General features: G+C 49.1%; 4 protein-coding genes across 6 annotated transcripts in view; 1 reads left to right on the top strand and 3 right to left on the bottom strand.

Moving 5' to 3' along the window:
- Positions 1 to 15,313: 15,313 nt before the first annotated feature.
- Positions 15,314 to 18,950, bottom strand: OCSTAMP (osteoclast stimulatory transmembrane protein). The gene is made up of 3 exons (XM_076352221.1): positions 18,760 to 18,950; positions 16,797 to 17,841; positions 15,314 to 15,784 (listed from the first exon to the last, which is right to left on the bottom strand). Exons 1-3 carry the CDS (start codon positions 18,801 to 18,803, stop codon positions 15,443 to 15,445), a joined length of 1,431 nt encoding a protein of 476 aa, XP_076208336.1. The 5' UTR covers positions 18,804 to 18,950; the 3' UTR covers positions 15,314 to 15,442.
- Positions 18,951 to 23,989: 5,039 nt separating this feature from the next.
- SLC13A3 (solute carrier family 13 member 3) lies at positions 23,990 to 54,629 on the bottom strand. 2 transcript variants are annotated; one of them, XM_076351597.1, is made up of 13 exons: positions 54,519 to 54,629; positions 43,249 to 43,514; positions 42,724 to 42,887; positions 37,710 to 37,776; positions 36,800 to 36,985; positions 35,743 to 35,868; positions 31,710 to 31,805; positions 29,782 to 29,886; positions 28,670 to 28,767; positions 27,195 to 27,307; positions 26,688 to 26,849; positions 26,208 to 26,345; positions 23,990 to 25,601 (listed from the first exon to the last, which is right to left on the bottom strand). In XM_076351597.1, exons 1-13 carry the CDS (start codon positions 54,627 to 54,629, stop codon positions 25,416 to 25,418), a joined length of 1,818 nt encoding a protein of 605 aa, XP_076207712.1. In that variant the 3' UTR covers positions 23,990 to 25,415. The 2 variants fall into 2 exon arrangements, with proteins under 2 accessions (XP_076207712.1, XP_076207713.1); XM_076351598.1 differs by lacking the exon at positions 54,519 to 54,629 and adding an exon at positions 54,423 to 54,487.
- Positions 54,630 to 61,711: 7,082 nt separating this feature from the next.
- TP53RK (TP53 regulating kinase) lies at positions 61,712 to 63,323 on the bottom strand. The gene is made up of 2 exons (XM_076351721.1): positions 62,873 to 63,323; positions 61,712 to 62,334 (listed from the first exon to the last, which is right to left on the bottom strand). The coding sequence occupies exons 1-2, from the start codon at positions 63,285 to 63,287 to the stop codon at positions 61,856 to 61,858; spliced, it is 894 nt and encodes a 297-aa protein (XP_076207836.1). The 5' UTR covers positions 63,288 to 63,323; the 3' UTR covers positions 61,712 to 61,855.
- A 5,898-nt stretch (positions 63,324 to 69,221) lies between these two features.
- SLC2A10 (solute carrier family 2 member 10) overlaps positions 69,222 to 69,605 on the top strand; it is a 6,709-nt gene continuing 6,325 nt past the window's right edge. For both annotated transcript variants that reach the window (XR_012996497.1, XM_076352167.1), the window contains exon 1: positions 69,222 to 69,279. Coding sequence is in view for 1 of the 2 variants with exons in the window: in XM_076352167.1 (XP_076208282.1) it covers positions 69,276 to 69,279 (4 nt within the window). In the remaining variant the exon portion in view is untranslated. The remainder of the gene's footprint in view (positions 69,280 to 69,605) is intronic.

Genomic DNA, 69,605 nt, shown 5'->3' with positions numbered 1-69,605 from the left:
GGCCTGGGAGATGCCGTATCTATCCGATGGCCAGGCTGGGAGATCCAGTATCTCCCTGACGGTCAGCAGTAGCCACAATTTGCTGCCAGCTCCGTGCTTGCTCCTAACGTCTCTGCAGGCTGTCAGAAAAGGCATTTTCAAATTGAAAGAGCAATTGTGTTTGCAGAGATAAAGTGCTAAGGGTCCCCTAACCTGTGGAGTGGAGGAAAGGACAAGGGGAAAGCTCGCTTTTTTATTAGATTAGATTTCAATTAGAGGCAGAGCTGCCCCATTAATCCCAGACACTGAGGCATATATCCAAAATGTGAAGGATCGTCCTGATGCTGGGTGAGTCAAGTCCAGGGTTTCACTGGCAAATTTCTAAGCCTGGGCTGTCCGGGTGGATAAAATGCCTTTTGCCTCAGCTCCGTGCTCCTCTCCTATGGAGCAGCAGTCTGCCCCAAGCTCTGGCTTGCTGTGGCAAATAATATTTTCCCCTTTTCTCTGGGAAACCTTATGCCTCCATTTGGCTCCACAGAGGACAATCCTTGTAGTTTTTCACTCCCTCCCTGACATTTTATTCACCTTTGCGTCAGTTACAAAGGACAAATATTCTCTTCTTCTCTTTCCATTTGCTTTCCTTAGGGCTCCGCTGGCAGCCTGCACCAGGGCCTGCCTGTGCCCTGGCCGGCCTCGCACCTCTGCCCTATGGCCCCGGGCTGGGGAAGCACGGCAGGTCCCGTCCCTGCCCTTGGAGACCTCCCCAGGCTGCACTTTGTTCTAACTTTCCCCCTTTTTTTAAATAGATGCACTTTAAAATCCCCCTAGAAATTACAGTCGTTTAATGATACTAGGCTGCATTCACCTACTTGTGTTCGCAGTCACCTCTTCAGGAGCCAGGCAATGCCCCCTTTAGTCATCCCGACAGCCCGAATTCCCCTGCTTCTCTCTGCGTCATCCTGCAGCCTCTCGCCAGGAGCCTGCCACCTGAGCCCTCGCACTCGCAGCCGTTCCAGCACGCGTTACAGAAGTACTCATCGCCTACCTCTGCGTAAGGACCTGTCTGATGGCATCCATCACATACCCTTTTGCAAGGCTCAGGGAGCTGTCAGGCAAAAGGCACTACTACAATTATCCGTAATAATCAGCATCACTGTCCTCTGGTAAGAACACAGCCTGGTTATTACGGGTGCAGCATCCTGGTTGCTTTATCCTGTGTCATTAGCAGAGCTGCAATACATTATCCCTCTCTGAAGTTGCCCCCCGGTCCCACTGTCACTCGCATCTGCCTTGGCCCTGAAAAAGCTGAAAAAACCCACCCTATTCCTGCATATTGCTCACTGTTGCCAGCACACCGTTATTTCAACAAATGGTAATTTGACAGTGCCGGCAGCTCCCTGTGCTGCGCTGGCCATGATGGATACTGCTGGGAAACACCCAGGTCTGAGGATCGTGGTGGTCAGAAACTGGCCTCTGCTACTGCGCGGTACTTGGAATTAGTTGTGAAGCAGCACATAACAGGAGATAAATGAGTAATGACAGGATTTAATCTTATTGCATGTGTTTGTGGGAAGGAGGGGGAGTGTGGGCATGTATTTGCTCACATAATTCAAGGGTTTCCATACTCTGCTGCTCTGGAGGGACTCTAACAGACAGGCTTCCAGGGGTTCGTCAGGCTGCTGCTGTATCATAGCGATGCTGGGGGTCCTCCGGATGCAGACTGTGGCAGAGACAGCTTAGGCCTCAGAAATACAATCATTAGTGCCTGCTTTTCATGAGTTCATGGAAAACAATATTTATTTCAAATGGGGGGAAAGGGGGTATCTTTCCCCAAATACCTGCCCTTCCTCTCCTATTCCCCTTCTTCCCTCCTCTTTACAGAGGATTGGGGATTCTCTGTAAATCCTGTCCTCCAGCAAGTGGATGGACTGACTGGGAGCTGGAGGTGTTCACAGCATCTCCCCGAGGGAGAAGACCCCCCTGTCCCCAGGATATGGCCATACCTTGTCCGAAGCCACCCTGCTCTGCAGGAACGCAGTGTGACACTCCTGCTCGGGTCCGTGCCAAACAGGGCGCTCCACTTCCAAGCACAATTTCACCACAATAAAAGCTCCCACAAGTTTTAGGGAGACACCAAAAGAGGTACAGAGAAATGCCTCCCACGCACCGAAAGACAGGTCTCTGCATCTTAATAAATTCACCTCTGAGAGGACAGGCGCTTGTGGGACAGCCACATCCTTGGCTCTCTCTGCTTTTCATTGGGATTCGAGACCTTTCGATCCCTTGAGATGTCTCGGCTGAGCAGGAGCAGAGCTAAAAATGAGACCCAGCCTCCAACTTAGTCCTCTGTGTAAACCACGAGATGATGTTTCCCCTTTCCTCACCTTTATTTGATGTGTCGAGGCACTAGACATGGCATTCAGCAGCATCACGCGGCCGTGCAGCCCCGCGCAGCCCCGAATCTGATGCCCATCTGTTAACAGTCCTGCAAGCCCTGAGTTGTGCCCAGCAGCGCAGCAGCCGTTCCAGACGGGCAAAGACCTTATTCCTGGCACATCCCTGACTGCAAAACACGGGCGGGCGAGCTGCCGGCGTGGTGGCACTGAACGTGGGAGGGGAGAAGGCACAAACCCTGCATAAACATCCTGAGGGGGAACTGGGGTTCATCTCCTTCCTCAAACCCATTCCAGGAATTGGCTTGTGGGACCAGGAAACAAAAAAAACCAAACTCCCACAGACACTTGAGAAAGTTTTTGTTTTGGTTCAAACCTGGAACATTGTGTAGGATCGTTGTGGATAATTATTTCCCTCAACGCTTTGCTTTGTGGCACTGACAATTCAGTAGTTATTAGCACAGCGATAACAACGGCATTAAATCACCCAGCTGAAGCAGCTCCTGCTGCCCGAGTCCCTGAGCTAATCTGCGTGTCCGTGGCAAGGCTGGGGCTGAGGAGGGCTGTCTATGCGTGACGCACACACCTGGGTGAGATTTCCTACACTGTCAAAACGGTAAGGTTTGCTGTGACGACTGGTTACCATTTCCCATTATAGACTCCTTCAGTAGCTATAATGCTCAGGATGTGACTGAGGCGTGTATTTAAGATGAGGCCGATCAGCTTGACACATAGAAAATATTTTCTTCCAGCTTGACTTAAATCTAAATATTTTGATGGCCAAAGACATCGGTTGATTCTTTTAACTAAGATTTCATGTTAGGTTCTTTTAACATATTTCTGCATTTCCTTCTCCGCTGGCATCGCCTCGACCTGCCATCCTCTGTGAATACCTGCCATCACCCACTGCCTGAAACATCAGGATGGAGAGCTCTTAATTTTCGTGGGGGTTCCCAAATGGGAACGGCCGTGTCCCTGGGCGCTGGCTGTGGCGGGGCTGCTTCTGGGAAGGGGTGGCTGTGCAGCCCTGTGGCTGGGTTAGCAGCGCTGCGCCCAGGCTGGGTGCTCGGGAAGTTCAGCGCCAGCTTCAGTACCTCCCCGCGCTCCTCATGCAGCTCATCCCTCTGACTGAGCCTCGCTGGGCGGCGCGTTTAGTCCAATGGACAGAAAAGACCTCTGAGGCTTCACATATGTAATAAACAAAGCTGGGAGAAAGTGATCCTCTTACCCAAATCTGTGATAAACACCTCTCTGTTCTCTGGTGCTTCATAACTTACAAATATTAAACCCATAAAAATTCTGCTGTTAGAGCTGAGGCACAGAGGCTGCATCTGCACGGTGCCGGTAAACATGGAGAGGTTGAATCACAGAAGCCATGGGTGGTTTTGGGGGGCTGGGTTACAGGATTTTGGGCCCTGGGGAACTGCCAAATTTTGAATTGTGAGCGATCGTGTGGAAGTGATTCCCACCTCTGTACCTCTGCAGCTCAGCGTGGAGTGGGCAGGAAGGTGCTCAGCGGCTTGGCAGAGCAGCCTGAGGGCTGACAAGTGCCGTTAGAGGTGGGGTATGAGTCAGTCTGTTAAAAGCAGTACTATTGCTCACTCTGAAAGAGAAAGGAGGGAGAAGTTCTGTCAAAATTGCCTTCACCTGTTTCAGAGTTACAGCCTAGAAGCAAATTGCTTTGGGGTTTATGGGTTAATGCCCTCAGAGATCAAACCCAAGCAAAAAGGCAGCTGTCAAGGAATTAAAAAGATGCAAAATCGACCTGGGTATGGGCTACGTGCACATAAAAATGAACTAGCTGGTGGTTTTCTAATGATTCTTGCAAGCAATGAACCATCCCTGGAGGGATGCAGCTCCTGGAGAGCCCCACAGGGACCAGCTCACGGACGTGGGCTGCATTACATCTGTGTGGAAGGGAACAGCATACGGTCACTATGGAAAACCTTATGGACGAAAAGAAGGCTGAGGGAATGAAAAGTGATGAAGAGGAAGGCAGTGATACAGATTTCTGTGGGTGAAAACCAATTCAGGCTTGAAGACAATGAAGAATAATATCTTTCGGTTCTTAGATCCCGGAACAGGGCAGGCAGCGTCTCCCACGGGGGCAGCGGGTGCCTGGCAGGTGGACGGGAACACCTGCTTGGTGGTGCCAGGCTTAAGGAGCTCCTTCCATTTATTGTAGTACCAAGCTCGGGGCGATGCTGTCACAGGGAAATGATGTTTCCCCAGCCCCAAATGAGGACAGGGATGGTTTGTTATTTCCAGGCTCAGTGAGCACCGGCAACTCTGCGGGTCGTCTCAGAATCCTCTCTTCCCTGCCTGGCCGGCACGGAGTTGCCTCCTGGCTTTTGGGTAGTTTTCTTTCTGGTTTGTATAATCTCTTCTAAAGATATGTTGTTAAATCTATGATGTACCAGGTCTTGGAAATGCCTTCGGGGCACAGAGGAACTTGGTGATTTTTCTTCAGCCAGTAAATATAATTTGAGCTTTTAAAAAAAGCAAAGTGAAGCCGCTTCCACAAACCGGGGAAAAAAAATCCCTTCGCCCCTTGCCTGCTTCCCTGCTGTGTTCAGAGCCTGAATCCTCAAGAAAAAAGCCACTCACTGCACAAAGATTAGCAAACAGATGAAAACAGGTATCGCAAGCTCTGGTGTAAAAACCTGAATTTCTGAAGCAGGGAGCTGCTGTCAGGGTAAATTGTCCCACTGGCGGCACAGGCAATGAGGAGCGGGCTTCAGGAGGTGTCCTTCTGCCAGCACCGCTAGGCTTTACTCCGCTGAAGGATAAAAAGGCAAGAATTTTTAATACAATAATAGGTGATATTTGCTGATCTTTCCCCAGAAATATATCACCACGTAGTCATTGCAAAACCAGATTCATCCCCTGGTGAAGGAAGGAGGTAGCCTGCTACCCCTCGGAGCAGCGACTGTGTCATCTTCTCTTGGCCAGCATTGCGCAGTTGGCTTTTAATCAAAATACTGCACAGATGGACCAATGCAGCAGTTGTTTGCTGATGCAGGAGAGCATGAGGAGGTCAGCTTTAGGTTGCAGGGGTAAATTTTTAATAACAAAAGAGGAATTAGGCTGCTCTGCTTTGGAGCCGTAAGTAAGCGTGATGGATGTTGCCTCCCTGTGCTGCAGGCTCAGTCCCCCATGTTCATCAGTTGCCTCATACAGCCAGGAGCATCCCAAATTAAGTCATCGCTTCTGAGTACACCTTATTTGTGAACTGTCCCTATTAGCATTTTAATAGGTACATCCTTCAGACTCTCTTCCAAGTAGCTCCTGGAAGGGCTGAGCTCTTCAATATGCAGCCTGAATAGTAAAAAAAATTACTCCGCAGTAATATGCATTGGATTGATTTGATAAGTGCAATGAACCAAACTGCTGGGGATTTGTGCAGCTCTGCAGAGAGTATCGGTGTGGGAAAGGATGCTTTGTGCAGCTCTCGGAGCGCCACTTTCCCCTCACAAACCCCCATTGCTGCAGGCGTTTGGCTTGAACGAAGCTAAGAGAGCACGGCACAGTGTGTCTTTACAAAGCCTGTGAAAACAAACGTTGTCCTCCTGCATGCCGAGGGATTCCCTGCCCTGCCCCGTATCACCAGCAGCGCTGGCTCCAGGCTGGCTGCGGGCACCTGGAGGGGATTCAGCTGTGGGAGAAGGAGCCCAAAGTGCCCCTTTCCCTCCCACCGAGCCCAGCACCCATGGCATCACCTGCACACCCTGTGGCCCCTCCAGGGCTCGAGGCATCGCCCACAGCATCGAGTCGGGGTTCACAACTCTTGCTGCCACCGAAAAGCTCTGCCACCCACTCCAGTGTGCCCAATCCACCAGGAATTCTGCCTGAGTGAGCAAAAAGCCAAAGGAGCAGGTGGAGGTGTTGGCTTTCACGGCAGCACAATGAAGGGGAAGCCATGAGAGCAAGTCCTGGTCTTTTCCGGGTCTCCCACTCAGAGCAGAAACCGATGGTAAGGCAAAACTGTGGTTTGGGTAACCAAAGCTAAGCCTTTGCCAAAACCAGCAAGGCTTGAAGCTGTGCCGAGTATGAAAAATGACACGTCTTCCGATGTGCCTTTTGGGCACCGGCTGCATCACATCCAACCTGAATCACCCACCCCAGTGCTCGTGCCGAGGACAACTCGTGGGGTGGGATATGCCTGGGGCAGGGACAGAAATAGGCAGTTCCCAAAAACAGTCATCAGGGTGGATGAGGTGCTGGAGGGGCATCCTGCGGGGATAATAGCAGCGATAATGCTGAGGGGAGACAAAAGCACTGCATGCAATATTATGAAAGAAGAAAACCCTGGCAGAATAATTAGGCTGTAATTACGGGTTATTTCATATTCTGTGACATCTAAATGTCAACCCCGTAATGCTGTAACAACAAGCACTTGATACAGCACCGTGCTGCACGCCTGATGAGTGCAGCCCTGGGAGAGGCGCAGCAGCCTTTAGCTCTGCTCCCGCTCCCCTTCCACCCCGCGTGCAGAGCCATGACGTGCATCAGGAGACACGAGGCCACCCTCACTTGGCATCCAGGTCCAGGGGGTCACGCCGTGACCAGGGGGTCACAGCGAGCAGTGTGCCCTTCGCCTTTCCCAGCAGAAATGGCCAGGCAATGACAGTACGTCCACCACGGGGGTGGCAAAATGCTCTGAGTCCTTAGTCAGCACCGGTGCAAATATCCAGGAACCCACTTGAACTGGTGTTCATAAAGTTCTCCATCACTGAACTCCATCACTGAACTCCATCACTGTTCTCCATCACTGAACTCCATCACTTTGCCCTGCCTAACTCTTTAGGGCATGAAAGTGCAGAAAAATATCTGGCTGAAGCTCACCTCTCTGGTCCTGCTGTTGCAGATGCTCCCCCCAAACAAGTGTCTCTAATCCGCCCGCCTTCCTGCCTCGGTGCTGCACGGATCATGCCTTACCCACTAATTCTGCCAATATGGTTAGTTCCAAAGCACAGCGGGTGAAATTACAGCAGCACTTGCTGCTAAGGAGCCTCCTCCACCCAATTAGTGGTTTCAAAGAGTTTCAGCTGATTGTGGGGTTTGATCATTTTTCAATTTTTCCCGTGTCCACTGCTCATCGCAGCGTCCAGCCAGAGGAAAAAGCTCTCCCTGCTCTGAGATGAATTTGTTTTAACACCAGAGAAAGCTCCTTCCTCCTGTCAGCCCTGTCGGGAGCACCGTGCTCGCCTCCCGTGGAGCCCAGGACCTCACGTGCAACATCAGCTGCTCCTGAGAGAGCAAAACCCATGCTGGTTTTGGGCACCTTTTTTTTTAGGATAGGGCTAGATGGGACCAAAGTTCCCCCCACCCCGCACACCCACCTAACTGGGGTTGTAAACTTGGTGTTGCCGATGCCCTGGTAGCACAGAGCACGAAGCATTGGGCACATGGAGCAATTCTTTCTCTCCCTTGGTAAAAGGAAAAGGTGACTCAGCCCAGGCCAGCCAAGCCCTCAGCTACGACCTGCTCCTTCCTGTAATTCGCAGAGTTCCCGCTTTATTGTCTGAACAGCCACAGCATATTTCCAGCTAATGCAAGAGGAAGCTTTCAGCCTTTGAACTTGGCCATTTCAGTTTCACAATCTACTTCAAAGGAAAATTTCCTAGCCAAGCCATGGATCACCCCCGACGGTCATACTGCTGTGATTTTTTTTTTTAATCTCTTGGGAAATAAATTCACAGAATTGGCTCCTCTCCCTTCTCGGATATGAAAGCATCTCCCCAGCTCTTTCCAGGTAGGATGATAAATTACAGAAGGTTTGACTGGAACAGCATATAAATAAGAAATGTGTGGAAACGTGGTACTTTTTTTCCACCTTATGTTTGCATGTTGAAAACAGCTCTTGTGGTGATTTCCTTTCCTCAGTCACTCACCTACAAAGAAACCCAGAACTGCTTCTGCCCCAGTCCTTGGGAAGGGCTGCAAAGTGATGGAGGCAAACCTCTGGCTAACACGATTTCCTCAGCATCGCCTCAACGTGCCACGACATCTCATGTCCCCCACGAACCACTGGAGCTGCTGGCTGAAATCACGCATCTCGGGGCTTCTCTGAGTGCCTGAAGAGTGAGCTGGTCGTCAAATCTCCCGTCACCTTCGGAAATCAATGATGTGCACAGAGTCCTGGAAATCAGGGGGCTGAGAAAGGTGCCTGGAGGATGGGCTTCAGTATCGACATCCCGGCTTTTAGCAGTCTTCTGAGACAACCAGCTTTGCTTCTTCCTCATTTCTACTCCTTTTCTTGCAGGCTGAAGGCCTGTTACCACTAATTTGGAAATATTCTGTTGCAAAATGTGAGGCATTGAGTTCAGAGTGAAACCCTGACACAATCTGCGTTCGAAAGAGCCAGGACTAGGGAAACTTTCCCTATGAATTGCAAATCTCTCCCCTTCTCTCTGCAGCTGTCTCACATCTCTAACTCATTTTGACACATTTTGGTGAGAATTTGGTCAAAAGAACAAGAACCAGCTGTGGTGCCGGCTCCCGGTTCACATCACGTCTCCTGGCAGTTGCTTCAAGATAATTATCTGGTATCATGTTAGGAGTGATGGGATGCCTGGTCATCGGCTACTGGTCCTGATAGTCCTGGATTGCATCTGCCAGCCCAGTGCAGATGCCAGACACCGCAGGCGTGCAGTGGTCCTGATGGATTTATGAATTTGTGCTTTTGGCCCCAAGTCAGGAAACAGTCGCTTTTCACCAGTACCGGGCATAGGTTCAGGATAATATGGTGCTGACATCTCTTCGCTGCTTCCAATCAGCCTCTGGCAACCTTTGCGCTTAGATAGCGGTTTGTTTATCACCTCTTACCTCTGAAGATAATCTTGTCTCTTTCCCCTACCTCTTGTTTTGGCACGTCCAAAAGAGGCTTTCCCCCTCACCAACTGTCGTTAAGGCTTCGAGGAATTTCCTCATCTCTCCCACCCTTCTCTAAAAGGTAAATGCTTTGGGCCGGAGCTGCCCTTGCTGGGTGGCCATGCAGTGCTCGGCACGGTGGAGGGGGCTTCAGATGGGGGCTTCTCATGCACAAAGCGCTCCCTTAAATAAATGCTAACTCAGTTGTTCCCTGCCTGTGCAGGGCACAGCTTGGTGAAGTCTTGAGCTTCCCCATCTCAGCGGTAATCAGAGATGCCGACTCGCGGAGAGCATCGTTACTGAATCACTGCTGGGAGGTTTTGTGTATTTCTATGGAAGTTGCAGACGGGACTGCAGCTGCCCGCTGGGCACCAGTGGTGCTGGCAGCACCCTGCGGGTGCGTGGTGCCAGCTGGCCCTGTGCCACCAGCCTTACTGCAATGAGCAGCTCTGGTGACACAGAGAGCAATTTTCTGTGGCCAGCCACAGCACCATCTTCTGCAAAGCAAGACATTTCAGCGGTCAAATCAAAGAAAGAGAAGATCTTCCCTTCTAGAAAGCTTCGCATCAGCATTTTTTTTGCTTTGCTTCACTGAAGTCGTGCTTCTTTTGACACTTTTGAGCATGGCACAAATCACTAGCACCTCACACCCCGGGAGGAGGCTTCCCACAGAGAGGGGTGCTCCATGTGTTCGCTGATGCCTCCTTGGGTACGCTGCATGGCACTGCGAGCAAGGGCACGCGTCCAGGGCAGAGCATGCACAATGCTAAGAAATAGCTTTTATTTGCTTTTATTTATGTTCATTAATATTTCCTTTTCTAAAGTCTGGTGCATGTAATTGTTGCTTCTTCATTGCAGTCACAGTGCTTTCTTCATTGCAATTACAGTGCAAATACTATAGACAGGATAAATGCAATAAAAATAGAATTTGCTTAAAAATCAGGAAATACTTCTGGGGAGGTGTTTTTGTTTGCTTGGTTGTCTGCTCTGGTAGGTGATGCAGGTTTGTGGCTATGGATGAGATCTTTCCTAGAGCACTGTCTTAGCTGAACAGTTTACACTTGTTCCTCAGTATATTAAGGCCATTCATTCTTGCCTGCCGAACAGCCGTAAGCAGGAACTTAGCAAACATTTTATCTATGAAAAATCCACAAAAATACACCACAAAACCCCAAGGGAATCAGGGGCTTCAGGGTGGATTCTGTCCCATGTGTGAGGGTCTTTCTGTCCCCTGGGCTTATTGCATTGGTGGAGGAAAGAGTAATCCATGGGCCTTTCTCTCTTGTAATTAATACTTTTTCTCTAGATAATTAAGAAATCTCAAGCCTCAACAAGCGCAAAGAGAAAAACAGGCAAACAGCCCCCGCCTGATCCACTCCTGCGTGCCCTGCCAAACAGACAGCTCCGCAGGCAGCACGTGGTGGTAACTCCTGGGAAAAATGCTCTCAGGGTGACCTGGTGGGGGAAATGACTCCGGACAGGGTCACCCCCATGCCAAGGCCAAAATAAAGGACCTCTCCCCCAGCAACGAGCCCCACTCCGACAGGAGCTCCAGAGAGAACTGCCAGTTGCAGTTGCAAGTCCCCTCTCTTGCCCAGCCCTCCAGAAACCCCCCCGGTTCCCACGTCCTCAGTGGGTTACTGCAGCATCCAGCTCTGTAACAGCAAGCAGCAGGAAAGGGCAACTGTGGATACAGCGGGCTGCTCCGGGTCCCCCAAAATCAGTGGGAACATTTCCACTGGTGGCAGCTGAAGCAGATTTGAGTTACAACGACAAGCCACTGACAGCAGGGTCAAGGCTGGCATCGGCAAAGCTGCGGGTTGGCATTGGCACTAATGAGCAACAGCAAGGAAGTTTGGTACCCATCACCAAATGCTCCCCAGCCCCCCCAGAGCACCCCAGCCCTGCCTCTGCCTCATTGCACACAAACGTCTGACTCTGAACTTGCAATTTCATGAATATCTAAACCTAGAAGCCAGATGTGAGAAAATCCTTCCCTGCAGAAAGCGGTTAGAGACAGTAAATGAGCCACTGCGCTAGTGTAGGAGCAGCATTGCCCAGCAGGGATTTCGCCCGTGGAGGAGGTGGACACGCAGGCCCTGCCTCGTGGGCTCCAGACCCCACACCAGGGACTCACGGGTGGAAGCAACACAGGGCAAAGCTTCCCTCCCCGCATCCTTCTGCCTGCGAGACGGGAGGGTGGTGCTGAGCGAAAACGAAGGCAACGAGAGCCGCAATGAGCAGAAATGAGGGTGGGAGTACGGAGGGGCTCCGAGGGATGAAAATCCCTTAGCAAATATCAAGGCTTGTAAATTAGTCCTACTTAATAAAAATATGTGACTATATTAACTTTGCCTGCTGGTTAAATCTGTTCAGTATTTCTCTGTTGCACCATTAAGCAAAGTCTGGCAAGGCAGCTTACCTCTCAAGCACAAAATATGGCACTATCTATAACGGGTAACATTTTCTGTTTTGTCATGCGTTTATCTTGCTGAGGAACAACACCTCGCAGGAGAGCAAAGCAATTTCCAGCAGCTCTGCCTCCCGCCAGCCCCCCCACCCAGGGAAAGCATCGCAGCCCAATTCGGCACCAGGGACAACGTGCCTGATGTGCTGCACAAGCTGTTCCTGCTGAAGCAGGGACTGTCGGAGCATCCTCTGCTCCTCAGGGCTTCCCTTCCCATTTCTGTTCCTGGGATCCTGCTGATAGCCCCAGGGAGGTGAAAAACCAGGTAACTGCAGGGACTAAGCTCCTTCCAGCCATGCTGGCAGGTCCCCTCTGCTCACCCCGTGCAGGCTGCCCTGGGTCTCTGCCGCACACTTCTTTAGGTTTAACTCCATACCTGTGGTTTCCTCATGACTCTCCTTGCTGGTCCTGCAGGCTGGAAACCACCCAGAGCTCTTCTTCCCCGAGTCTCCCACTCAAGTATCATGTTTGCCACAGTTTCCCGGGTTTCATTTTTCACATGAAAATGGGTTAAGTAAGTGGCATAACGGCAAAGAGCCAACTCTCAAAATCCCTTTTCTCCTCAAAACAGATTCATCACTTACTTAACTTATGTATGATACATATCTATATTTGATGACATCAACTCAAGCAACAGTACTCTTGTCTTAACACCTTTTCACAGGCATTGATTTCTCAGTGATATTCAAGCATATCAGCCTTCAGCATACACACGTTTTAACATCAGTACAACTTCACCTCTAAAATAACTGTAATGGGTATCAAAGTGACTTTTCCTTCCTATATTTAAAAAAAAAACCCTTCTGACACTAACGAGACGACACTTCACAGCACAGTGTAACACTTCACAATGTTTATTACCCTCCTTTCTAAGTAAAGATACCTCAGCATCAGTATGATAAAAGCCAGTTTTTCGGCTACTGCCCAACCTGCACCTCCTCACCAGCGCTTCGCAAGGTGTTCACCTTCCAAACCCAAATTCTTCCCTTACTGATTTCTACATGGCTATTAAAGCAAAAAAAAAAAAAAAAGTGTGAGGGTCACGAGGCTGAGGAGATGGATGGCACGTGGGGCACGATCCATCGCCTCCTAGGGCAGATGTCCAAACGAGGGCAGGAGAATTGACCCCTAGACACAGGCAGGCAACAGGGGCTCTGCTGCCCATGGTTCCCTGTCACTGAAACCGCTGAAACTGGTGTGATACCCACCAAAGAACTTTATAAAAATCTCATCCTTAGTCTCTTCTGCAAAATGGAAATGGGAGCACATCTCTGCTTCATGAAGGGTTTATGAAGGCTGCGACTCTGGAGGCAGAGGCAGAGCGGCAGTACCTCACACTGATTATTATCCTTTCAAGCAGATGTAATTATGCTAATCAAGGCTTGTCTGATGCTGAATTTTACAATCTAGAAGTGCAAAGTTCCCAGGATTAGTCTTTAGTGGTTAAAATTTAATGGGAGCTGAAGAGAGCGGGAGCTTCTAGAGAAGATGGGAAGAACCACTCTGGGGTCAGTTTTTCCTAAGAAATACGATTTTTGAGGCTGAAAAGGGGTGTTTCAGGAGCTGCTTTACATGCTGCTCAGCTGCTCTGGCTGGGAGCTGGGCAGCGCCTGTCCAAAGGATGCAATGGGACACTCAGGGTGGTACTTAGTCCTCTTAGTCCATCTCTGTGGTCTCATCCGCTCCAAACCCCCATCTGAACCGGGAGGGCCCATCTCTAAAGCAAAAACCGTTTCAGCCTCCTCTCGCCGTGCCCCAATCTCCTCTGAAGACCTCCCCTGGAAGGCAAGGAGAGGAACTGGATGTTGCTCAGGGGGGTTCCCCAAATGCTACTGGCCATAAAAAAAATATTTCTTAAAGATTAATGCACATCTCTTGCCAAAAAGATGGGCCTTCCCAAGGAAAACTTTTTTTAAATATGTTTGTTGGAAGGCAACATGCTGCTGGGATGGTTTGCTGGCTGAAGGGGCTCCTCAGTTCTCCTCCCAGCTGTTTTAACCCCTGGCTCCAGATAATTTTGGCTACTTAATGGGCACGTGGAAATCCTTTAGCTTTCCCCAAACAGAACAGCACAGAGCATTTTCTACAGAAACCTCATGACAAAGCCCCCTAGTTGCTGTAGAGGCAGGAAGGTTCTTGGATTAATCATCAGAACAGCAGGGAATTAAGAAACCTGGGGAGATGAATGCACCAGGGTTTTATCAGATAGATGCTTAAAAAAAATAAAATCCAGACCTACTTTGTTTCAAGCACCTCAGAAGCTGAGAGAATTCGGTGCATCTGGCTGCAGCTGCCACTTCACTTCTGTAATTTAATCTCATTGAGGTGCATTATGTCAAATAATTACCTTAATGAAGACTCTAATGGGAGAAGGGAGGAAAATAATAGGATACTTTGAAGAAACGAAGCTGCGAAGTTGCTTTGTTTTTAACCTGGCACTGATTTAGCTCCCCCTCCTCTGGCTCTTGCCCTTACAGATGTGTCGGATCTGCCTCTCTTTCAAAAATAACATGTTTCAGAGGCTGCCCCAGTGATGGATTTTTGCATCTTGGATACAATACCATAGTTTCTGAGTTTGAAACAACGCAACATGTAAAACCAGCTCTCGATTCAGGCAAGTCCAGCCCTCCAAGTCCTGCTACTTCCCTGGTCCCTGCAGAGCGCTGATTCAAATGTCAAGTATCTGTCTACCACTTTTGAAGTCCTCCAGGATGCTGGCCTAAATTAGAATCATAGAATCATTTAGGTTGGAAAAGACCTTTAAGATCATCGAGTCCAACCATAAACCCAGCACTGCCAAGTCCAGCACTAAACCATGGCCCTGAGCGCCACGTCTACACGTCTTTTAAATACCTCCAGGCCCACTTCCCTGGGCAGCCTGTTCCAGTGCTTGACAACCCTTTCAGTGAAGAAATTTTTCCTAATATCCAATCTAAACCTCCCTGGCGCAACTTGAGGACGTTTCCTTTTGTCCTATCGCTTGTTACTTGGGAAAAGAGACTGACACCCAAATTGACCTTTATTGGCTGGTCTCATCCTCTTCTGAGGTCCTTCAGCTATTTTATTTATCGTTTATTTTGAAGAGCCCTTGTGAAGTGATTTCCTGAAGTCCTCATGTGTTGATGTGCATCTCATGGTCATGTTGGTCCTGAGTTTATTTCAGTGACCTGAAATGACACTTTCTTACGGGAATAAACTATCTTCTAAAGGCTAATACTTATCCAGTCTACACAGGTTTCTGTGCATGAAACCTGAAAGAAAAACTCCCTGATAATTGAATGAATCAACTCAAATGAGTTTCCTTTCTTGCTGCCTAAAGGGATAACTTGAGAAAGAAAGGAAGCGTGTACTTCTTCTAGCATGGATGTGGCGGGGAAGGTAAACGAGCTCTTTCCCCACCCTGACTCCCACATATTTCCCAGTTAGCCTTGCCTAATGCTGTGGATATCCTCCAAGTCACATGAGCTGTCTCCCACCATTCCTGGAACAGCTGACTCCAGGCCTTCTAGATTTAAAAAAAAAAAAAAAGGAAGTAAATTTAGCCCATTTTTCTCAAATTAATGCAAAATGTGACATTTCACCCTTTTTTTTTTTTTTTTGGCAAATATTTTTCCCCAGACTCCAAACACTTCTCTTCCTCTGGAAAATTAAACGCATGATCCTATTGCAGAAGCCTGCGCCTGGCCACTGCCGCAGGTCTCGGGCATTCCCTGTATTTCCAAAAGTACCCTTAGCTTCTCACACAGTTTTGCTCCTCCTTGTGTTTCCTGGACAGCTTCCTGTAGAGGTAAAGTGCTCGCTTCTCCTCCCAGCTCTCGAAGAAGGAGCCTGCGATTTTTCTGCACAGGCGATGTGCATAGGTTTCCAGGAATATGATGGCGTAGAGGATGCAGAAGAGCAGCCCCACCACGAGCAGCACAGAGGGGTTGGGAGGTGTCGGGGGGCTGATCCTGCAGTGGGCAGAGCTGAAGATCAGGTAATGGTGGTAGCTTCTTTCAAAGTTCTGAAGTGGTAATTCTTCGTGAGGAAGCCGTAAAAGTTTCAAAAGAAAGGGCAGGATCCCTATTTTAGCCTGAAATAAAAAGAGTTAAAAGTTAAATGGGGTATGAACAAAACAAAATCAATTGTTTACTACAAAAACATCAGCCTGGGGTTGTATAATCACCTTACAGCTTGTTTGGGTGTGTTAAGAGAGGGACATTGAAGTGCATATGTGCTTCAGGCTGAGTGAGAATAACAGCATGATCTGTAGGCGCTGAGCACTTGGCACGGTGAGACCCAGTCCTATCTGTCATCTTTATCTGCTGTTACAGAGATCATAACAGGTATTCACTGTGGGAGATTTACAACGAAACACATAATACAGACAGCAGTATTAGTGGCTGCATATTTGAATATTAGAGGTATTTTTCTAAGCCCTGATTATTTTACTGTAAATTCATCAGAAGCAGGTATCTGCGCTAAGGAACCCCGGGGCTGGGGCGGGAGGCAGGCTGCATGGTAGAAGAGGAAAGCTAAAAAACTAAACCAGAACTAGTCCAGATAAAGGGTATTAAAATAGATAGAAACTGGGGAGGCTTGTGAAAAGGATTGCACAGGGTGACAACAAAGCCAGTGAGCAATAAGATGAGGAAACATCCTCACAGCCGAGACGTGTATCCATCTGCTTCCCCCTTTCTTTTGTGCTTGCACCCACTCTGCGGCAGGAGGGCAGTGCCGCTGGGACGCCTGTTCCTCCACCCTGCCTAGGGAAGGGACCTGGAATTACGGGGAGGTCTGACTGCCACGTGCTAGCAGCATCTTGGCAGTGTGAGGCACTATTTGCTCCCCTCCTCGCTCCCAAGGAGCTGTGATTTGGAGCGGGTATATGCTGCTATTTGGTGCACTGGAAGGAGCACAAGAGGTTGTGCCTCTACCTCCTCCCCGCCAAGCCTGTTACGTTGCTTGTCCAGCTGGCTGCTGGGGAGAGAAGTAAGGGTCGTGTAAATAAGGCTGCAAAGACTGCAATCCCCACCGCCGCCTCCTGTGATGTGATACGCAGCGGGGTCCCCGTGCAGGGAAGGAGAGGGGACCCCAGCACTTACATTGTATTTGATGCTGAGAGCGACGGGCACCGTGGAGAACTGAGCTGCCTTTTTCACCGCGGTGTCTGCCACGCTGAACGCAAAGTGGTCCATTGCCATGACCACCAGCATCAGCATCAGGGCCACGGTGAGGAGCATGGCTTGCACGAGGCACAGCATTACTTCTTCCCGGGACAACTTCAAGCCTGTTGGTCGAATGAGGTTTTTGGATGAGCCCACCAGCAGATGAGCTGCTTTTCTGTCCACAGCTAAACGTTCCAGCTTCTTGGTGATGTAAAAATTGTCAAAACGGAGGTTGGTGAGATAATTTTTCAAATACCAGGCGGACTCAGAACAGAGATAGAGCATGGAGAAGCCAGCAACCAGCTTGTTTCCTACTCGTACAGTGTCTTTGACCAGTACCTCAACAGCCAAAAAGTCCCTCCCAATTTTCTCACCAGCAAGGTGCATTTGCTGGTAAATGAAGGAGCTGTTCTTAAGCAGTGAAAACTGAAAATGTCCATTCATAGGCCTATAAATATTAATGGAATGAACGTTTTCTTGGATTGCATCCCCAAACTCCCAGGAAGCTGTCTCTAGCAGAGCAGTTGAGTTCAAAAGACTCTCAGAGGAATTCTTGCAGATGCACTTAATAACCTGCAGTATGGTTTTAATGTTGCTTATGATGTTGGGTGTTACGTTAACCACTACAATCATGATGCAGGTCGACAAGAGAAGCTTCTGGCCTTGCTTGGTACCTAACGTAGGCATGATCATACTGAAGACACAACGGGCAGGATGCACCAAGAAAAGGCTGAGGAGAAGGAGCAGACTGAAGGAGATGGCCATTGCAGCAGAGAGATGCCAGGAGTACTCCAGGGAAGCAAACATCCAGTTGTAAAAGAGACCTCCTATCACCACTGTAACACAGGAACACTGCAGAAACAAGGTCCACAGCTCCCTGCCGTTCGCTGGGACAGGCTTGGAGTAAACTGACCATAGGTCTGCTGCGGTCCTGCGCACCTTTGGGAACAGAAGGTCTTCACAGTAGACACGGGCTCTCATCCTGTACAAAGACCAAGTACCTGGGTGTTAGCAGAGGAAGTATGGAAACGTGCTAATTAGGGGGCTTTCTCGAGATGATCACTCATGGGTCTTTATAACGTCCTTCTCTGAGTGCCTCCACTCTTCTCTACCTCTCTGCTACCCTGAGTAGCTGGGACTGAGATCTTCCCTGGAAGCACACAGGACAGGGAAGTTCAAGGCATTTCTTGAAAGATCAAATACCAAGTACAATGCGACTGTTCCTCCTCTAATGCAAGCGCAGGAAAGCGTTGTATTATTCTATAAAAATCATAATAAAGTCATTCAGAGAGGTCAACACCTAAGCAGTGGCTAAGAGTGGCTTTAGTGGTTATTTAGAGGATGCTGGAGGGAGAAAGAGGCAGCTCCTGGCTGCTGTGGAAATCGTTAGACCAGCTCTGTAATTACAAGGTGTTCAATGGATAAGAGGCAGTTGAGTGGGAGTTTCTGATCTCCCTGCCTCTTAAGAGGAGACCAAACAAAAATCTGCAGGTTTAAGAGTGACAAATACAGAACTGATCAGAGAAAACAGTTTCACACTGAAGCTCCAGTGCCAGAGGAAATCTCCAAGGGTAAGAATTTGGCCGCTGCAGACAAAATGAAATGTCCCATAAAGCTATTTAAATGTCTAATGAAAACAAACGTTTAGAAGGAATATAATTTCTCAGGCCCCACATCTGGAGTGACTCTCCAGAGACCAGAAAACCTGGTGGGGAGAGGGAGCATTTCCCCAGGATTAAACCTAGCCAGGCGATCCCCGTCTCCCCCCCACCCATGAGCAGCCTCAGTTATCCTTTGAGGGAGTATTTTGACTAGCAAAGGAGGTTTTTCAGTGGAAAAAGGCCATTCAACAGCTATCAAGACAGAGGGAAGGAGAGGGATTAAAGCAGACACTACATACCCGGCGGCAGAGAGGTGCCCCAGTCTTGCTTGAAAACTCTCCATGCTCCAGTGCCTTATTGCTCTCAGAGAGGATCCTGGATGCAGCTGCTGGGAGACGCAGGATAGGAAACCAAGGCACCAGAGAGCCAGGACTCAAAAAAAAAAAGATGTTTTAAGGCAATTCAGATCAGCAACGCTGGCAATTCGTGAAGTGAGTGGGCAAACCTGGTGTGTGAAGCCCAGGGAACAACCCCACTACAGGACAGAGCACAGCACTGCTTGGGCTTTACACCTCTGATCTTACTGTTGTTGCAGAGAAGGCTTATTTTCATGACACATAGCTGAAAAAAATGAGTCAATGACATATGGACTGACGAAGATGGAACAAGCATCACATGGAACATGGGGTGTCAACATCCCTCGTGGGGAAATCTGCTGTCTCATCCCAGCTGACTTCTCCTCCCACTGCCCACCAGCGAGCAGCAAGGTTGGGATTTCTCTCAGAGAGAAGGGGAGCTTTTCCTCTTTCAGACATCAGTCATGGCACAAAGGGCATGGTAGGATCCAGCAAACCACGTGCTGATAATTGTTCATCTTTTCTGGCTGGCTGCTGCTCCCTGCTGAAACCATGAGCTTGTGTGCAGGGTACACAAACTGCTTAAAGGCTCATCTCATAGTCCTAGCAGAGGAAGATGAAGCTTCAAACTTGAACCTTTCCCAATTCCCTATAGCCAGAAAATCCACTGCAAAGTAAGCCCTGCCACAGGCAGGGTTCCCAAAGCACTGAGAAGCTCCCAGACATGCAAGCCAGGACGTGTGGTCCCCATGGGACTGACTCGCCTGACCCCTGGGATGTGCAGGGCACAGAGCTCCAGCTACCAAACCCACCCCCCAGAAGATGAGGACCAGCCCGTCGTGTTTGCTCCTCAGTTACGTTTCCAAAGAAGAAGATTCCCCCTCCTCCGATCAGCTGGCACACAAGAAACATGTACCACCACTGCCGACCCCCTTGCAGTGAGCTCATGGGCTACAAGAGCCTTCCCTGGCTCCCACCAAACCTGCCCCTTTGCCAAACACTTTCACACTAAGCCACCGCTTGTGGGCAAAGGCGACACAGCTCACCCAGCCGCCACTGAGCCTACTCCTTACGGGGACCCGCTGTCCCATGCTGAGCCGAGCCGAGCCAAGCCGAGCCCTCCCACTGGGTGGGAACTGCTGGGCCCCCAGGATGTTCTCATGCTCCCCTGGGCAGGAGAGGGCAAAGGGCTGGAGGTCAACCCTGTCCCGGCTGCCCCCAGGGACGGAGCATGCGGGGCTCTGCTCTCCGGCGAACGGTGGGAGAGCGGCATCTTCCCCAGGGGACACGGCTGGACCCCACAGCAGCGGCCGTCATTGGAGGATGAGCACGAGTCATGAGCACAAGCGGGTAGAGCAAACCTCTGCTTGCTTCCTCAGCCCTTCCTGCAGGTACCAGGCAAGGTCCCTTCCGCCCTTGCTGCTCCACTCAACAACTCTGCTTTATTGCTAGTTTGTCTTTTTCCCACATGGTTGGTAGAGCAAAGGTTTCCTCCTGGTGCCCTGGAGCACAGACACCAGATGAGAAACTCTGACTGGCTCCAGCCAGGAAGAGGCACCAGGCAGGTGCGTGAAAGAAAGTGCCATTTGTTTGGAGCATCCATAGCAATTGCTTGCGCAGGCCATGAATTAGGTCTTGAATTCAATTTGCAGACTATAAAGGACCACCCCAAAAGGCCCATAGCTGTAGTCTGCCATACTCATCAGGTTCTCCTTAGTCGCTATTCTGAGATTAAACGTCTTTCTCGCTGTATTTCTGAGCTAACTGACTTCATCAGCCCCCGGGACCCCATCCAGGCTAAGCAGGTAGCTTTCTGGGCTGCAAAAAAAATGTTAGCAATAAAGAACAAAAAAAACCTCAAGTCCACAACATAGTGATGAGTGTTTTCTGAGCCTGCTGCATCACCTGGCAAAGGGGAGCTGAAGTCTGCGGGGGAGCTGGGCTTGCCCAGTGACTCCAGGAAGCACCAAGAAGTGTTTGTATGCAAAGTCAAACCTAGATTTTCCTCTGGCCAAACTCAAAATTGAACTCTGCAGGCTGGACTATCCTAAATCTAGGATATCTTCTATTTTATACCCCGAACTGATAACCTCTAAATGAGCTAGAACCATCAATGCCTAACTTTCCCCAGGACACAATGAACAAGCTTGCTCTGGGGGGGGGGAAATCAGTTAAACGTGTGTGTGTTTATAGAGATACACAAGGAACCGTGGGCGAAGGCTGGGGAACAGGACACGGGCAGGACCGTGCATCTCAGCGAAGCAACTGTGACATCTTGTGGTCAGATTCTGCTGAAGTACCTCAAGGTCTGTGTTCATTTCAGCTCAGAAGCTCAAGTCTGTGGGTGGGAGAGTTTTAAGGAAAACTGAGGAAGTGAAGGAGAAAGGGCAGGCTGGCGAGCCGGTGATGGGGATGTGTACGCTGTGTCCCCTCAGGATGCTCCGAGGTGCCTTTTCCCACCCTGTGTCGCTGGGGATCTTGTGGCCCAGCTCCCAGGTGGTATAAAGGGGCTTTGCTTTCTTGACAAGCTCCCATCTCTATAGAGCTCAAGCTCTAAAATTTTCTTTCTCTAACGTACCCGATTTAGACTTTTTAACACTACAGTAGGAGGCAAAGAAGAGACCCTCATCCCTGGAACTAGCTTGCTGTAGCAGAGGGTTTCATTTGTATCGTAGCCAGAAAGCATAGCCTGGCTTTGCTCTGATTAGGGATGGTGACTGAGCTTGTACCTGCCAGGACAGAGATTTTAAATCCATTTCTGCTTTGCAGACTGCAGTGCTTGCAGAGTGGGTCTCGGGGCAGTCCGAACAAGAGCCTCTTGCCAAGACACCTGCAAGTTCAACCTGTAGTAACAGGGTAACCCTGCGGTTGTGATGATGATGGGAGGGGGTGCAACGTAAAGGAGCAGCTGTATCACAGGTAGAGCATGGGGTACATGAACTACACAGCTTAAGAAAATGACTGTGTAAAGAAGATGAATGGAGGGCTAAAAATAGGATGATTTAAGGCTGAAGATATTTCTCCGTGGCAATATCATCAGCACCTGTCGATCACGTTATTCTGCCAATTCAAGAAATTGAGAGTGTGGGAAAGATTAGCCCATTAGTAGTGATTCTTTCTTTTTAAAATCACATGAAAATGAACAAGTTATGGTGATACAGAGCCAGGTCACGTCTTCTTAGGTTTCTACTATAGAAATATAGAAAAATCCCAGCAATATCCTTTCAGTGACTGATGAGGGATAAAGGTGATACGGGAACCAAGGCTATCTAACCTGCAATAGCTGAATTTTCCCGACCATGCCAGGCTTTCATTTGTTTCAGGAATCTTTCCCTGTCTCTCCTGAGCTTCCAGCATCGCTGCTGGGTGCAAACAGGCTGTGCACAGCCCCAGGATCACTCACCGCTGTGAAGACCCGTATAGCAGCTCTTCTGTGTGAACAGTTTGTAAAGCAACTTGAATGCTTCTGGGATAAAAGATACTACAAAACGCTTTCCTACTGTAAATAAACCAGAATGATTTTCCTTCAAGCGTCTCAGGAGAACATGCGGATGTTGGTCCGGGATTGGATGGGGAACATCAAAGGAGTAAAGCAGAGATATTCTGGATGTTGAATTTCAACGCGAGTGGCATTTCCTGTTAATTAAAATTCACAAGCAGGCTGCTAATGTGAATGGCTTTTGTGATGGTTGTTGGATTTTTACATTCCTAGAGAAACGGTGCACAGGCAGGCAAAGTTCCTTTAAAATAACACAGTCAAAGTTATAGAAGGTTAGTACAGCACTTGAAACACCCTTTCCTGGGAATTTTCATATCTCTACTCACATCACAGACCCTTCAAGAATAGTGGGGTTGACTTACCACTAAAAGCTGCTTTTGGCAAATTTTAGTACTAGCAGCAGCAAATGGAATTAGAAATTATTCACGCAGGCCAGTTCACCCTTGAACCCCTACTAAATCTTAAAATCTCTGTTTAAAAAACAAAAAATTAAAATCAAGCGTGCCAGACTAGTCCTGCTCTCACAGATGCCTGGAAATGAAAAAGCAGAATTAGGTAATGCCGTCGTCCACATGCCTTAAACCAGATCCTCTGGGGAGCCCTGGGAAATGCAGAGGCTGCTGAAGAGAGGACGTGGCAGAAGCCAGGTCTTTGACTAAAGTAGAGTTTTAGGATCCAGGTGCTGCTCACACCTTTCCCAGATCTGCCAAGGCCCCATTGCGTGACCTTGGGTAAGTCACTGGCCCCCTCTCTGCCTCAGTTTCCCATGTCCACACAGAGATAATAAACCTTCCCTGGCTGCGTTTGTGAAATACTTTCTGGTCTTTGACAGACAGTGCCACAGACATGCCAGGACACTGGGAGTGATTTTTGGAGACTTGTACGCAAACTCTGTGGTCTCAGTTCTGCTTTCATGCCCAAGTAAAACCGTCCTCCCAGATTCAACTAGGATGTACCAAGCCAGAGCTGAGACTGCAAGTAAACCTGCGACACCTACATCTGCAACAGAGCTGGACTGGATGTTACCCTTTGAGCCTCGAAATTAGGCGATCCAAAGGCCCTCGCTGCCTGTCCTCCAGGCTGCAGGGACAGAGGCAGCTCCGTTCCAGTGACCGACTCCGATCCCCTGCAGCAGCAGCTCTAGCTGCGGCAGGGCAGCGGGACAGCAGGGCTCCTTCCTGCGGCACCCGGCCACGCAGGGCACAGCCCAGTCCCTGGCCCCGGGACAGCCATGCTGCACCGTTCACGGGACAGCCGGCTGGGAAAGGGAACTGGCAGGGAGCAATTTTCCCTTCGCCACTCAGCCCGTCTTCGCTAAGGCATGACGAGGAGCATCCATGCAGAATGACGGTGCCCAAACCCAGCGTGCAGCTGGCATAGAGCTGCCCCAGGGAAGCGGGACAGTGATACAGGGTACCCCCAGCAAAGGCGGCTGCCAGGGCTGCACCTCTTCAGCACAGCAGCCCTGAGACGCTGGGCTAGGAGCCTTCCCAGTCTCATTGCTCCTCTGCTTAACAGGGCTCCGTTTTGGCTCAGACTGGGAGGGAGACCTCACTGCCCTCCTGCTGCTCCTGGGGAACCACTGCCCAAATCAGGGGATGAAGCTAGGCGAGGGGGAGGCTCGCGCTTTGCTTTTCTCCTCTCAACCTACAGAGCAAACAGGACGATGTGACGTGCTAACAAATGTGCTTTATTGTACGTTTTCCACAATCATTAAGGATTTTGTTGAACATCAAGGATTTTTCTGAACTTGACTGATCAAAGTTCCACATTCAATTGGATTTGGCGGTTTCGGTTCAAGCCCCACGAGTCCCCACCTACCATGTTACCCTAGCATGCATACCCCCGCAGCAGCAGCTGTGGCTGGTGAGCATCGCCCTGCCAGCTCTCTCACCCGGCCCCGGGGTTTATCAGCAGCACAGGAGCAGGGGGGGATGCGCTGGATCCCTACCCCGGGGCCAGCCCGCCTTGCCAGCTCCACCACATCGTCAGAGAAATCTGTCCCAACACAGGGAGCCAGTCACTCACCTTCCCTAAACCAAGAATCATATCCTTCATCTTTCAATCCGTCTATTTCAATGACTGAGCTTTTAAATTAAGTACTTTAGATTCTTACAGAAAATAAAAAAATCAGATAAAATGGTGATTAAAATCACAGTCAATTTGCAATGCTTTCATTGAAAGTACCCAAGCAATCTGATTTAAAAAGATGTTAAGAATCAAAGCCTATTTTTCAGAAATGACAATAATATTCCAATGCAACTTGTCCACTGACCTGTGACTCGGCGGGTTGCTCATGAGTAAGTCAATCTCACAAACCTAAGACTGGCCACATTCACCAACGGTGAAACACCACCGATGTCCAAACTTACGTCAGAAATTAATTTCGTCCCAAACCCCCATCTGTGTACTCAGTGCAAAGAACCAGGCAGCAATTACTGTCCCAGGTTTTCAAAACACTGAACATGTTTGGAAACAAACTGTTGCCTTCCTGTTTCCACAGCTTGGAGTAATGCATCGAATCCTACCGACACGTCCTGAATCATCCCTTCACGCACAAACCTGAAGAAATAGTCTTCATCCTCCATGAGAGAATTACTCATGAGATGGTAATGAGACCCCATCCTTCACATCCTGCTGGAAGCACCCGGCCACGCCGCCTTCCCCCCGGTCAGATTCTGATACACTCACTCACATTGGGTTGCACATAAATAATCCAGTTGCCTCCAGCCTGTTCCCAGGGCTACTCTCCAAAACGAGGTAGGGTATCAGAAGCTAGAGCAGCAAAGCTCGCTAGCTTTCATGGGGGGAGAGGCATCTACCCAAAGATGCTTGACGCTTACAGGGTTGTCCAGTTAACAACCACCTACGACAGACGGACTCTGGGAGAGTCTGATTGGTACCTGTGGAAGGTGGGGAAAGATCTTCAGAGAAAATAACAGATGGATGCTGTGACACTGACCAGTATTTCTAAAAATAAAATTAAACCAGAGGGTCCCATACAGTGTGAGCAGCCACGTGGCTTTCCTCCTGTGCATACTCTGATGATTCCAGTGCCCAAGTCCTAAGTGAGTGAGTCCTTCCCCAGGGGTGGCTTTGTTCATATTTTATTTAGTGCACTTAAAGTGACATTTTCTACAGCTGTCAAGAGCGAGGTGGCATTTTCTGCATGGATGTTGGCCCATGCAGGGAAGGTCCCCAGCTGGAAGATGCTCTTGGCCCATGTGTTCATAGCCAAGCTAAGAAGCAGAACTCCCATAAGATTCATGAGCAACCCAGTTCTTGCCTACAAAAGAAATACAAAGACAACTGTTGAGTTTAGACTGGACATCTACAGCATGTGAAGCATGAAGCTATTTGAATATAAACATTATAAAAATGGAAGGCTTAATTGCCGTTAATATTAGCAACATCCTAAGCGGGCTTTCTTAAGCCACAAAGGCCATTCTGCAGATGCTTACCAAGCTTTGATCCATCAAAAACATTAACATCTGTTTAGCCTCAGGAATGTGAGCAGGAACTGGGATTGAGCCTAATTTTACTCATAAGCTTTATTTCTCTGCGCTGGGGAACTTTTCCTGCACCCAGAAACCTACGAAAATTGAGCTGCTGACACTGGCAGGAACAGGAGCAGGGTCTGGGAGATGCTGAGCACATTCAAGACCAGCTTTGTCACCATTTGGAGCCACAGTGGCTCCAAATTTCACAGGGCCAGACGTTATACAGGCTCCTGCCGTATACCTGTGCCTTCAAACACTGCTGAGAACAGTATTAGACTTCTGTCTTTTCACTTTAGTACATGTTGAACTGGTAACACTCCTGAAAATTCCTTTTTTAAACACTCCACTCAGACTGATTGTTTTCAGCATTTTCTGTATCTAAAAGAACTTACCATATCCTTGACCATCAAGTGTCCAGAAGAAAATGCAATTGAGTTCGGAGGTGTTGAGACCGGCAGCATGAACGCGTAGGAGCATCCTATAGTTCCTGGTATCATTAAATAGAGGGGATTTACTTTCAGACGAATGGCCTTGAAAAACAGAAAGGAACAGAAATTGCACCTTGGGGTTTCGGAGCCATAGGCAGATATATCAAAGAATGCAAATAGCTAGTGCACTGTGCAGAGCCCTATCCCACACTATGTGATAAATAATCACATATCTCGCCAACAACATCTGAAGGATTATTATCCTTCAGTGTCCACGTTACACTACAGGCACTTGCTTTATTGCTCCCAAGGATTTCAAGGTGCCTGAAGCCCAGGAGCTGGAGAACCATACAGTGCCTGTCCCAGCACAGACACAACACAAACCTGCCCATCCAAGAGCAGGGGAGCAGAGGAGCAGCTGCTCTTGCCAGGGGACTACCTTACCAGCTCTGCCAAGACAGGCAGAAAGATGATAATAGTGGCTGTGTTGCTGGCAAACTCCGTGAATAAGGCGATGACAATCGTGATGAGGATGACAGCCACAGGTGGCGGTACGCCCTCCAAGGGATGCAGACGGCCTCCTATCCAGACAGACAAACCAGACTCCTGCAGAAGGGGAAAGCAAACAAGCTGGAGAGCAGAGCTCCTACATCCCTGCACGTGAACTGATCCTTTCCTCGAACAACCTTCACCGACCCACACAAGCACCTATGTGCAGTGTCCTCAGGGTATTTAACAGCAAGCAGTTTGAAAGGAGTTGCAAGATCTCTTAACCTCCTTAGTTACCTGCTGCGCACTGCTGTCTAGGAGTTGAGGAACACGTCCTTCAAGTGTTGTGACCCCGCAGGCGCAAATTTCCCAGAGCCAAATGAGAACCCCAAGTGACACCCTGATAAAATCCATCTCCGTTGGGCAGGATGACTGCAATGTGGTATCTGCAGCAGGCCTCACCTCACAGCCCTTCGCCATGGCAAAGCCCCCTCCAAGCAGCAAGATGATGTTCCAGGGCACCGTCTCTTGGGCCTTCCTCCAAGTCAGCAAGGGCTGCGTCTCAGTGTTTGGTGCTAGATGAAGAGAAAACCCCCGTGTCAAACACCCACCCAAAGATGAGCACGTCAGTCATCATCTGACAGAATGATATCATGAGCCTGACATCAGTGCTGAAGCTCACTAACCATGAGTTGCTGTTGGTTAAAATACACATATGGAGTCTCTTAAGCTAGACAATTAAAAGATCATTTAACTTAATATCAGATCTTAAAAAAAAAGAAAAGAAAAGAAAAGAAAAGAAAAGAAAAGAAAAGAAAAGAAAAGAAAAGAAAAGAAAAGAAAAGAAAAGAAAAGAAAAGAAAAGAAAAGAAAATCTAGCACTTAAAGTTTTCTTTGAGGCTTTCTTGAGGGAACACTTAATATCAGGTTAATTTTATCTCAGAATAAAATAAACAGACATAAACATTATCCTCAACAGCTGGGAGTCCGTGGAAGAAGGAAATTTTCTACCATTTGAATTATGAAGATGTTACTAATTTTCCACTTGCCGTTCAACAGCTGGTGAGTTTTATAGCAAAGAGCTCATCTCCCCTAAAGGCCACCTCTTAATACATGATGAAGTGAGCTCTGTCATATGGAAGGATGCACTAATGGGACTGTAATTTTCTGTTGAACAAGGGCACACATTTTATCCAGAGGAGGCCTGATTAAACATCTTCCTGCATATGGACAACACTACAAATGTGCATGACCCAGAGCAGCTGGTATTTTGTTTCCATAGACCCCACGCGACGCTACACCATCCATGAAGGGCCTTCCTCAGCTGAATCTCCACATTAAGATCATCTCTTATTCCAAGTGGGTTATGAATTAAAATTTGTATCTCATTGCTACTCAAGAGGACAGACCCAAGAGCTCAAAAGACTCCTGGTACCAAAACCTGCTGGAGAGTTTGGACTTTAGGAGTTTAAATTCAAAATCATTCTGGGAACTGAGGAAGGGCCCCTATTTTTGAGTACGGACAACTCGCCCAGCTCTGCCCTCTCACAGGTTCATGCTCCCTCCTGAGGGACAGGAGCTGTTTGGGAGTCAGCAACCAGACCTCTGTTTCACAATCAGGTCTGCTACGGTAAATCAACACCGATTTCAGTTCGCTTCAACCCACCATGGCATCATCTCTGACAGCTACATGAGCAACTGAGTCATTCCTGCAATCGGCAGCAGAGCAGTGACTGCTAAACCTCTTCTGGCACTTCAGAAAAAAAGCCTCTGTATGATCAAATCGCACCTTCAAACCACGCTGCTCCAGACTGCCAGCGCAGCTGCTGTGGTCTGGTGCAGGTCCAAGGTGGGATAGTCTTGGCTCTTGCTCTGTGCCTGCCCTGCCAGAGCACGGGCAAGGGCAGAGTCCCTGCCCGGAGGGGTCTCCTACTCACCTTTCAAGTCAAACCACCACTTGAAGGAAGGTTTTTGCGAAGGGAAGAAGAACAGTACAATCACAATGGCGATTCCTGTAACCGCATCTGAGATAAACCTGTCCAAAAGCAGCAGAAAAACACTGGTAAGAAGAAAAAGCCTATAGAATTACAAAGTTTATGAAAGCAGGGATTTACCAAAGAAGATTACAAGTTTCCATCAGGTTTGAACAAAGTTCGCTGTTCACAGTTCTTTTTAATTCCCTGTTGAGCAACATTTCTAAGATGGGCTTTGAATCCCCTAGAAAAACTGCCTTGCAAATGTAAAAACCAGGATCTAATCCACACCACACTGATGCTCTGGCTGTTCTGATTGTGGAGTCGTGGTCAGTCCATGAGGGGTTGTGAGGACAAGTTTCCCCAGCCCATTGCAGGGAGGAAGAGAGGCAGGGGCCAGACCATCTTATTTATATGGGCTTTTTGCAAAATGCTCAGGTTCTAAGATGAAAGGCAGGCTACATCCAATAAAGAGCTTAAGCATATTTTTGATTGTAAGGAGCTATTAACTGATGAGAGAAAAGTCCGTAACTACTTTGTTGTATTAAGGAATCATTTGCTAAGCTAGGGCTTTATTAAAAAAAAAAAAAATCTATGAAGGTCTTTTCTGTTAAGAAATAACAACACCCTCTCTGAGCTTTAGCATTGCCCAACTGCTATATCCGTTCGTCTTCCCAAGGTATGGATGTCACAGGGGAGACTAACTTGCCAAACAGACAAGATAGCACAACGGGTCAGCTCCTGCCATCTCTCTTCAGTCTCCAGACCTCCAGTGAAACCAATGGATTGCATAAAGAATTCAGTATTTCACTGTAAATGTACCTACAAACAGCGTTCCCAACATTAAAACCCTAGGGGTGGCCTCAGGTAGAAACATGTCAACTTCCCACCGGGCTTCATGTACCTCCTCCAGGAGACAGAAACAATAAAGCTGGCTCTGCTACTTGAAGCTCAGTTTAATTTACTCCAGGAAACCTGAGTAATAGTGTTAAGCGATGCGATCATAAACCCAGGAATCTCAACGACTTGGAAATGCTATTGAAAAATGTGACAGTGGAATGAAAATAAAATCTTACCCTGGTGCAAAAAAGCTTGCCCAACCTGGAATGAATTTGGGATCCCTGGAGAAAAGCATGATCGCAAACATGCAGAATAAGAAGAAAATTGCCTGTTCTGCAAACCTAAAATGAAAAGAAATGCAGTTGAAATGCTGATGTGCTAAAGGGGTGGATCCAAGCTAGGACAAGTATTGAGCTCAGGCTGCAGCAGCTTGGGTGGGAAGTTAGGCTGGTTTTCTTAAAATAACTGCAGTGAGACATTGGAATAGATTGTAAATCTATTTGCAAATATTGATACTTGCCAGCAATTATCTCTTATTGGAAGACATTAAGGAGAGGCAAGGCAGCCATCAGGAATGCCCAGACCAGATGTCACAACACGCGTACGCAAGGTTGACCCTCTGGGTATGGCAGAGAGGAAGGGCCAAGCAGCTTCTCATGGTCATTCCTCCTACCGCTGCCCTCCGGGATGTCCCTACGGCACGGTCAGCTAGGGGTGGTTTCACGCCAGTTCAAGCAATGCAAAAGGACGGCTGAGATTCAAGTCATATATGAGACAGCAGGAACAAACTTCAAGGTCAAAACCTAAACAGTATCCCTTAGAAACATGACAAACAGCAGGGGAAACGGCAATATAATTTGCTACGTATCAGGCTTGACTCCAGTGGAGTCAAGATTTAACCAAGACAATGCCTCAAAACACTGTTTAAAATCTCTCTGAGCACAAGGAAGGGCATTTAAACCATTGGGAAGAGGCCACTTGCATTGATTTTAAGTTATGGGGTTGCTAATCAAATTAGTAGAGCATGGCTTAATGGACTTTCTCACTCCTAGACCTCAAAGTGGGACTTTGATTCTTTCAGAGACATTTTGCAGGCTGCTCGATAATGTACTGAATGGAACAAATAAACCAATTTCTTTCATTTGCAGCACAGGCACAGACAATTGTCTTTGAAGAACCACTCCATTTTCCACACAACAGCAATAATTACAATGTCAATAGCATGACACAAACATCGCTGAATCTTCACAGCATCGCCGGAGTATGAAAATATTATTTTACAGATGGAAAAACACAGACCATTTAAGGTTAAGACCTACAGTTTCAAAAACCTTCACTAGCCCTGGTTGCCCAGAATATCAGTGGCTGGTTGGACATACCTAGGGTTCGATTCTTGGAGACATTCAACTTTTCCTGCTTCCCCCTTTTTTGGCATTTCTCATAAGTCTAAAACTCACGTTTCTTTCTGCTGGTTCCTTTCTCCAAAATACGATCCCCATCATTGCAATTCGCACCAAACTTTTTCCAGAAGACAAGACCTTTGAGAAACTACAATAAGAAGCTACAAGTGTCTTGTTCTTTCTTCACCTGATTAATACAGTTGAAGGAGTTACTCAGAAAAAATAATGTATTCCATGACATGGATCTGACTTCTTTCCATGGATCTGACTTCTTTTCACATACTTGAGCAGCTATTAAGCTTTCTTAAAGTATATCCACAATACATATGATTCATATCTATCATATGATTCATTAGCCTTCTCAGCAAATGCTTCCTGCTTCGCACAACAGGTATGCACAAACCTTCAAAATTCAGCCTGTGCTGGTTAGTACATAACGCACACAGGATTGTTTTTGTCCCTGGAGTAGAAAAATTACAAACACTAATTAAACAACCCAGCATGAATTCACTCTATAATACGAACTTTGTTCTTGAGAAGATTTGAGTACAAGCTGCTATTTGCAATTATTCCTGTTAGTGAAGGCGGAGAGGCTGGAGCGTGCAAGAAGCACACTTCAGCAGGTTACAAACACTCTGAGTGGAAACATCTATTTAATTTTCTTCTAAAAAAACCTCCATTTCCCCCAGTTCTCCATTCTTAAGACAGGACATTTCCAACCCACTTGATTTCTTTTTCATTTCAGTCCCGACTTTATGACTCACTTTGTTGGACCCAGTTTCTGATAGTCCTCCTTTATCACTTCTCTGGCTCGGGCTTCTGCATCCACTCTTATATTTGACTTTTTTGTTCTCCAGCCCCTGCCAAGAAACACAGTTATATCTTTACATGCCTCTAACATAACTGACACAACAGTAAACGCTGCATTTTCTAACGCAGCATACGGATGACCCGGTATACTTCTCCAGCGCCTGCTCTGCAAGTTTCAAAGAGCTGCACATCTCTGGTGGTTCAGTTTGCATTTTTTTGCATTGCCTACTTCATATATCCTTTTTCTCTGCATTCATACAAAGGAGACCCTGCAGAGGTTAGGAAGTTTCCTCTCATTTATATTCTGAACTGTTTCCTCCAGCATGGGCTGTGATTGCCAAAAGAAAGTCCCAACATTGCAGGATTTCCTCATCTCTAGCAGACACCTACTTGGGCAGAACAACTAGGAAGAGGGTGACATGGAAAACAAATCTGTCCCTTCATTTCTCAAGTCACTTGCAATATCCTGGGTGATCCCAGGATGCTGGTGAGGATCAACAAAAATGTGAGGAATTTCTAACTGGCCAGGAATGTTAATGTGCTCCTAGCTAAGCCTCTTAGCCCGGCCACGCTGACCATGCACACTGTTTGCTCCTTTGTAGTATGTGCATACTAATGATATATTCACATCTCGCACTTCATCTCCCATCACATCCCATGCCACTGAACCTGGTTTCTAACCCTGACTGTGGCCTTGATTAAACGTACAAACCCCAATGTGCTTCCTTAATTAGTTCACTGTTTCAAAGGGATATCGTAGCTGGATCTTCTATGTGGATGTTTGCAGAAGGCAAAGGCAGGGACTGGGAGAATGAAGAACCGCCTACTGTAGGAGAAGATCGAGACCATCTAAGGAACCTGAAGGTGCACAAGTCCATGGGACCCGATGGGATCCATCTGCGGGTCCTGAAGGAACTGGTGGATGAAGTTGCTAAGCTGCTATCCATCATATTTGAGAAGTCCTGGCAGGCCGGTGAAGTTCCCACTGACTGGAAAAGGGGAAACATAACCCCCATTTTTAAAAGAGGGAAAAAGGAAGACCCGGGGAACCACAGGCCAGTCAGTCTCACCTCCATGCCCGGCAAGACCATGGAGCAGATCCCCCTGGAAGCTATGCTAAGGCACATGGAAAATAAGGAGGTGATTGGTGACAGCCAACATGGCTTCACTAAGGGCAAATGGTGCCTGACAAATTTGGTGGCCTTCTACGACGGGGTTACAGCATTGGTGGATAAGGGAAGAGCAACTGATGTCATCCACCTGGACTTGTGCAAAGCATTTGACACTGCCCCGCACGACATCCTTGTCTCTAAACTGGAGACACATGGATTTGACGGATGAACCACTCAGTGGATAAGTAATTGGCTGGATGGTCGCACTCAAAGAGTTGTGGTCAATGGCTCGATGTCCAAGTGGAGACCAGTGATGAGTCATGTCCATACTGGGACCAGTATTATTTAACGTCTTTGTCGGGGACATGGACTGTGGGATTGAGTGCACCCTCAGCAAGTTTGCCAACGACACCAAGCTGTGTGGTGTGGTTGACACACTGGAGGGAAGGGATGCCATCCAGAGGGACCGTGACAGGCTTGAGAGGTGGGCCTGTGCAAACCTCATGAAGTTCAACAAGGCCAAGGGCAAGGTTCTGCACATGGTCGGGGCAATCCCAAGCACAAATACAGGCTCGGCAGAGAATGGACTGAGAACAGCCCTGCTGGAAGGACTTGGGGGTGTTGGTTGATGAGAAGCTCAACATGACCCAGCAATGTGAGCTTGCAGCCCAGAAAGCCAACCGTATCCTGGGCTGCATCAAAAGAAGCGTGACCAGCAGGTCGAGGGAGGTGATTCTCCCCCTCTACTCTGCTCTGCTGAGACCCCACCTGGTGTACTGCGTTCAGCTCTGGGGCCCCCAACATAAGGACATGGACCTGTTGGAGCGGGTCCAGAGGAGCGGGTCCAGAGGAGGGCCACAAAGATGATCAGAGGGCTGGAGCACCTCTCCTATGAAGACAGGCTGAGAGAGTTGGCGTTGTTCAGCCTGGAGAAAAGAAGGCTTCGGGGAGACCTTATTGCAGCCTTCCAGTACCTGGGGCCTACAAGAAAGCTGGAGAGGGACTTTTTACAAGGGCTTGTAGTGATAGGACAGGGGGTAATGGCTTTAAACTGAAAGAGGGTAGATTTAGATTAGATACAAGGAAGAAATTCTTCACTATGAGGGTGGTGAGGCACTGGAACAGATTGCCCAGAGAAGTTGTGGATGACCCATCCCTGGAAGTGTTCAAGGCCAGGTTGGATGCGGCTTTGAGCAACCTGGTCTAGTGGAAGGTGTCCCTGCCCATGGCAGGGGGCTTGGAACTAGATGATCTTTAAGGTCCCTTCCAACCCAAACCATTCTATGATTCCACGATTCTATGAATGGTTGATGATTCAGAAGTTCCTGAACCTGAAATAGATACACCCGGCCCTTCAATTTCTTATTTTTTGGGGGGGGGTGGTGGGTATTAACGGCAGCTTCATCTCGGCTCAGCCCTATACATAAGCCTTTTAATGTCTTTTGGATTCAAGCAAAGCCGGCCTGCTATTGCAGCGATGTCCACCTGCCTGTACTGCGCTGCAGACACCAAGGACTTGCATACATAGAAAGCCCAGCCACTATCCCCAAGTCGTTACGGTCAAAGCAGCCCAACAAACTCCTGCAGATACTCAGCTGTACTTGTCCAGCTTTGTAATGTCTCTTCCAAGGCACCTCACCACTGGGGAATACTGTTATCTGTGCTGGCCCAGCTATCCCAATAAAGCCAGGCTTTGTGCTGACAGAGATGAGCCAAACAAAACAAAAAGCATCACGTTCTCCAAGCACAAGAGCAAATTTGCATTTCACCAGGGGCTTTGGCCAGCACAGCTACCTCTTCCCTCACCTGATCACCCGGGGCTGTGCTGGCAGGACGCCGGGGCCGTGCCCCAACCCTCACCACAGGACGCGGGAATTCAGGCTCCGCACCACACAAGCCCCGGGCACATGATGCAGAGCGGTGCAGGTCTAAGCGGCTGTGAGCAACACGCAGAGCCTCCCGTGAAGCCCCACGAGCAATTTAAAGACCGGCATTTGGCATTTTCTGGATTGAAACTTTCCCATTGATTTTTTTCCTGTCTCTGAGACAATGTAAATATTTGGACACCTGTTCTCTTCCCTCCCCCCCTTCTATTTGCATTTTTAACTCAAAATAACAATTAAAGACTTTTCTAAATATTAGAAATTCTGTATGGTCCCTGGAGGAAGCAGGACTGCGAGTTTGTTACTATCACGTATGAGAGTGTGAAGGGGAAAAAGGGCTCCAAATGAACCAGCATGGCAATGCTGCAACCATTTTAAGTAGTGTACACTAGGGGTTGCATGTATCCAGCAAAGATTTACCGGAAAAACATGTTATTCTCAGTTACAGATTAACACGTTGCTGTAAAAGCCCCGTTGTGAAGTAATCTGTTCCAAACCCAAGTTTCTGCCGCAGGACCAAATCCCGGCTCTTTTATGTTCTAGGAGGTTTTTGCTACTAATTCCAAGGGAACCAAGATTTCATGCTGGTCTTCGAAGTTTGATCCTGCTTTCCCTTCTGTCAATGAAAATCTGCCACTCACCTCCACAGGCCCAGGTCAGGCAGTAAAACAACCTTTAAAAATGGTATTTTTAACTGAATGAATATATAATACATACTCTGTACGTATTGTACGTATTTCAGTACGTATTTCAGTTAGATAAAGTATATGTAACTATGAGATATCTTTAAAACCTTCCTGTTGCATATCAGCTTCTTGAAGATAGATGACTTGTTATACTATGAGCATCCTGAAGTTAGTTATGAAACCCCCACCGGCCAGGAGATGATCCTGGGTGATATCAGTAGATTTAGTATGAGAATCGTGATGAACATGTATTTCACAATGCCGGTATAACCAGACTATGTATATGTATAGTGAATATAAACGTACCTCAGGTTAATTCCTCCATACAGTATGGAAATCCATAGCCATCCCAGGAGAAGAAAAATCAGCATTAAAGGAAATGCAAACATAAACCAAGAACCAAAGTTCACCACATCACATTCTGGAAAATAACTAAGCAAACGGGAAAAATCAAGTTAATGCAAGAAGGAAAAAACACCCTTCAATTTAAGAGTAAACAAACGTCTGAAATCAGCAGCAAAATATCCCACAAACTTGCCAGTGTGCATTTAAAAACTATTCCTCTGTGTGCATTAGCAGTTATCTGGGCACTAGGAGATTTGGGGAGCGCTGTGTTGGGACAACCCGCGCAGGCCACCCTGCCACCCACAGCTCGCCCAGCCCAGCTGTGAAGCCTGCAAGGGAAGATCCGAAAATCTCTCTCCAGGGAGGTTGATACTTTCATACAACGATACTCCTGAACACCCAGGATTAAACCCTGCTACAATAACTGCTGGAAATTCTGAACACGAACCTCATTGGGAGGCTGCACAGGCCTAAGAGAGACTGGACATACTACTTGCAGAGGCCGGCAAAGTTAAGAAATACCTGCAGGCACTTAGGATGGCACAAATCTCTGTTCCTATGCACACAGGAGGCATCTTTTATGACTAAGAAAACAGGCCAGAAATAGTGGGTTCCTTATTTTTCTTTCTACCATACAGCGGCAGATATAATTGCTCACAAAACACTACACGGCCTGTTTCATCAACAGGTACGAGATTAACTGTAAGCATGTAGTCAAGTCCCGTTAAATTCAATGGGATTAAGAGCATCAGTAAGGAGAAGCACATATGCACCGGTTTGGCTGACAGCCTGGCTGGGTATGCCGGAATCCTGCTTATTACAGCTAAGGCTGATGCAACCACTCTCTGCTTTCATCTGCTCACAAAGTTTCCCAAAATGTTCTGGAAGGGCATGAATTCTCCAAACTAGTTCTCAGCACAGAAGGGAATTTCCTACAGCAATGGAGAACACATCTCAGTTTTGCAGGATTCACCCAAACAGACATATGGGCGAGCAGGGCTCTCCAGGAGTCCCATACCTCTTCAGCTGTCCCAGAAGGATGAGGTTTGGTGCAGTTCCCGTCAGCGTTGCTGTACCTCCGATGCTGGCCGCGTATGGGATTGATATGAGGAAACCTTTCCATATATTTGTTTTGTATTCCTCCTCCTTCTTTAAGTCTGAGACAGCATCACTGGCAACCTCCTTCTCCTCCGTCAGATCTTTGCTTTAAAATAGTCCAAAAGAGAATCCGGTGAAAGCCCTGGTTTAAATACAGCGCGACCACTTCAGAGCCTTGACAGAAGGAATATTCCCAGTTTTTAGAAATCCAAGCTAACACTGTCCTCAGGGACACCTTAGCAGCTCAGTGCAGCGGAGGGGTCTGCTCAGTGAACTGCCACGTGGGACCAGCAGCCTTGCAGAGGGCAGAGCACCCTCAGCACCCTCCCGTAGGAGCTGAGGGTGCACATGCCTTGCCCAGCCCCTCAGCAACTTGTAACACTTAGCATAAAGTCCAAAGGACTGCTAAAAGGAAAAAAAAAAAAAAATTGATAGCACCGAGAGGAAAGAAACATCTGTTCCTGAAAAGATGCTTCCTTCCCATCGTTGTTATCAAAGCAGGACCATCACCAGTGTGTAAACCCTGGTGGGTTTTACATCACCGGCTTCACACATTTGATACTCCTGAGAAAACCAAGGCACAGTTCCCCAGCAGGAGACACCTCTGGCTCCCATTTCAGAGTGGCTGGAAAATCTCTGCAATGATTTGGACATGCAGAGGGATGCTGGACACCCAGAGGAGGGTTTCTATCATCAGGCTGCTAGTGACTGGGACATTTGGTATAATCAAAACATTTCAATGATTGAATTTCAAATTCCTAGAACTTGGTCTAGCTCAGGGGGTAATTCTCTCTCTCAACTCTCTAATACAAACTTTATAGTTAACTTACTCCTCAGTACTTGCCAGAAACTGCATCTCAGTTGGTACAGTGTAAAGTTTATTCTGCTGTAAAGATGCTGAAAAAGAAAGATTAGGACTTTAAAACAGTTCAAAGCATCTAGAAAATTCTCCTTGAACCAAACAGAGGAACGGAGGAAACAACTGCCGTTTACAGAGGAGGGGCTGTGCAAACGAAAGGTGAGCTCACGCCACAGGGACGGGGTCGGGAGTGCCCGGCGGGGATGAACGAGCCCATCTCCTCCTGCCACCGGTCCAGTCTCACCACAGCACCCAACTTCTCCTCCAACACCCAGAGGCGCTTGGTCCTTTTACTACTGCCACTAGTTGGAATCTGGGATCCTCTAACATGACCAGGAGTTTCAGGTTGTCCCTTACCAAGTCACATGTTTGGGGTGGGTTTTTTCTGGGGGGTAACCATAGCTCATTCTTAGGAAGAAAAACTGTTGGGCCTGATGTATCTGTAAGGCACGTTCCCCAAGGTACAGCAGGAGCATGCCCTGCTGTGGAGCTCTGTTCCCAAGGGATGAGAATTTTACCCCCTGCAGACACCTAGTGCAAAGTCACCGTAAAGCTGTAATTCGCTCTTTAAAAACGAGAGTGGGGCGCGTTTGGGGATCAGGCTTCGTACCAAGTCCTCCGAAATCCAACCCGCTAGCAAGGACCGTTCCCAAGCTCATCATCCCCTCCATAAATGACAGACCCTGCAGGCTGAGACCAGTCCCCAACACAAGTTTAGGGCCACCCCAAGAGGACTCCAATTCCCAGGGACCCTCCTGCATATTTCATACAGGCTCTGCCTCGCTGTCTTCCTTATCACCAACCACAGGGCACACGAGCAGGACTCAGGAGCACTTGGGGAAAGGGTATATTTTGACCAGAACAACCAATGCTGTCTTTGGCAGTTAAATGGGAGGTGCACACCACCCTATCACACACATACCTATGGGAGAACTCAGAAGTCAAAAGACAGAAATGCAATACAATCACTCTTTTTTTACCAGATCTCACACTAAGGCTTGTGGTATTTGCAGTTCTGGCTCACGGCTCGACCTCCTGAGGTTGGGAGTAGAGGTGTGCCATTAAACCCCATTTTCCACAGTCCTCCTCAGGACTGGAGCACTTGTGAGTTTTATCCACCTTGAGCCCAGGTGGCCCTTCCCCATCGCCGCTGGCTCTGCTGCCTTTCCTAGGGCTCTTTGTACGTTTTTGGGTCCAGAGGCCTGTGCCCTGCACCTCCCCGGGCACTGCAGACCACCGTGTGCAGAGCCCGCTTCCTGCCCCTGCCACCCCATCAGTCCCCAGATTTCCTTGCACCCCTCCTCAGTCTGAACCATGATCCTCTTCTACCCGTATATGCACTGGAGACCGAAAGCAGTGCATGGAGATGGGCCAGTGGTCAAAGTCTCTGGACTCACTCACATGTGCGCTGAAGACACAGAGCTCGTTCCAGCTCAGTGAACCATGAGTTTTGCAAAGTCATGTTTTACACATCGCTAATTTACTGAATTGGAGTTAATTGGCTTGGATGCACACATGCTGAGCTTTCATCCCAACGATGACGGGATGGAGGGATGTAATTAGAAGGACGAACATTAACCCATGGCTGACTGTTGATCCCCCAACACATTTAGCCCAAGGCCTCTTACCACTGCCATCCCACTCAAGCCTAGTGCTGGCTCTGCAGAGAGACATATTTCATTCCACCTCTTAACATTTTTCACATTTTTTCCCTGCTAAGCCCAAACTCCCATCCCATCTTGCCAGGACCACCTGTGAGCTACCTCTCAAGGAAGGTCTGCAAAAGGCAACTGTGCAAAGGAAAGCCAGAGTTGCTGCAGAGCAAACTTTTCCTATGAAACTTGTAAAAAGGAGTTGAAAATTGTTACAGGTCCATAAGTCAGAAGAGGCCAAAGACCACCGAGGTAGGACCTGGCTGTACAAACCTCTCACAGAGCACTATGAGAAGGATTCAGTGGCCGTTTCACCCAAGTACCTCCTATACCTTAGAGGCAGAAAGGCTTCTCCTAGAAAAGTTTGGCTTTAATGACATTTTTATTGTTTCTAAAAAGTTGAAAAGGCCTGAGAAGGAATATTTCCACCCACCGAGGGGTGCAGGCAGCAGTGCTGGGGCCATACCCTGCCAGCACGGGCTGGGGTTATGCAGCCAAACCAGACAGTGGCATCCAAAAATGCACATTTCCCACCTGCCCCCTTAGAGACATCATTTCCAGGTCTGCGACCCAATGAAACACATCAAGCACTGACTGCAGTTTATCTTGAATTTGCAGAAGATATTCTCTATGCAGGAAAAAAAGGATGGAAATATTTTCTCATTATTTTTACCTGGAGATACTGAAGCTGCTCAGAGAAATGAAATATTGCCAATGATGGGTTTGTGGGCAGAGAGCAGGAGAGATGGTCGGGCTCAATAGCACAGTGGTTTTCAGCTTGTCACACACCTATCGCTGGAGATGTCAGACAGAATTGTAGGGAATCTATAACCCACCTCCAAAAGGAAAATTCTGGAAGTTGAAAAAAGCCTGTTGGTGTTCAGTTTATAACCCTGCTTCGACCAACCAGAACCAGCTGGGACTTCAGCCGCCGAAGCGCACCTAACTGCATTCTTGCATCCAGTAGCCAAGAGCGTCAAAATGAACAAAACACTACACCAAATTTTAGCTATGGACGACACAAGCATGCAAATATTTACTGATCTATAACATGCTGCCCACATGGTTGAGCATGGACATAAGTGATTGCAACCTTGAGGTTCTCTCATAAGCAAAAAAGTGCGACCAACTGATCAGAGACATCACTTTAATTCTGGCACTGTGTGCGTAAGCAAAGCCCTTCACAAAGCTGGTTTCATACACTTGTTGAGATCTCTTCAGAAAATCAAATGCTTTTACATGCTACATATTCTTTGATATATTTTTAACTTTTTTTTAGGCACCCAAGTATTTTTAGCCTCCTGGACACTACTACAGTGCTATTAAAGCATATCCAAGCAGATTTGCAAACTGACCTTATCATATGCCATTGTAAAAGTTTGCTTCCACATACAGTCCCCTTCGCAAATAAATCTGCCTGTTTTTTTTGGAACACAGATTACAATTCAGTTAGATTATAAAAATTAAGCAAACTATGAAATGAGTATACCTTTTTCTCAAATGCACGTTCCTTACATTCAGCCAGGTTTCATCAGGTCTGTGAAAAAACTAACTGCAACAGCCCCACTGGAGATGTGCAACCAGCCCCGACTGCAGGTGACACCCGACAGACAGGAACCCCCTGCAGAAAGCTCACCTTCACGTCTCCGCTCCTAGGTGTAACATCAGATTCATCACTTTTGACTGACTTCAGGTTTAGGGCTTCCTTCAAGGAACTCAGCTTTTCTCATCCATTCAGACAGATTACAGAAAAGGATGAGTCTACCTTGGGACACTAAAGTTCAAATAAAAAGTCCACAAGAAAACCTGCATTTTGATGTTGTACATTTTACAGATGACTCCTCTTTCACTTGTATTTATTACTTTCATAAGCTTCTACCTCAAAAGAAAAATACATCACCACGCCATCACATGATATTTGCAAAGCATCATTTTATTCATTCTTCTACTTGCATGCCTCTCCCTTTGCCTTTTCTGGCTTCTCTCACCACTGGAAGCGTTGTGAGCCAAGGACGTTAATTTTGTGCTTGCCAATGTCTAGGACAACGGGGGCCTCGATTTTATGTGTTCCCAAACTCTACTGTTTTTACAATCACAACTACAGTCAAATCATTTCAGAGGATGGGGTCGAGAAGGTTAAAAGCAGACTGACAAAACACAATGCTTCTACAGAATAAGAAATTATAGCAAGAAGGTCAGTGGGGTTGATTTTAATAGATGCGAAGGGTCAAAAATTCATAAAGCAAATGTGATAAAGTAACCTGGAGTGCAAATATCTCAACAGTGCTAGAGATTAATGATGAATGATTAATTATATCTTTATTAGAGCATGCACATGTTTGAGTCTTCTTCTGGGGACTCATTTTTCTGCCTTAGGACTCAGTGGGAACCAAAAAGGCATTGCTTTTAAATCACAGGGGCAGAAGAATTACTAATTAGTGCAAGAAAGAGAAGCGGTGATTACTGCTCCAACTATCAGTCATAGCTGCAAAGGGGACTTCATGACTTCATTTCTGTTTTGCTGTTTCTCATCACTGTCTGCCAGAAGCCAAACTCCTGGTAAATGACTTGTGAAGAGAGGGCTGGAGGAAGACCTTATCTGACCACATACCCCTGACCCAGCCTGTCCACGACCTGCTCAGGAACAACACCAAGCAGTAGCATCAAGCTGGGAAATCGCAAAGCACTTTATAAATAGGTATTTAACCTGCCAGCCTTCCCTTTCGTCCACCCTTTCTCCTCCAGCTCAGGCTCCAGTTTCATGGGGGAACAAACAGGAAAACGAGAGGAGAACCCACCTGTCCACGAGCACACGGCAGCCCTGTGTGCTGCCATGGAGGGGCCGTTGTCCTCACCCTTGCCCTGCTCTCACTGCCTGGCCAGTCCCTTGCCTGTCCCTGCAGCAACACACCATTACGTAGCACTCATCTGCCCAGGTTTACTATCTACAGCCCTCCCTGGCTCGGGCTATCCCCGCAGCGAGGCATCCCTACGAATCCCATCACCACCGTGCCCACAGAGCTGGACTTCAACTTGTGCCAGCAGCAGGTTTATGGAGCAGGTCGGCTGGGCACCACCACTTCTTGGTTTTTCCAGACAATTCATAAGCATTGCCTCCTGCATGACATGAGGAAAGGGCAGGATAAAAGGGAGTTTTAAGCCAATACTCTTCCACTGTGGTAACAAACTGTGTATTAAAATGGGACCAGCATTGAGATCAAGCTGCAGCTAAGGAACTTGGTACTTGTGCCAGTGAAGTCAATAAAACGGGGCATATTTGACGGCAGCAGGGCAGACCTCAGCTGGCTTATACTACTGCCCTGTCTCAATTACCTTGGTTTTCTTCATTTTCCCTGTTCATATCCTTAGATGTGTCTTTCTCCCCAAAGAGGCTTTTTAAAATTGCATTTGCAATTGGAAGCATCATAGCAGTGGAGGCTGTATTACTTAACCACATGGACAGGAAAGACGTTGTCAACATCATCCCTAAAATTAGTCTGGAAGAGAAAAAAAAGGAAAAGCTGAATTTCTTCAGTTCGGCAAGTTCTCTGATATATTATAGCTATAGGAAGAAAAGCTCATGTGCAGGGATAACAAAACTAATAGCAAAAAGGACTTCTGTGACTATCCTGTAACTGGATGGAACACAAATATGGGCTGAACCAAATGATTCTCCTCATGCTCCGCTGGCCTCCAAGCAAAGGCAAACAGCTGAATAAACTCAATAAGCTGGAGAAAAGGGGGTGTGGACAGCCCCCTGGTATGGGAGACACCCGCATCACGGCCCACCACAGCAGAGCCGCTTCCCGAGCGCCTGTAGCTCACGTCCCCCATGGATCCCCCTGCTCCCGTAGTCACCTGGCTGGCTGGACTCCCACCAACATGAGGACGCGGAGCGCGATCCTGCGGTGTAAATTCCACTCCTCAATGGCCGAGGCCATGATTAAACCACTGAGAAAGAGGAAATTGGTGTCTAAAAAATATTGTGGGCAAACTTTGTTAGATGGGAGGATCCCCAGGAAGGGAAAGAGGACGATGGGCAGCAGAGCCGTCACGGCCAAGGGCAGCGCCTCCGTGCACCAGTACAGGGCCATCAGCAGGATCACATAGAGACATCTTCCTTCCTGCAAAAGGAGGAGAGAGGAGAATTAAGACATGTGGCATTAGAGAGACATCTTTTCACTTGGAGACACTTAGATGAGCAAAATGCACCAATTACTCCTTCAAGGATACAGTATTTCTCCCAAATCATTTCCATCAAGTGCAACATCTTCCCCCCTACATTATGTAGGGGTTCAGGACTTACACTGGTCCTCTGAGACCACAGCAAAACCCAAATCCTCCTCGATTGCCTGAGCTCCCTATGTGCTGCAGGGTGGCAGTGCACTGGGCCAACCAAGGAAGCTCTGGAGGGTAGGTACTGTCCCAACATGTTGAATTAGGGTACTAATCCTCAGCAGGCACTGCTGCTAACACCCTTAGGTGTCCCAGTATCTGACCCTGCTACACTTAATGTTTGTGCTTTCTCTCCAACTTCCACAGACCGTGCTTTGCATGGCTATGGAAAAACAGCTTTGAGAGATGGATGTATCGAGTCCCCACATTTGCAATAGAAGGCACACAGAAAGGTTTCTTTTCTTGGATCAGAGCCTCCCAAGAGATCTGTGAGAAACCATTCCATGGCAACCCATCCCAGTCCCTACGGAAATCAGTAAATCAAGCGCCCTGGTGTCACACCGCTTCCTGAGGGCAGGGAGCTCGCCCATGCCCAGCATCGCTCCAGCCTTGGCCAAGGCTGGCAGAAACCCAGTGCCCCTATGCCGCAGTGTGAATTCATTCATCCGCCCAGGAGGCGAAAACTAGACCAAAGCCATTTGTCATGACAGCCACGGCCGAAATAACGAGCGGCGGAAAGAAGTCAGGAGAACGGCTCCAAACCCAGGAGCAGAGAGCCCGGGGGGGGGGAGGGGCAGGGGGGAGCCCAGCGTGGAGCTGGGCTCAGTCACGGCGGGGCTGAACAGGGATATTGTCAACGACCGCGGGGCAGAGTGCCCGCAGCGCTATAAATAACAGCCGAGAGTCATTTGGAAGCCACAGAGCTATTTATTTTACCACTCTTTTCCAGCTTGTTGAACAGGTTGAATTGTTACTCAAAGACACCTCTGTCCCTCCGCTTGGACCTTCCTCCCCTGCACCCGGGGCTGGCCTTGCTGGGGCTTTTGCGAGGGAGATGACGGCTCTGCTCCCTGCCGTGGCTGAGTCGGGAACAGTGTGGGCTGGGAACTGTGTGGAGCTGTGTTTTGGGGATAATGTGGTGTCCTGGTTTCAGCTGGGATAGAGTTAATTTTCTCCCTAGTAGCTGGCACAGTGCTGTGTTTTGGATTTAGGATGAGAATAATGTTGATAACGCACCGATGTTTTAGTTGTTGCTGAGCAGTGCTTACACTAGTCAAGGACTTTTCAGCTTCCCATGCTCTGCCGACTGAGAAGGCTGGAGGTGCACAAGAAGCTGGGAGGGGGCACAGCCAGGACAGCTGCCCCAAACTGACCAAAGGGACATTCCATACCATGGGACGTCATGCTCAGTACATAAACTGGGGGAAAGCTGGCCGGGGGGGCCACTGGTCGGCGACTGGCTGGGCATCGGTCGGTGCGTGGTGAGCAATTGCACTGTGCATCACTTGCTTTGTGTGTTGTTGTTATTCTATTATTATTAGTAGTGCAGTATTTTATTTTATTTCAATCATTAGACTGTTTTTATCTCAACCCACAAGTTTTCTCACTTCTACTCTTCCGATTCTCTCCCCCATCCCACCAGGGGCAGGGGGCGTGAGTGAGCGGCTGCGTGGTGCTCAGTTGCCGACTGAGGTTAAACCACGACATGTGGTCTCAGCTGCAGCATTTGAGCGTGCAGCAAGGCAACAGAGCAGCTACGGTGGAGCCACAACCTGCCTGGCCACCTGCAAAAAATTCACTCCAGGCCTTAGCTGAATGTGGTCGTCCCCAGGCTCCTAGAGCAGACACCAACCCAGTAACACACCCACAAACTGAGGATAAAAAATGACCATGGTTATTGGGAAAGCCAAAGAGCAGAATCTACCCTGACACCCTGCTGGGTGCATAAAGCCACGTGAATTGAAACCAATACAGATTTATCGTTCAATACATCTGTAGTGAGTGTTTGAAAAGTGGCAAGAATGACAGAATTTCTGGTTTGCTTTTAATACTCAAGCTTTGCATTTCACAAGCAGTTCTGCTAGTAAAGCTCCCGTGCTTCAGTGCACGTGGAAACACGAATATTGCAGAACTGAGAGTAATTTGCTTTGACTTTTTAATACATTAATCACAGAGGAGCCACCACTTCATGTGAGGTTCCCAAGATCTGGATTTAAAGACCATTTGCAGTCCTAATTTTAGATCCTGGTAACGTGACATACAAGGTACTGTGAAGTAAACCCTTTACGTTCCCAGGGCTCAGCCCTGGCACCTGGCAGTTCCCGTGAGCTCCCCATGGCTTCGCTTCCTCCAAACCAGCAGGACCAGAGCAACAAACCTGGCAGTGCTAAATTTTGCAAAAATAAAGAATCATGTTTTGAAATGTTTGCACACTAGATTAGTGACTTCATTCCCGTGGCAACTGATAATTTCTCTTTACTCTGGCTCTTTTTATACAGCAAAGAAATAGCTTTGCTCTCATTAAGCCCTTTTCCATTTGATCTCTAAAGGCCGTATAAATAATTTTTTTCTCCCACTGGCAAAATATTCTTCAGTTTTCTGCAAGGGAAGTTGCACCAAAGTCAACTTCAATATAAAGACACTTTGCCTCCTACAGGGGTAGAGCAACTGAAAACAGTTAACAATGCATTGATATAAGAGCACATCAGTGAAGGCTTTAATTGACTTGATGAAATAGATGAAGTACAATTTAGAAAACTAATTATAGGTAAGGGATATTTATTCTCTGGTGTATGGAAAAAGTTCTGGAAAACATTGCAATGAAACACAGCATGAATCTAATAACTAATCTTCATTGCAAGATCAAAAGCCAAGGGTAAAACTGAAACAGGGCAGAAAATTACTGTATTTTGGGGTTTTCCCAAAATTGTGAAACCTATATGGATCAACAGCAAAACAGTTTAAAAAGAAAGCTGTAGTGTTGTTTATCCAACTTATTCTACCCCAAAGAGGACAAATTGCACATATATTAAACAAGTTTTTCACTTAAGATAGGATAAACATTGAACAAAAAAGGAACAAGACCACTTCAGAATAACTTAGATTTGGAGCAAGCACTCCCCAGAATAAAGAAAGATTAAAACCATTAACAAAATTGAACCAAACTCTGAATAAAATTGAAAGGTTTTTGGTTTCAAGATATCTTGCAAATGTTAATGAATTAATGCTTCCAGTGCCCAGCAAGTTTGATTAGTACGCAAACAATAAATGCTAACAAATGTCAGAAGACTGGTCTTTTAGGGAGATGGCCATGGCTGTCCACGCCGTTGCGTGCAGCACCATCTCCCCCACATGATCTTTATCCTTCAATCTTCTGCTGCGTCACTGTCAGACTCCTTCTACTTCTCTCACCTCCCTGCAGCTTTGTTTTTATTTTTTTCAAAATAAGTCTATCAAAGTTCAGGAAGAAAAATGGTAGCACATACGAATTTTAAAATGGGTCTTGTGACTGGGTTAATTTTATAACCATTTAATGATTTCCAGGGAAGTGCTTGGTGGCTCTGGACTACAGCAGCTCTCCTTCCTGTTGCTCAAGAGCTTTGGGAACGACCTCTGCCCCTCCAGACACAGATCCTGTCTTCACTGCACTGAAAGCACCGGGGATTTTCCATGCTGGGGGACCTGCTGAGCTACGGCAGAGGAAGCCAAGCCACAGGGTAGTCTCCCGTGGGCAGGAGAGCTGGAGAGAGCAGGAGATCTCCTGGAAGGACAGATGAGATCCCCCAGGGAAAGGAGGTGCTGGCAGGGAATGTGGGTCAGATAAGGCAAACTGGCTCGCCCAGGCATAGCACCGAGGCATGGGCGTGCACGAGCCACCAGTCCCCACTGCCAACCTTTCAGGGGACATCAGGAGCTTCAGCTGGACCTTGTACTCCACCAGCCCCAGGCAGCTCCTGGGCAGCCCAGTGCTGCCTGCCCAGTGCCCACAGCCTCCCCACCAGGCAGACCCAGCACTCGAAGAAGCCCTACCTTGGCACTGCCAAGCTTTGGTTTTTCTCCATCAACCGTTGCATGTTACATGGTCATCACAGCCTCATCACCCCCACACAGGCTCTCCCCATCTCCCTTCTGCCCTATGACTAGGCAAACGAGTGGCAGGCAGGTGACAGGACCCCTCCAGGACCTCAATCCCAACACCAAGAGGTATTTTGGCTGGAACTGGAGCTTTTCCAGCCCTTTTATCCCACTACCATCACAAAGGATCATCCCATCTGTGATACTCAGAACTACTCAGTACAAAAAAGTACCGGTGGCTTTTAGCATCTCGCTCGCAAACTGTTCTCACTTTGCAGCTGTGACTGTGCTACTGGCCAGCTCGGTCCCACTGCCTGTTCTCCAATGCGATGGATATATGAATCTCATTTCTCCTGCAAACATTATGTAATCTGGACATAAACCAAGCCCTGTTTACCAGCCTTCCTGCCAGCAGAGTTGTTTTGCTCCCACTAGGTATTTGCAGAGTGGCTAGGAAGGGGCCAGTAACAGAGGGGCACAAGCTGTAAGAGCTGCAGGAAAGATATTTTACTCTGGAGTTATGCTAAAAAGACATAAAGCTTATTAAACACTTTTATTTCAACTCCTTGCACTATTTTGTAGTTGGCAGAAAAACAGAATCATCTTCTCTATTTTACAAACGGGACAGCTGAAGCTCAGAGAAAGTGGGCAAATTGACCAAGATCACGTAGGAAACTAATGACAGAAATGAAATGGGCATCTTAGAGAAAATCTTCCCCGGCTCAGGGGTCTGAGGCTCACACCTTCTCTTGGAGGCAGCAACAGATCCTACATCTTCAAACATTCATGGACTGTGAAGCTAAACAGCACAGTGTGATCATTTGACACCCTGCGTGAGGTTAACAGGGCTCCCCTTTTGAATCTCCATTTCAGCATCACGGTTTGGTTTTGTTTTTAAGATAGATCCACCACATTTGATTAGAAAAAAAGAAACATTTTCAGTGACGGTGAACCCACCACAAGTTTAGTAAGCCATTCCTATGATTAATTAATCTCACTGTTAAAATTATGTTGTGATAATCTGAATCTGCCAGCTTCAATCCTCTGCATCTTCTTACATGGTCCTCCTTCATGCCTTAGCCCAGGCTGCTCTTATCCAAACTCTCCTCGTGATGGATGCGCATTCAGGGTAGCGATCAAGTTACTCCTTGCCTTTTTATTCTTTGAAAAAACATAGGTTGTGCTCCCACAGCCCTTCATCACATGGCCTGTTTTCCAGTCCTTTACTCTTTCTGAGACTTCTCCAATTTGTCAAAGCTGTAGAAGCCAGACTGGAAGGGCCAGTAGCAGCCTGGTAGGTCCTCACTGCTCTTGCTCAACTTTCACATGTCCATACACACAAATATCACACCAACCCTCTTGGCTATGGGTAGCCAGTCTGGTAGCTGTGTTCAACTAATTACATATTGCCATCTCAAGGCCTTTTTTTGGAACCTGCTTCCCAAGAGGGACTCCAGATCAGCCTGACCTGCAGCCAGCGGTCCCAGTGATCTCCATCTACTCTGGAGCTTGTAAAAATGCACCTGGTTTATTGCTTCACAAAACTCCTTAGGCAGCTCTTATAAAATTCTTGTATGGAAGTTGCCTAAACCTGTAGTTTTTAAAGTAGCCAGGGTTGGATGCAAGTATTTTAATTTCCCTTTAGTTACTGTCACAATAAAAATATTTCATTATCAGACAACTTCTTATGATATAGGACCGTACTATGAGCACTTTCCTGAGTACAGAACAAAAATGCTTCACTGAATACAACTTCTTCTGCATTGTCCATCTGGCAACAGAATAGCAAGGGTCAGATTCCTCTTGTGCTACACACTCGAAACACCACTCATCACCCTCAGCACCCTGCTCAGCAATTTCTTCCTCAATTCTTTCACATCCCTTTTCATGTTTTCTATGGTTCTTAGCTTCCAACTAATATTGACTCTTGTCAACTTCCCTTTTGCCCCAAGTATTGCTGCTTTTGCTTCCTCTCTGTGCCAGCTTGCTCTTCGCCAGGCTTGCCTTCTCTCCAGACTTATGCTTACAGTGCATATGGTAAAACGTAGTCACCCTACTTCCAGTTATCACCCCTCTTTCCTCACTGAAGTTCTTCCGCTCATCCCTTTTAACTGATCGTTGCTTCCAGTTTTGTGAAACTGCCCTTTCTAAATCACCAAGCACATAGATAACAGAGATGGACTTTGCGCATGAAACGTATAATCAGGCTACAATCACTTATCTCACCTGCCAGGCTGCTCTCCTGACTGCCACCTCTTTGCCCACCCGTGCTCCTGCTGTGCCCTCCAGCCCAGGATCCAGCTCCCCTCCACCTCCCAGGACACCCCGCTCCCAGCCCACCACCCCACTCACCTACATTTGCATCACCCCCTTTCCCCACAATGCCTTTGTTTGTGGACAGTTCATGTTCTTTGCTTTCAAGTGCAAGCAATGTCATTTTTCTTCTGGAAGTTCTTAAAGTCTCCTTGTTCTAATCAGGAGGACTCATTACGTCCAAGTTAATTTTAAATTGCTCTATGGCCACTGAGGAAGTCAAGTCTGTTTTCTGAAGGCATTGGGCCCTATTTGCCTGCTCAGAGCTCCTTTTAGCAGATTTGGCTGCCTCAGCTGTTACCAAGCCAAAAGGCTGTAGACATTGAGTTCATTAGAAGCTGTTGGAACAAGCTCTTTGCACAGCTCATTAAAAGTGCCCCCCATGCCCCTTCCAGCAGAACAGTTCCTCCAGCCCCTCCTGCCCTGCCCGAGCTCTTTGCAATCATTCACAGCCCTCCGAGCAGGGGGGTCGCAGGCACTTCCACTCACAGGACAAATATTCAGCCATTTCAGCAGCAGCCAGAGCGGGAGGTGACACACAGGCCCTTGTGCAGAGAACTGGCTCCTGGGAAGCGGCTCCACACAGAGCATTTCCTTGTCCTGTTTTATGTGATGGACACAAGTCACTGTTCCAGCCCCAGTTTGGGAGGCACACCCTGAGGTCTCAGCAAACCTGCCCACAAAGCAGAAATTTCATTTCTCTATTTAAGAGAAAGGAGACTGCAGACAAAACCACTTATGCAAGTCTCCCTCCCCACAACTGCAACCTCCAAAGGGCATCAAGTAAGAACAAAGGGTGACGATGTAATGTCAGCACTGGTGACATTGTCCCTCTGAAGGGACACACACAGAGATCTGGAGAACCACCGCAGAGTGACAGCTGATGAGGGCTTTAATAGCAGCTTGCAGGTATGGATGCTGGAGTTCAGCAGCAATAACCAAGGCCAGACTTGATGGATGATTTTTCTCAAAGGATTTTGTCGCCAGGGAGATGTCACCTAGGTGCAGGTTTCACTGGAAAACCCATTGCACCCAGACACAGGGTGTCACTCAGAAGTACACACTAATCCAAGAAGCCACATCGTACTTGGGGTTCTCTGTTATATCAACTTCAGGTCACGATTTCTTGGTCTCCACATCCAAGTGAAACACTGCCCTTGAAGCCAAAGCTCAGGTGGCTCTTTATGGCTCCAGTCCCTTGGGAGATTAAAATTGCTGAGCATCCCAGTGGGGAGAAGGTAAATGGTGACATGTTGTGGGAACAGATTTTAGCATCCCCAGAGCAGGAAAGTACCACAGACACCTCTAAGACACCTTCTCACAAGGGAAACCTCATTCTGAGACTAGCAAGGGCTGAGCCTCACTGCTTCTCATCTCCTACCAGTTTCTGTAACACCCTGTGAGGCACTACACTGACCACCCCAGCAGGAACATGGGGTTCTTCAGCCCATCCAATTCTCCCGTGGTCCAGATGTGCAAGTACTTAGTAGCATCAAGGTTGCTACGATGACTGCACCACACCCAGGAGCTCCTCCTGCCCCAGACCGCTTTCCGTGGGTGCCCTGCCTGGGACAGCCTCCCAGTAACACCAGCAGCAGCCCAGTCAGTTGAATTCCTTCTGAGATGGAGCTTGCCGAACACCTGCAGCAGCTCTCGCGACCTGGCTGCCCAGGAGAGCGCAAAGCTGGACTCGAGCCCCGTGTTAGGATAAACCATCCGACCCGAGCGGTGCAGCTGAGGGCACACATTTTCCATCACGCGCCAGGATAACTTCCAAACTCCACCACCACAGATCCCCCGTCTGCTGAGTCTTTGCCTATTCCCCACCTTGGTGTTTTTACACTGCGGTTAAAAGCGTAACCTGTTCCCTTCCTCTCCTGCAGCCCCCTGCGGTTCAGGCTGCGGAGGTCAGCTCAAGCAAGCTTCAGACGTCAGAACTTAATCCCCTGTTGATGCAACAGCAAGTTTCCTTTCTTGCTGAACAAGTGAGAGACAATCTTGTGTTGAAACTGTAGATGAATCACTGACCCCTGAACATGAACAGATACAATTTTGTATGGTAGCTCACAGCTACAGGTTCACCCCTATGCCAAACTCAAGGGAGAACTTGGTGAAGCTGCAGTCGGGCTTGCTTGAAACGTTGCGCTGGTTAACAGCCACGCGAGCATCAGGGTTTTGACAGTCACCAGTGCAGGTACCGGCCAGTCTCACTGCTACCAACTATAATGCATTTAGCACCCATGGAAAATGAAGAACAGATCGCTAACCCGAGCGGGCCAGTCAGTGTCAGTTCTACCAGGGCCTCTCCTTCCCCGCCCACAGCTGCCCCGCTGCTCCTTCATCCTCTCAGCTGCAAACACTTCCACTTTCCCATCACCAGTTTTTCTTTAATAAAACAGCATTGATCAGACTGGACTGTGCATGAGGTCCTCCGAGGGTCACACCCAGGAGCATGCTACCAGCACACTGCAAGAGTGGAGCGGGTGTGAACAGCACCATTACACCAGCAGAGACTTTTTTTTCTTCTGTACATGTGGAGAAATCCCCTTCCTGAACACCCAAATCTTTACACAGCCTGTGTAACAGTATTCACTTCTACCAGTACATAGAGCATCTGGATCGAAGGCTTTCCCGCAGCGCAGCGCCAGGTTCATCTGTGATTTATCTCACAATTAACCACTGCACAGTTCAGGCACAAGCTTGCGCTGAGCATACGGTGCGTCTCCTCACCCTCTAACCATACCTCATGATTTTACAAGTGCCCAAGTCAAACAAGATACTATTAAATATAATTGAAGTCACTTGTTCAGCTACCGTAAATGAACGTACAAATACAATTATCTACTTATGAATCTGCAAAGGAATTAAGTACCTGTTGTGCAATGTGCTCTTTGAGGCAAACACTTAGTATATTCCTCTTAAGAACTCACCCAATAACGCAAAATAGAAAAACCGGAGATTAAATCCAAAGGATTTTATCTTTTAACATATGATGTCATTAAATAAAGCAATGGTCATTCTATTATTATTATTATTATTATTAGGGAGATTTATTTTGCTATCTTGAACATCAAGGTTTCACCTGACAAGCACTGTACAGACAGAAGTAAATGCCACCTTCGTGTCCTTACAGCATCTGAATCATTCTATAATCACTAAGTACGAATATCACTTATTTTCTGATGTAAACAAAGTCATTCTCAAATGGATCTGAGTCAGAATGTAAGAGTGAAATCCTGCCCATACTGAAGTCAATGGCACAAAATTTCCCAGTGACTTCACTGCCCCGTGGATTTCCACCCAAGGCTCAGACCTCCTGGTGCACGAGAGCCGCGTACATGGGACAGCTGCAAAAATCCTCCAGTCTCCAGAATTTTGCCACAGATTGCTTAATGTGCAGCCTAACACACATGCCAAAGCCCAAACCTTACCAGGAGACCAGTTTTTCCACGTCTACAGAAAAACACAAATATCTTACTCGCAAAGCCTTTTCGGATGCAGCACCAAAGGTCCCCCCCCGAGAATCACCCACAGCAGTGCAGGTGGCACTCGTGGCTCCCCTGCATCTCCCAGCCCTGCAGCATGAAGCCTGCTGCATGGCCACCTCCAGCATCCCTCTCTCCCTACCCACACCGCTGCCCGGTGCGATTCCTACAGCAAAGGAGATAGGACAGCAACGCTGGGCAGCCTCAGAGCCCTGGGCACTCTCCTTCCACCCTGGCTCTGCAAACACCCCACTGAGTGATGCGGGCCGTGGACCTGCTTTGCCTCAGTTTCCCCAGCTCTCCTTTGAGAGCTACTGATAAAAACTACAATAAGGCAGCTAGGTATCAGCAAGAAGTACTAGTTAGTGCCACCTAGTTCGAGCTGGTTCTGAACCATAGGTTCCTGACACCTCCCAATGTCTATACAAGCAACATAAATACAGTTCACGCTATCTATCCCTTCTTCCCCCTAAAAAGTTAAGATAACCCCAGGATGCCCCCTCCATTCGCACCCTAAGGTGACAGCAGAAGGGTGAGGAGCTGTGGCAGTCTGCAGGCTTTAGCGGTCCCCTCCCTCCATGGGGAAACCCTGGCAGGTAGCAGGGTGGCCCTTGTGAGGGCCAAATACTGCTGGGGCTGAGGCAAGAGATGAGGAGCAAGGTGGGACAGGGCACCGAGGCTTTGCCCCAGTCCATGTCCCCGGGGTTGTGCCCCACGGTTCATGCCCCCAGCCCGTAACTCTGATCCATACGCTCGGTCCATGCCCCGAGTCAGCGTCCCCAGTTTGTGTTCCTGGTCCGTGGCCCCAGTTGGTGTCCCCCAGTTAGCGCGCCCTGGCTGGTGCCCCCCAGTCCGCGTCCCTGGTTGCAGCCCCCCCCCCATCCACGTCCCTGGTCAGTGCACCCCAGTCGCCGTCCCCTGCTCCGTGCCCCCCAGCGGGTGTCCCCAGCCTGCAGCCCTGGGTGGCAGCCCCAGCTGGTGCACCTGCCCACGCTCCACGGCCGGCGGTCTCCATCCACGCCTCCGCTCCGTGCCCTCCACCGGTGCCCCCCGCCCCCGCCGGTGCCCGGGCGCGGGTACCTTGGGGGGCAGGCTGAGCAGCACGGGCACCAGCGCCAGCGGCGCGCACAGCAGCACCACGAACCGCCGGACGCTCCACACCTTCTTCACCAGCGCCCCCAGCGCCGCCATCCCGCGCCCGCCGCCGCGCCCGCCGCCGCGCCCCCCCTTTATCCCGCGGGAGCGGAGCGCGGCCGCCCCGCCCGCCGGGAGGGGCCCCGCTATACCGCCCCGCCCCGCCATACCGCCCTTCGGCCCCCTACACCGCCCTGCCGTCCTGCTATACCGCCTCCCGACCCCTAGATCGTGTCCGTGTCCCCCTCCCCATCTCACCATTTTCCCGCAGCTTTGGCCGCGCACCTTTTGCAGCCGGAGGGGTTCGGCAGCAGAGATGTTTCGAAACTGGTTCAAAAACTCTGGCAGCACAAGAGCTCGTTCGGTTTGACCATCTGTGTATTGCCGGCCATAATTAGTATCTAGTTGTGCTAATAACGCAGGCTCAATACATCTAAATATAAAGAAATAGTACAAGTGACTGCTAGGAAAAAACACCCAAATGCAGCAGTTTAAGTGTCTGGTTTAGTTCTCAAACGTTTCCCCTCCATGGACAGAAACAGTGCACAAATGCACATCATTAAAAACTCAAAAGCATGAGAAAAACAGGGAGCTGCCATTGCTTTGGACAATTCAATTTAACCAGTGACTCAGAGGTTCGACAAGTTGTTTGCAATGCCATGTGAAACACAACCAAAGAAAAGGCCAGTGGTGCGGAGCGGGACAGAGCCATGGGAAATACCGGAAAAGCAGGAGGCAAAGTCTTGGCTCACACAAGTGTGAGCTCCAGCGAGCGAGTGAGTAGCATATGACTACACCCTGGCTGGTCTTAACATAATCAGGCCAGACCCACGCAGTTAAGGATGCTTCGATCATGAGTCAAAAAGAAAACACAAAAGCTGCCCAGTTCTAACTCTGAGGGCAGATTTTCCTGCCAGCTCTGCCCTGCATCAGGGTCATCAGAAAGAAAAAGGGAGAGTATGTGGGGCTAGACAGGTTCTCCTCCCCCGGACCAAGGTAAATCTCAGCGTGCGCTGCAGAGGTTGCCGGTCTCCGTCTGACTGTGGGGAGCCCAAGAGAGAGGCACACATCACAGGAGACAGAGCCGATGCACTATCAAGTTGAGCAAGAGATCAAAGTCAAGGGAGCTGGATTTTCTCTCAGCTTTCTGCATCGCCTGGATTCTTGCAATGGGAGGTTAAATGAAGCTGAGTAGTGAGGAGAAAAAAGGGAACGCAAAATAACCCCCGACTTAGTACTGCACCAGCATCCTTTGAGTGCTTTAAAACTTATTCAAAACCTGGGTGAGTTGACCCCATATATATGAAAGATGTATAAAAATCACATTCAGCAGAGAAACCTTTTTTCACAATTAATCAGCTCTCTGGAGAATTACTACCTCCAGGCAGGTCACTCCTAGAGCATCAAAGAAGTTGGAGTCAAATGCATCACATAAAAAAGCAGACCCCGCTGAGGAAAGCTCTCTCCAGCTTATAAAAACCACTGGCACAGAGGGAACAAGAAATTAGAGAGGAAGAGTGCAGTGATACAATCAGCATTAGAGACAGGACTGTACCCCGTCGGAACGGACTCTGCTCCTGGTGTGGATCCACCTCCTCTGTTCCGCTCCCTCTCCTTAACGGCATATATATAATTTTGCACAAATAGTAACAAACCAGTTGATCCCCATCCCGGGCAGGGGCTAAAGGGTGATGGCATCACCACCATGGCTCTTTTCAAATAGCGGAACGGACACAAAAGCTTTTGCCGGGCACTGCCGGGGGCCGCTGGCAAAGCGAGGATCCGGCATCCGCCTGGCGCCCGGCCCCACGGCTGCCCAGCTCCGCTGGCAAACGCACCTTCTCTTGGGGCCCGAAAGAAAGCACAGAGCTGACCGAGAGAAAGCTATGGGGATTTTTATCCTGCCTTTCTTCAACTGCTCAACAGCATGAATAAAAAGTTATCGTGATAAAAAAAAAAGAGCATGAGATTCCTGTGCTGCCTTAATGCCACTACGGTGGGCTATGGTAGCATAAGCTGCTTTATCACTCGGGTGGTGGTGCCTGATGGAGACGATGGGCAGATGGATGGCTGAAGACCTGTAAGCAAAATTCAGGCCATCAAAACAACGCGACTGCTTAAAACAGGTTCAGCTTATCCAATAGGCACATCAGCCAGAGACTGGGTGCACGTGTATGAGTGTGTGCCACGTGCTGGACCAAAGGAGCTCTACAAAGCTTTTTCTCTCAAAATCAACCTTGTAAGTTAAAAAAAGCTTCAAAAGAATAATAAGCAGTCAATGCCACAGTCTGTTCTTTCTCTTATAAAGATACAGGCTTCTGCCAGCGCAGAGGGCGAGGGGAACAGGAGCACATTCCCCCTCCAAGATGCGAGTCGGGTCCCTGCCTGGACAGCCCCTTCTCCGATCCCACCCGGCCCCTCTCGGCTCGGCGGGGCGGATGCTGGGCTCAGCCTTCAGCACTTCCCAGCCGAGCACATTGTGCGGGGGCTACATGCTGGTTCACTCGGCCTTCCAGGACTTCAGCTGGGAATTAACGTTTAATTAATTTGTTTCCTTGTAAACTCTGTCTCTACCACCCTCATTTCCAGTGCCAGCAGCAGCTGCCCTGGCTGTGCCCTCCCTGTGCTCCATGGCCATCACTGGGATCAGACCTCACTCCACTCCGGGCCATTACTCTCCGTTACTTACAGAGTAAGTTCAGCTTATTGCAAAAGAAAGAGGTGCTGCGTAGTGCCCAAAGGGACCGCTGCGGGACACGGCTTGTGCTTGGGCCAGGGAGAGGCTTTATTTATCTGTAGTGACCCTCACATAGTGAACTCTGGGTTACAAACGAGCTTTTATGCTTTTATTGCAGTAACTTGGTTTCCTATCAGCACTGATGGAAGAGGAGGGTTGCAAAAGGTTATCAGTGTTTTGCATCTTGCAAAACTGGAAAATATCAATTTCCTGCAGACATCAAGGCCTAGACCAAAAAAAGTTCACTCGAAAAAACTACACCGTATAGCTTGTATGCACAGTTTTTACATATACACACAGTAACTGCCGGCACAGAGCAGCCCCTGTCCAAAAGTCATGGTAACAGCATACCCAGATTACGCAACCGTATTTTCATTCCTGTTTCTTGCCATACTTGTGTGTGTTTTCTTTCACGTCTGTTTTTCCTCTTAATGCTCCTATAGGTCTACAACTCACATCTATCTCCAAAAATCCCCTTATTTCAGTTCTGCACTTATGGCATCAGTGGGCAAAACAGAACTTGTCGTTACTGCAAACTAAAGTCAGGCTGGTCACCCCGAGCTCGCAAGCTGGCTCCCCACTCCCACAAGAGACATCACTGATGATGGTCAGACACGAAAATAAACAAAAAAGGCAACTCCATCAATAACCAGCAATTCCCTCAGAAATCCTAACGTTGCACATTCTGCTGATGAAACGCCTCTATTTCCATTTCATTTGTCTTTCCCTCTTTACTTCTACTCCTCTTTTCACAGCTTATTTGCACACTCCTTGCGTTCGCAGCACTTTGGGTGATACCCAGGTGTGGAGCAAGATCAGGCAGGTGCCAGGAAGCCCCTGGAAATGAAGCTGTTCCCGGCAGGCCTGGAGTTGGTCCCCTGAGACAACAATTCATTCTTAACAGCAGGAAGATTCAAGCGGTAGAAAGACCCAGAGTGATCAACTGCCCATCCAGCGCACAGTTACAAATATTTTCTGTTGAAAGAACATTTTTCCCAGATATAAAGGTTTTTCCAGTGCTAGCAATGGTGGCAGAGAGACCCCCAGTGGCTGGGTGCAACATAAGCATTCACCCTTCACATCCCCACCGCCTCTCGGTGCCCCCCGGCAGGCAGGCGGGAGGGTTTGGGGGGGGATGAAGGCCAACATAGTCTTCGGAGCCGGTGAGAACAGCCCCTCTGGGAAAGCCGGGGCAGGACATCACCACTTCTCCCGGTGTCACACGGAGCTGTGACCGTCCTCAGTGGCCGGACCCCTACTCTGAAGAGGGTGGGACCGACTGCTGGGCTGCTTTGGCCAGCGGTGGAAATACAAAACAAGACAGACAGTCGCTCTGAGTTAAAAAGCAGTTTGGGTTTCTAGCCTGAAAGATCATTTACCTCTTTCCAAAGATTACTTAACTTAAAAGAGTAGTTTTTATTTCATTCGTTTTCCTTTTAAACTCAAATGAGCTAAACTGGGTTGCAAGAACTTTTTACAAAGTCAGATCAAACTCTGAAAGAATATTGGTGGCTTTAAACTGTATTTGCAGCAGATAAACTATTCATGTAAAAAAAAAAAAAAAACCAGGAGTCCTATTTTCCTTATGAGAATGTATGCACACCGGACATAAAGCCTGAGTGTTAATAATGCAATGGCAAATTATATCAGTAATAATAATAATTCAGTGTTGCTTATGACCATGCAGATGCACTGAAAGCTAGCACAGCAGCAAGCCAAGCTATCCTCAGTCAAAGCAAGGCTGAAAACTCCACCTGCCTTGCAAACCAGCCAGGGAATCGGTGGTTTTCATCCAAGGAGCTGCTGCCACAGGCACAACCAGCGATACAGCTGAGGCTGCAAGAAGATGTGGGGTGGATAATTTGCAGGTCCAGCGTGTCCTCTTTGCTGGACATGCACCTGCTGTGATTTTTCCACCCTCAAACAGCAACAGCTCAGCATTCACTACGGCAGTCCATATAGACACATCAGGCTGATCAAGATGAAATATCAACAAGCCATAACACAGATGTGCAAAACGTAACAGTTATATAATGAGGAGGAGTTTTATCATGCAGTGAAAAAGCAAAATATTTTGCTTTTCGTTACCAGTAATGTTCTGCTTTGTTTTGAAGCTCCATCACAGAGCAGATTTCAGCAGAGGCCAATTCAGGAGTCCCTGCTAGAAGGCCAGTCCCACGCACCAGCACCCCGAGGGAGCTGGCCTCGCCGTGGGCTGCTGACCCCAGGTCCACTGCAGGGCTTCATCTCAGAGCACCGTGCCAGCCATAAAAACTTGCAGTTGATCAGCTTTGTTTCTACTCCGGGGTCCCACAGGGAGAGCTGCATTTTAATAAACACAGTGATAGTTAGAAACAGACTTCTTCAAAGGGCTTTATAAACAGAACTCAATCCTGGCATCACCAGGAGACAGTAGAAGCGGTGTTTGTACAGATGGGGGATGGCAGGCAGGGAGGTTAGGCGTGCTGCCTCCCCTCAGTGGGTCCGGGATTCGGGGCTCAGGTCAGGCCTCGTTAGGGGGCTCGCTAGCTCACATCCACCTGCTCCCACCAGGCCACGAGGTCCCTCTCCAGCAGCCCTCAGGCCACCCTGGGCAGCACCGTTTTAAGTGACCGTGTGCTGCTTGGGCTGTTGCATTCGCTCTCCAAGCAGGTAGGAGAGTGTGCAGCAGCAGCAGCAGCTCCTAAAGCCCCACTGCTCCTCGCGTGGAAACATAGCTCCTTCTTGCCCCCAGCCCGGGCTGGGGCACGCTCCGCGCGGGGTGAGCGCGGCTGGGGCACCCAAGCAATGAAAACAAAGTCCACGGCGGGGGCGCGCAGTGCTGGTTCGGGGGGGGGGGGGGGGGGGGGGGTTCCTCGGGCCCCGCAGCCAAAGCTGTGGCTGGGCGGTGGAACCCGGGGCCCCACGCCGGGGCCGGGCACTCGCCCAGGCGGCTCCTCTGGCAAGAGGTGAATGCGCGCCGGGCACGGGCAGCCCGCCGCGCTAGGACACTTGCGCGGCCGCGAACCCGCCATCTTGTTTCCAAGGGCGGCAGCGCTGCGGCGGCGCCACCGCACGGGGTGAGCTTCCGCCGCGGCAGCGCCTTGTGGTTCGCGGCGCCGCCTGTCCGCCCCCGCGCCCCGCTCCCAAAACGCAGCCCCAGACTGGTGCCTCGCTCCTCTCCCTACCCGCAGCTCCCAGCGCCCTGCGGGCTGGGGCCCCGGTGCCCAGCGAGAGGGCTCCCGCTCGCCCCCTCCTCTCCTAGCGTGCCCCCAGGCAGGGCTTCGCTCAGGTTGGTTCGCTTTAAGCGGAGAGGAAGGAGCCCTCCGCCCCCGCTCCCCTGCCAGGCAGAGTTGTGCCCACCAGAACCCCCGCGCTGCTTTTCACAGCTGCGTTTTCCCCTCCGGCTGGAAGGGACATGCCCGCGGCTGCGAAGAGGCGAGGAAGGCTGCCGCGCAGAAGGGGGTCGGTTCCTGCAGGGTTTGCTCCCTCTTTTGCACAAGCTTTGTCAGACAGAGCGCCAGTAAGGGCACAGAGGATCTTCCCCGACGGACAGAGGCTGCCCAACACCGCAAATCGCTCAGGGAGGAGTTCACTGTTCCTTTTAAATCATTGTCTGAAGTAAATGACAAAGCTCACGCACTCACCCAGCACACAACTCGCATCCCATTCTGCTTGTAACGCAGACGATCGAGTGTCTTCTAACCCATCTACTGTGGGGTTCGTAAACTTTTCCTCTGGGCCTTCTTACATTGACACTATCAGATACAGTAATCCAGAAAATCAAGTACTATAGAGAAAACGTTACTAAAAAAACATTACTGCCTACCTCTGCCAATTGCCTACCTAGGCAGGCAATCACAATACAAGCAGTCCCTCTTATAAAGCTCCAAAAAATGGACATCTACAGCAGACTTCTTGCTCAAAGTGGAAGTTTCTCAGCAGAAAACTGTTCTTGATTAACAATTTTTATATTTGCTTAAGGAAATACTATCGACTAAAAGTTAAAAAAGCCAAAATTACTACTGGAAGAAAATGAACCTGTCTTACGTTTAGCGCGCTATTTCAGCATTGCCCGTGTCCTGGAATATTTTCAGGATGTGTAGAGTCATTTATAATGGATTTAAACGCTTTGTTGTAAAGTCTTCTCAGAAAAATAGCATATTCGTTTTTCTTAATTACCTTTTGTAGATGCTCTGGTATCCCCAGGTCCCTCTTACCTCCCACAAATCCATGGTCCTCAGGCTGAGAAAGATTACTCGGTACAATTCTAACCACATGAAGAAGAGGGCGAGTAGAACGACACTGTAAACTACTTTTTAGAAGAAATATTTAACATTTAGGAAAGAACTGACCTTTGGTTGTTTCTCTCTTGTCTGTGCTCCCATCTCACAATTACTTCGGTTACTTTATGACACTTAAACTCATTCAAATTTATTTATTTGAAGACACAGTTATCAAAATAGTGATCTGTGAAATAAAACCAACCAGAAGTATAAATAACCATACTTGCAGAACCTAAGTAATAACATTTCTCCATCCCTAAGCCCGGTCTCTTGGGTCTCTTCTACCCAATCATGGATCTCTTCCTTCCCCTTAGACGTACTTCATCCAGCCTTTTGATCACAGGACCGGATTTTTTAGATGTAGCTGCGTAGGCCTTTAGCAGAGCTTTAAACACAGTTTCAGTATCCGGATGAGTACTAAGGAAGGCTTTTTCCAGAACATACAAATCAACTCCTTTATCCTCCGGAAGACCCGAAATAAAACTGAGTCCAAAGTCTATCAGCACCAAGTCCAGCTTCTCCGTGGGTGGCCGCAGAAGTATATTGGAAGTTGTAAGATCCCCGTGTATAAGATCTTCATCGTGCATTCTTGCTAACAGCTCACCCATCTTCTCTGCTAAGATAAGGAGGCTACTGGTATCGTTTCCACTCCGTTGTACAGAATTAATATGATCTTGAACAGTAATTGAGTCTACAATGTCTTCAAGATATATGGAGTTGGTGACATAATCCACGAAGTAGACCACTGGAGCAGAAATCCCTGTTTAAAAGAAGAACAAATGAAATGCTAGCTGTTAATGTATAGGATTTTCCAACTTTAACAACAAAGCACCACCAATACAAGCCTTAACCAGAAACACCAGTTGACATCACCCCCAGCCACTGATAACCCACATCTAGGAACTCCTCCCGCCAGCCCCCATTTTCCAACCCATGCTGCACTAGCCTCCAGCCTTGAATCTAGTTGGCAGCTCGAGCTTGGCAACAGGACCAGCCCCTCCTGGGGCAAGACGCCCCGGAAAAAGACACACAGGGGCTTTTTGACCGAGGACAGCCTGCGTTTTAGGGGGGGCACCCTGAAAAAGTAGAGCAGGTCGCCCCAGGATGAGTAGAAACCACCTGCACCCTTCAGGATGAAGCAGGAAGGCCGTCAAGTGTCCACTATTTGCTCTGAGGGACATGGAGAGCCGGGGGGGTGCCGGTGAACACGAAGGCACCCGGCGCCCAGGGGGGGCTGTCCTGTCAGGGCAGCCTCGCCTCACGCCGCCCCGGCCCGGCCCCGCCGCCCCCGGGCCCACCTGCCCGCCGGCACCGCAGCAGCGACCGCGCCTCCTGTGCCGTGCGCCGCCGGCTCAGCCGCTCCTCCAGCGCCGGGTGGCGGTACCGCTTCGGGATGCGGAGCTTGGCCACCGCCGCCCGCCCGAGGAAGAGCCCCCGGTAAACGCGCGCCTCGGCGCCCTGCTGCACCAGCTGCAGCCCCGGCAGCGGCGGCGGCGGCGCCTCTGCCTCGGCCACCACAGGGCCCGCGGCGCCCGCCTCGGCCTCAAGCTCGTCCATCGCAAGGCCCGCGGCCCCGGCCCCGGCTCCGGCCCCGGCTCCGGCTCCGGCCTCGGCTCCGGCCTCGACTCCGGCCCCGGCTCCGGCCTCGACCCCGGCCTCGACCCCGGCCAAGCCAGAGCGCACACCACCCGCCTCAGCCTCGGCCGCCGCCATCACAGGACCACGCCGCCCCACAGCGCATGCGCGTCGCGCCTCCGCTTCGGCAATCTTCGGTAGCCCTTGCCGGAAACCGACGAACTCCCCAAGCCCCACCTCTCCCCCCCGCTGTACGGCTCCCCGGCGCCCTCGCTGTAGCGCGCCCTGTGCCCCACCTCCTCGTTCTTCTTGTTCCCGGTGCTGCCTCTCCCAAAACCCTCTTCGTGCTTCCCCCCACAAGTCCTGCTGCCCTCTGCCTACCTCTGCCGTGCTGGGGGACAGTGAGTAGCTGCAGGATGGTAGGACTTGTGCCTGAGCCTTCCCCAGCCGGGGCGTTTTCCTGTGTTTCTGCCAGTGCAAGAGCGAGACCCGCAGCTGTCCCAGGGCCTGCAAGCAAGGTGCTGGATGTGCACCTTCTCAAGGTGGCAAGTGGGGTCTTGTGGTCCCCCTGAGGTGCTCCCAGCACCAGCTCAGAGCCACCTGCCGGGGCATCGCCCCTGGGACACCACCACCGGGGCATCACCACCCGGGTGCTCCAACACGGGCATCATCACGGGGACTCCACCACCGGGGCATCACCACCAGGGCTCCACCACTGGCTCTTGGCGCTTCACGTGCCAAAAGCCTTCGCTGGAGCCCATGCAGATCCACTGCAGCTGCCCAGTTCGTGGCTGGGGAGGAGAAGGGCTTTGCCTGTAGGCTACAGGGGGTCGCCAGCCTGCAACAGGGCACGGTGTGACCTCGAACACCAAAGCTTCTGCCCCAGGTGCTGGCACAGGCCACTCATGTGGTGAGCCGGGTGACTCCCCCTTCCTCAAGCAGCCAAGCCCCACGTCTCCGCGTTAGTAAAAGATGGACAAACCTCATTGTCTTGGGAGCAGTATTTGGGGTTTTATGGCGCACTGAAAACCCACTACTCTACTGGGTGATCTGCACATACTGCAATTTATGTTCCTCAGAAGATACAAGGGACTCAGCCCAGCCCATGTAAATATGTTTTCAATTGTTGCCTTTGGAGGTGCCACAAGGCCATTTTGTCCTTGTTTTCTCATCCGCAACATTTGTTTCCTTTTCAGAACATTTATATTTTATTAACACATTCCATACAGCTTACTTGTCATTGCATGGTGGGATCAGGCCTGGCAAATATTTATCTTGCTTCAGTAACAATTTTTAAACAACCTTCCCAAGTTTTCAATGATACGGGTAATCTATTGCACAACTCTGCCCGCTCGTGGCATCCTCCTTCGGCTGCCCTCGCTGTGGCGGGGCTGCAGGAACCCCACAGCTTGGCCAGGGAAACAGATGCACTCCTGGGCTCCGTGGCTGGAATTTGCAAATGCCACAAACAATCAAATAAACAAAGAGATTTCCCCGTGTTGTGGGCAGATTTTATCTAAGCATCCGTGCACAGCCCCCACAGACATACATATATAACCTATGAGCAAGTGCACACAGATGCCCTCGGTTCGTTATTCTGATAAATATAACTGCCTTCTCTCATGCTGGCCAAAAACATCCTCCAGAGTGTTCAAAATACAAAAGAAAATATTTTTGCTTTATTTTTCCCATTATTTTATTTATTTAAATTTTGTCTTCCCTGTGATTTCACTTATTCTTTTCTCTTTGAACGCAATAAACAGTTGACATAGCCCTTGGAAACCATCTAGAGCCGTTTACAATATTTATGGTATCACCCAGTATTTTTATTGGAATATTGAATCACCCCAGAGAATTGCACTGAAGCCACAGATTCTCTGGCAAATTGTTTAATTATGTAACTTTGTTCTCCTGGTGACAAGCATTTATAAACTCTCCTTTTACAAACAATGTAATTGATTTAAAAATTGCGTGCAGCAAACCAAGGCAGATCCCATGGGCTCCTCCCTGTTGTCCTGCTGATCCCTTGGCATCGGGCAGGCTGCAGTGCTGCAGGCAGCGCTCCCCTCACCCCCCGGTTTATTTAAGGATGGAGGCTGCAATCCTCAGAGCTCGACAGAGTGGAAAAGGGCTGAATTCGGGCTATATCAGAGCGCAGGTGGCTCCTCATGCCCAGCTAAGGCACTTGTTGGCTCTGAGGTTGCATCCTCAACCTGCAAAGTGTGGGCACAGGGGTAAACCCTCCTGTGTGTGAATTCACAGCGCTGACTCCCATCACGGCTCAAAATTACGGATCTTGGCCAATTGCCCCAGCAAAAGGATGCTACGGGCAGGGCGGGCAGTGGGAGGAGGGCTGTAGGGACCGGCCACCCAACAGAGGGTCACAGGGGCGCAGGGGAGCACCCTGGGTCACCACAGGCTGCCGTGCTGGAGGCATCCCTAAAACGTGCAGGAAACAGGACCCACAGGGCGACCACCGATAATGGTCGGCATTTCCAGTGAACGCCCCCAGGGTTAGGATAACATAAAAGAAAACGCGTGCAGCCTGGCGTCATAAGGAGAAAGATCTCTGAGCTGTAAATGAGCACGCAATAAATGCAGGTGCCTGGTGAGCTGGCTCCATCCCAGCCGGCTGTAACACTGGTGCCTGCTCTTGGATTATAATTCTCGTCAATAACTGAGTTGAGCTTGGCCAGTTTGGTCCCCTGAATCCCTTGAACTTTCAGGGGCCAGTTTGGTCCCCTGAAACCCCTTCCTAAGGGTCAACCGTAATTAGAGAAAATGTGCTTGAGTATGTGATGAGCATTGCTGAACACCATGTCTTCCTTTTTCCAGGATGGACTTCTCTCTCCTCTTGTATTTATATTTTCGTTTGTGATTTTTAAAGCCTCTTTTAGCTGCTGCAGCCCTGAGAGAGAGAGTAACATTTTCAGTAATCACAGCCGGGTTGTGTTACCAAACACAGGCTGCTGTTTCAAACGCCAGGCTCTTCAGGAAGCACATTCCTGTGGCTCAGTCCTGGAGTTGTGTTGTTCGGCTGTGAGGCAGGAACGCGCCCTCGTGCCTCGCAAGTCCAGCAGCCAAGAGTGAGATAAGGATCAGATGGGGAAATGGCACTGCCAAGACACACAGTCTCGAGAGGAGGAGGAAAGCATGGCAGGAGGGAGCAAGGCTAGAAACATGCCGGCAGACATGAAGCATGAGCAAGTCCTGGTGGATCCAAGCCCTCCAGACCTTCTCATGCGGAGCTTAAGGACAAAGCTACTGCCTTCAACAGGCCCAGAATACCCATTAACTACAAATGGTATGATAAGAAAGATGTACTTTAAAAACCACAAAGGAAGATGTTTATCCCTGCTGTACATCATAGCAGGTTTTCACCTTTTTTTTCAGAGGACCATAACCCCCAGCCACCTGCAGCATTGACGCGGCAGCTGCATTTCTGTACATACTGATGTCATCTTTTTGGCCACCTTTTGTAAACACACCATAAAGCTCTGCCTATACTCCCTAGGAGCTCACCTCCTTGCTGTCTGTGCTAATAATGTTTATTGCCTTGCCAGAGAACAGGAAGCCTCCAAAAAATGTCGGGGTGGCAGATAAACGAATGCTGAGTGACCATGGAGAAAAATATCAGTTATTTCTTCTCACACTGAAATCATTTGAGAAGGAAGGAATTGCTCAGGCAAATTGCAGATCATGTAGCCAAGAGTGGGTTTTCCCAGCGGCTGCCTAGGACTGTAGCTCCCCTCTGGCTTTCTGCCTGGCGTGATGTGGAACCATGTGTGGGTGACATCTCCCCCAGTTCATAACACAACTCACCCGAAATGTAAAGGCTTGAGCTCCAGGGAGAAGCTGCAGGGCCAGAGATCACGGGCAAGATCATGCTGCATCCCCAGCATGCCAAAACTTGGGACTACGAGCCCAGACACAGAGCTGTAGTGCCTGCTGCCCACCACGAACTGGCCTCATAGGCAGGGTCTTGGGGAAGAGAGAAAACTGCAGTCATGCACTCTCTGAGTGTCATGAGAGCTGGTCGTGATTTCAGAGCTGTTTAAACTACTTCAACATGAATTACAAATCCTATTGTAAAGCTCCTTCCATGAGCACCATTGGTTTCTGTCGGCTGGTGTTCATGTTTGAAGCCATTCTTCCCCAAGTGTGTGATCCCTGTGCAGCTGTCTGTTTGTATCAGATACGAGGTTTTAGAAGAGGTATTTTTAAATACTGTATTTCCATTGAAATTAGAGCATATGAATAGGAAGCTTTTATTTAATCTATAAACCAGGTAGGTGGTTTGAAATGCTTTTAATATGCACTGTGACTTTGAGAAGAAACAAAACCAAAACCTTTGATCAACTGCTGCCCAATATTGCAGGCCAGATATCCAACAGACTAAAGCTGAAAGGACATGCATGATCCGATATTGCCCATCTCGTTTCCCAAAACTATGAGGTGGAGCAAAAAAAGTTGGCACCACTGGTCTCCAGAGCAGAGACATGACATGTATCCCCCTACATAGAAGAATAATGATTCTTTAAATATTTCTCTTAAATGCCCCGTTAAGTTAGCATGTGGAATGACTGAAAAAACTCTTTCAAAAACATAACACATGTTCCTCATTCTTCACCCAACCTGTTTACTTTCGCCTGTGTCAGAGGGGTGTGCCTGCACCACAGGCACGATGGTCACTGATGCAGACCTTCCCCAACCTGATCCTGTACTGTAGCAAAAAGCTTTACCAGCACGGGCTCCACAGGGCACTGGGCTGGAGCTTGTGTTGTTTTAGCCGTGTGATTAAATGAACTATTGCCTGCAGTCACATACCAGCTGGCAATGCGGGTTTGTGGTCATTTGCACTTACCCTTCAGCGGCAGTGCCTGTTGCATGGCGCTGGGAAGGCTGTGCAAGCCCACCCCCAGCCTGTGGCAGCACATCTTCCCTGCGCTGGTCCCCACCCCAGCTGGGTTACAGCAAACTTCTGAACATCGTGTGTGCTTCACTGCACACGCATGTACTTCACCACAGTGCAACCCGCCCAGCAACTGCAGTTGGCATGAACAGCACCGAGGGAGAATGTTTGCATTGTGTTAAAGAGTTTTGAAAGCCTTCTAGGCATATCAAGTTTTGCAAAATCCTTGTCTTAGAACTGGACTTCGGGATACATGAATTTAGCCTCAGACTCAGAAGAAAATCTTGCATCCAAGTGCAAGTCCCAGTGTCTTTTATGCAGTAGCCAGCAGGAAGGTTTCTGTTCCACTGAGCAGAAAAAGAATGTTACTTGCGAGGAAAGTTGAATACTGAAATGCTTTGCCTAATGGAGCACTGTGCAGGGGGAAGGAGATAAGCTTGAGAGACTGATCCTTTCTTTCCAACAGAAGAAAAAGGTAAGAGTGCAAACTCAGTCATGCTGCTCTTTTTTTTTTAGCTTTGAAATGGTCACTCCTTTCCTAGCAGGCTTTCTTTGGCTTTGCAACCCACCTACCTAAAAACTGTAATAAACTGTCAATCTCTTGTGGGCTCCCTAGAGGATTTCTAGTCTAGAGGAGTGAAGCTCTGCATCAGAGAGGGTCTGCAGTCAGCGAGGAGAGGAGATTCCTACTCCTGGCTCAAGTGAGAGAGAGAGACTGGGGACAGAGCTGTCATTCCAGCGACCAAAGCCGTTCCCTGCCACATCCTCGTTTCTAGACCAATTCGCGGTAAAACGTCCCCAGCCACCCCGCGCGGGCAAACCTCAGCCGCACGGAGCGGTCACACGCCCAGCCCCGGGTCGCGGTGCGGCGGAGCGGGACCCCGCCAGACTCCCTCGTCACCCCGGAGTTACGCTCCTTCTCCCCGGCCCTTTGCACCAGCTCCCCGGGGCGGTGCCCGCCCGGAGGCGGCCGGGCAGCCGGCGCCCCGAGCAGCACATCCCAGCGAGGGCGGCCCGCCCGGGACCCCCCCCCCCCCCGCGGCTCCCCGAGGGGCGGGCAGGGCGACTACAAGCCCCAGGCTGCCCGGCCGGGAGGCAGGGCGGGAGCGACGTGGCGCTGCGCGGCCCGGCTCCGGCCGCCGGACCCCGATCCGCTCCGCCCCGATCCGCGCCCGCCGCCGCGCAGCGCCGGGGGGGCTCTGCCCCGCCGCGCCATGGGTGAGTGCCGGCCGGGCCGGGGGGGCGCGGCTGGGGGGGGCCGCGGCGGCGCGGGGGGCGCCCCGGGGGTGCGGGGCGGTGGCGGCCCCCACGCCGGCGGAAGGGAGGCAGCCAGCCCCGCTCGGGAAGGGGCAGCCGGGCTGGGAACGGGCGCGTCCTGCCCGGGAAAAAGTTTCCAAAAAACCCGAAGTTTTCCAACTTTTCCTAAAGGCTGAGACTGCGTCTCCCCCCCGCCCCCCCGCCCCCCTTTCTTTCTATTTTTATTAGCGCTCCCAGCAGCGAACGTAGCGGAGAGAGAGAGACAAGTAATGTCCTGTGGCGCAGCT

The sequence above is a fragment of the Aptenodytes patagonicus genome, chromosome 14 (assembly GCF_965638725.1).
Source record: "Aptenodytes patagonicus chromosome 14, bAptPat1.pri.cur, whole genome shotgun sequence".
NCBI classification, from domain to species: Eukaryota; Metazoa; Chordata; class Aves; order Sphenisciformes; family Spheniscidae; genus Aptenodytes; species Aptenodytes patagonicus.
Note: the sequence above shows the minus strand (reverse complement) of the source record. Positions and strands in the feature narration are given on the sequence as shown.

Excerpts from the sequence above, each read along its gene's own strand:
- OCSTAMP (XM_076352221.1), bottom strand. The coding sequence starts at position 18,803 with ATGGAGAGTTTTCAAGCAAGACTGGGGCACCTCTCTGCCGCCGG. Across the intron at positions 17,842-18,759 it reads GGGCACCTCTCTGCCGCCGG|GATGAGAGCCCGTGTCTACT; the intron begins GTATGTAGTGTC and ends GTCTTTGTACAG. Across the intron at positions 15,785-16,796 it reads CTCTCAGCATCAAATACAAT|GCTAAAATAGGGATCCTGCC; the intron begins GTAAGTGCTGGG and ends TTTTTATTTCAG.
- SLC13A3 (XM_076351597.1), bottom strand. The coding sequence starts at position 54,629 with ATGGCGGCGCTGGGGGCGCTGGTGAAGAAGGTGTGGAGCGTCCGGCGG. Across the intron at positions 36,986-37,709 it reads TTTCTGGCAAGTACTGAGGA|CAAAGATCTGACGGAGGAGA; the intron begins GTAAGTTAACTA and ends ACTATTTTAAAG. Across the intron at positions 35,869-36,799 it reads CTTCTGGGACAGCTGAAGAG|TTATTTTCCAGAATGTGATG; the intron begins GTATGGGACTCC and ends CCGTTTGCTTAG.
- TP53RK (XM_076351721.1), bottom strand. The coding sequence starts at position 63,287 with ATGGCGGCGGCCGAGGCTGAGGCGGGTGGTGTGCGCTCTGGCTTGGCC. Across the intron at positions 62,335-62,872 it reads GCTGCGGTGCCGGCGGGCAG|GGATTTCTGCTCCAGTGGTC; the intron begins GTGGGCCCGGGG and ends TCTTTTAAACAG.